The following is a 72089-nucleotide window of genomic DNA, read 5'->3' on the forward strand; positions in this document are numbered from 1 at the left end:
GAAGTACGAATAAAAGAGTGAATATTTATGTAACTCAGTTTTTGAAAGACTTTTATAATGAAACCTGGACACACACTGAATAGCTTTGGAAATGTTCCCGATGTTTCAGGTGTTGTGAGTTTTTCTGTTTTGGTTTATGTTTTGGTGGTTTTCTTTTCTTTTCTTTTCTTTTCTTTTCTTTTCTTTTCTTTTCTTTTCTTTTCTTTTCTTTTCTTTTCTTTTCTTTTCTTTTCTTTTCTTTTCTTTTCTTTTCTTTTCTTTTCTTTTCTTTTCTTTTCTTTTTTCTTTTCTTTTTTTTTTCTTTTCTTTTCCTTTCTTTTCCTTTCTTTTCTTTCCTTTCCTTTCCTTTCCTTTTCTTTTCTTTTTAATCACTTGATATTTCAGCGCAGAAAGAGTAAAATCTTATTGGAAGATATTTCATAAGCCACTGCAGTATTTCAAAGAATATAATTTCTAGCAAGGGCTTCACTGGAAAAGGTTATATGGCTAAATAACATACCAAACACCACATTCACTATAATGCCTGTCATGCATATTACATTTGATTATAATTATAATGGCACAGAAGGAACAGGTTATTTTTTCCTAGAGTGTTAACACCCTTGACTGAAATTATTAAAATAATGAATAAGACATTCATTTCAATAGTAGGCTAGAAATCTTAGTCATGGACCAATATCTCCCTGTGCTGCATAAGAGTACTTGACAGCAAAATGTGTTTATGATGCAACAGGTCTCTTTCTATTTACATTGACCTCATCTTTGTGACCTAAAAGTGGGATTGTTTTTTTTGTGAGAAGTCTTTACTGTAATTCAGCAAAAGAGTGAAACAGATGGGAGGAAAAAGCACAGAAAGACATCAATCTAGCTGACAGGAAGAATCCATGGCACATCAACATTTTTAGCAGAATATAAATGTGGGGTTTTTTAAGTATTTTTTAAAAGCTTTATCAAAGAGAGGAGGCACACAGGCAACCATCTGAAAAAATCATTCTTTTTCCCACTTAATTGGTAGTTTAATAGACATAAACATGACAAGCACTGACGAGGACTTGCCTCCCGCAGCATTTTTACAGAAGGTGATTGTTCTTCTGGTGCTGTTCACATGCAAAACCCAGACAAACAGTGGCTTAAAGTAAATCAGGGGGTTATGTTGTCATATATATTAAGGAGGAAAACATCTCTGGTTCTTTGAAGTATGTCTTTTTATTCTGATTTCACTATAAAGAAGACTGAGGTTTTTAAGAATGACAAAATAACCTCTTTTTGGAGGGACCTACTCCTTATGACGGAAATAAGATCTGAAGATCCAGTCAACCCAACAAACACAATTACATTGGACACCCATTTTACCCTGGTAACTAACAGGCTAAAAGGAATATGCTCAACTGCTTTGGATTCTCCTGCTGTCTTCTGCTTACACTGAAGCTTTTTAGGTTGTTATATTGAAGGTCTTCAATCTGTTTATGGAAGTGTTTTGTGCAGTTATTCCTGAGCATCCTTCTACACTTATATAACATTACTGCCTATGGGGATAAGATTCAAAGAATGAAGCGGTTTCTTCCAGGCTTGTGTAAGCCATTACCAGCTGGGAGATGTTTTCAGTGGCATGGAAACATCATTCTAAAATAAAGAATTATTTCTAAATTCCCATCAGGCTACCTAACCCACATCTCTTGCTGCACACTGCACTACTTCGAGAACTCAAAGCTACAAGTGTGCACGGAAATCTCCTTTTGTGTTTCTCAAACATCTATTCCATAGTCAACCTATGAACTGAAAGTCTTTAGGATTTTCAGCCTTTGGAAAAATAACCATTTAAGGTTGGTAGGAGCTGTTGCACTCAAAATCTTGCAGTGAGCAAACTGGAATACACCATACAGATGGAGCCAAAAAAATCTTATTCCAGTTAGTTTCTTGGCAGTATAACAGTCTAAATAATTTAAGTAAGATCCAGAAGCCTCATTAATAAAATAGTTTAAATTGTTACACAAAGACCTCTGAGTTTCTGTGCTTTGGGTACACTTTTCTAGAGTCTTATGGCTAGTAGTTTCAATCTTTCTTCAGCAGAATGGGAGGGAGGGGGCCAGTTCCCAGGTGTCACCAGCACAAAGAGGCCTTCACTGGAAGAAGATCATGTTTCTGGTAGGGATTTCTCCTTCCTCATTCTTCAGGTCGGGTTGGGGCTACTTTTATGCATTCTTCTAGCACAGTCTGCATCCTTCTCACTGACTCCCAGCCAAAGTTTGGAAGCTGCACAGCAGCCTTCCTCAGCCTCAGTTGTCCTGAAGGTCTCATTGTTACGTATTGGGTTTGCATGGCAATGGCAAAATTTTGGAAGACAGGGGATGGGGGGGGAAGGCACTACAGGGGTGGCTTCTGTGAGAAACTTCTACCCAGTGTCCGATAGAGCCAATGCCAGCCAGCCCCAAGACAGACCCACCGCCAGCCAAGGCCAAGCTAATCAGCAATAGTGGTAGCGGCTGTATGATAATATATTTAAGAAGGGGAAAAAGATCCTGCACAATGGCACCAGTATCCAGAGAGAAAAGTAAGAATATGTGAGAGCCACAGCCCTGCAGACACCCAGGTCAGTGCAGAAGGGGCAGGGGGTGCTCCAGGCACTGAGCAGAGGTTCCCCTGCAGCCCGTGATGAAGCCCACGGTGAGGCAGGCTGTGACCCTGCAGCCTGTGGAGGACTGCAGTGGAGCCGATACCCACCTGCAGCCCATGGGAGGACCCCGCACCAGAGCAGGTGGATGCCCAAACAGTCCTGTGGGAAGCCTGTGCTAGAGCAAGTTTGCTGGCAGGACTTGTGACCCCGTGGGAGACCCACGCTGGAGCCGGCTGTGCCTGAAAGACGGCACCTGGTGTGGGGGACCCACGCTGGGGCAACTTGTGAAGAACTGCAGCCCGTGGGAAGGACTGACATTGGAGAAGTTCATGGAGGACTGTCTCCCATGGGAGAGACCCCAGGCTGGAGCAGGGCAGTGTGAGGAGCCTCCCCCTGAGGGGGCAGGAGCAGCAGGGACAGCATGTGAGGGACTGACCCCAGCCCCGTTCCCTGTCCCCTGTGCCACTCAGGGCAACAAGGTAGATAAAACAGGGAGTGGAGTTGATCATGGGAAGAAGGGAGGAGTGTGGGGAAGGCATTTTAAGATTTGGCTTTATTTTCTCATTACCCTACTCTGGTTTGATTGGCAACAGATTAAGCTAATTTGCCCAAGCTGAGTCTGTTTTACCTGTGACGGTAACTGGTAAATGATCCTATCCTTGTCTTGACTCACGAGTCTTTCATTATATTTCCTCTCCCCTGATCACCTGAGGAGTGCCTTTGGTGAGCACCTGGTGTCCAGCCAGGGTCAACTCACACCATGAAAAGGATGCACAGACTTTAAGCTAATGCAGGTTAGGTAATAGTCATTTGACTAATAGACAACTTTTAAACAAAAAAAAACCAGCTTGGACCCAGGCAATCCTAGGCAGGACCCTGCAAGGTCAGATCAGTACAAAGCCTATGGCTTTTTACTAGAAATGTCAGAAGTAATATTTACTTGTGTAAAAAGCCAGTCAGTGCTGTTTACCATTAAGAGTTATTCCTGATTTCCTTAAATTCTAAATCTTAATTTTATCAAATAGGTTGAAGTAAGACCGCAGAGAAATCTAAATAGATTCAAATAGTATTACAGGCCAATCTTGAGGCTGGTTCTTATGCAATTACCCACAAAACTATCGTAAGAGTGATGCAACATTTGGTCCTTATAAATTAATCATTCTTGATAATACTTACAGGCTTGATCATTTTATTCATCTGTTAACAGAGGATGAAGTGGCACCTTTACTACACTCAGTGAATCCTCTATATTTCAGGGTGATGGGTGTAAATCAGGGAAGGATCTGAACATGATTGATGTAAGGTTTCCCGCCAAACTGTTCCTAATTCTTAATGTGCCTAAATGTATGTAAATACATTCACATCAGCACACTGCTAACTGGGGACAAGATCTTTGTGTCTAAAAATCTTCATCAAAGGGTGTGAGGATATGCCAGCATCCATCAGCGGCAATTTTTCAAACTATAATTACTGCATGTCTATTATGCATCAAAAGACAAGTAGTTTTGTTGGGGCGGTCTATTGAAATATCCCTCCAAATACTAAATTATTTCAAGGCTTTCATTCTCAGTATTGAATTATCACTACCTTTGTCCTGGTGCAAGATAAATGAGAAAAATCTTGAGCAAATCTCTGATTAGAGGAAGATAAAATTAACAGTTCAACCTATTATAGCCACAATTAGTAATATGGCAGTAGATCTCTTCTCTTTGTAGCTTCATTGCCTTTTAAATTAATAAAATGAAATAAAATCTGCACTTTTTATCTGTCATTGGGGCTTTTCAGTTACAGTATTCCATGAATAAAGCACTAACGTGCTGTCTAGGTGAAATGGCTACCTTTTCAAACAGTAATTGATAATAATATAACATCATAACATATTGTTAAAGCTAATTATTTCAGCCAAGTTCCAATAGGAAAGAGCTACAAATGTATGTGAATAGATATGAAGTTAATTTTAGGTAAGTGGTATGAGTATTTCAATTGTTAAGACCGCAATATATAGAAAAACTAGAGAGGATAGGAATAAATGAGTCAACACATACTGAGTTACTGTGTAAAAACCAGCATCAAGAGGCTAATGTTCCAGATATAGTACACAGGTGATAGACTTAACATTATTGTGCCATACATCACTATGTGACCATGCTACATTCTGGCAGTATTTCCTGATTTTAATTTTTATATTTTGTATATATATATATATATAAGGATATTATATATCCTCATAGTTTATTCACTAAATTTGTGATAATTTATGACAGCAACAAGGAATGAATATATGTATTGTGTTATCCTCATTCTACAAAAGCAGTATGTCTCAAAATGCCACTGTCATTTTTTAATAATTCATTCTTTCCCCATATCTTCCCAAATTAGTTATGTTTAGTTGTTAACTTAGATGCATAGAAAGACAGCCAAGATGCAACAATCATGACCAGACTGAAGTAGATACAGTAGATACACTATCATCAATTTATCAGTAGAATTCACCTATAAACTTCCAATAATTATTCATGTTTTTTAAAAATTTCTACTTGGTGCATGCATCTGTCAACAGGATTGAATCTTCTTCTCGTAGGAGTTTTATGTGTATCTCTTCATATTTAGGACTGCAGAAGTATTATTGTCTTGCAGTAGTTTTGGGAAGACTAGCTTCCTCTGACACTAGTTTCAATTCCCAAACTTTCCTATGCCTTAAGACTGTTTAATTATGACCTAGGAAATCTCACTGTGGTACTTCTAAACCATACAAATATTCGCGTATATTAACTTCTCTTTTAAAAATAATGCCAAAACCAAAACCAGCAAAACCAAACAAAATGCAAAACCAAACCAAATAATTTCTAGAGTTTTTCCCTCTTTCATGCTCAACTGTGTCCTCAAATGTTCTCATGAGGTGGAAATTGGAAAATCTCAGTCAACTACTTATTTCATTGATAGGATTTGATGCAAGATTTAAAGTCCTAGATTTTATAAAAGTCTTCAGAGAATGGGCATTGGTTTCCAAAGAGATGGCCTTGAATTTGAAATGCAGTGCATCTCTGCTCTGGTATTTACGTAATAAACATCATGCTTTTATATTTTGTAAGAAGTGAACCTGTTGATGTAGCTATGCTCTTACTCAGATTTTAACATCAACGATGCTTACCTTGGTGCCCTAAGCAGTTGCTCTGTCAGCACCAGTTTTAATGTTAGGAAAGAGTGAGCCTTGCTGAGCTCAGCTTTTTTAGTGTGACACTGTTCACAGTATAGGGCATGAAGGCAGAGAAGTATATGTGAAACTTTCTGGCCTAAAAAGTGTGAGTGCTATGGATGGGTAAGGCAGGTTAAGACAATAACTGTCTGGGCCCATTCTGTTCATAAAAGAAGTGGAAGACATTCTCAGTCAGTCTGTCTCCTTAGCTCCCACACCTCCCCTAACCTAAAGTCAATTGGTTTTCATCAGAGTTGAACTAGACTGTGAATGTACATATTAACAGTGTGGATGATTATGCAGGGCTGGTATGAAACCCGAATATAATTCATTAAAACGATAATTACGTGTCTCCAACATTTCTAGTGGCACAAATTTCAGATGTGATTGTGCCAAGATATTTCTGCATTTTCCTTTCTAGTCTTGAGTTTGTGGGTGTTGCATTTTATTTTCTCTTCAACATTTAAATTTCGTGTTGTCCTTCTGAAAGATTTCAGGGATCTCTGAAAAGCATATACACATCTAATAAGCACAAGAGATCCACACTTATTTCATTAGGTCTTGCTTAAGCTGTCTAATGGTGAGGATCTGTGAGATTAAAAGAGCTGTTATATTTGCAATTGGTGCATTAATATAATGTTGCAAAAATCATCAGCTTCAACCCCGAGCAGCATTAAAACATGTTAGCAAAAGGCAAAAAAAAAAAACCCCAGCTGACCCATCTGTTTTTATGAAAATTATAAACAATTAGTCTGTGACATCCCCACACACCCAAAAGAAAAACCATTTAGAAAAAGCAGTTCTAAAGTCAAATCAGGTTTGGTAATATGTTGAGTACAACAGTTTACTGCCACTCCCTAAATTGTCAGAATGAAATACAGAACTAATGTAGGTTTGAACCATGCTGTAATACATCTTGCCCAGGCATATTACTCCCTAGAATTATCCTCAGGGTCTACCAAATTTCTTGTAATCATAAATAAACTATGTTTAAACCAATAGGTTCTAAAAACTTTTGTACACTTGAGACTTGTTTTCAATGTCAAATGAATTTAAGAAAGTATGTGAAAGCTATAATCACCTTACACTCTGAAAACTCAAACCCTGTGTTTGCTAGTCTGTAAAACTATCACAAGAACAGTTTCAGAGAACAGGTGCTACTCTCCCACTTCCTCAATTTGCTTCCCCATTTGGCCACGATATATTTACGTATGTTGAAAAGATGAGCCATCCAGTCGAGGTCTGAACCTGATAGCTATTACTTTATTTTTGACACTGTATGGCAGTTTTATGAAACAATTTCAAGGACTTTTTTTTTTTTTATACTGATGCCAGAACTCATTTAAAATAAATGTAAACAGGATTAATAATATTTTGTAGTATATGAATTAACATAGACAGACAATATTTATGTTCATTTGAGCAGAAACACAGATTGGAATTTGGATTTACACAGCACCTTTCATATTGAAGATATCTTTAAGCACTTTACACTCTAAGCTATACACTGGCAAGCACTGACTGTGAAAGTAAATATGTGTTCAGCAATAGCTCACATATATCTCTAGAGCTATTTTTATTGAGGAAAATATGTTGGACCTCTATTCATTTTCAAACGTGCTACAAACTGAACAACATAAATGAATCATAGAGATAAGAAAAGCTCAATAATTAAATTACCTGCAAACACGGATGTTGCCAGGTTTTAAACTTCCAGGCATTTCACAAACTAAGACCTTACAGAAATACTTGGTTCTTTGAGTAGCCACTGACCTGCATAGGCTTTGCTGGGCTAACATGGTCTTGTACAGACAGTCCTTTAGGGGCTGGCCTTTCTCCTAACAGTAGTCTTACTGAGTTCATGGAATGACCCATAGCCTAGTGAGACTTCTGTAAGGTTTGAAATCTCATCCTTTTCTTGGAATTCATACATCACATTTTCTAAGAAACAGCTGCTCCTTAGAAAAGAAGTAAATTTTGTCAAGTTTTGCACAACCCTATGTATTTTTATTCCTCCCTGTACTGTTTTTTTAACCACTATTTGTAAACTAATTTCTACTTCTTGCATGCATTCATGTTTTGCCTCAGTTTTCAGAGACTGCCCTTTTCTCTTTTGTACTTTCCCAGGAAGCAGTTAATAATATTGCTAAACTAGGTGTTAGAAATCTTAGAAGAATATTCATAAAAATTTCTGCCTATAGGTCAATACCAGCACGCTTCTGAGAACTGTTCAGAACTTCAAATATTCACAATCTGCTTTGAAGACATTATCTTTCTATGGCCCTTGCAAAGTTATAAAGTCTTAGAACAGCTGAAGATATGAACCAACAAAATTCAGTGTTCCTTGAGACCTGTCATGTAATGTCATCTTACTTTCTCCTAATACTTCAGCAGAAATTCAACCAGTGCTCTACCACATGCAGATCCAAGGATGGACTTCACAAAGACCAAACAGAAGCTGAGGTATTGGTCTCACCTTTCTTATAATTTTGCAGTTAGACCTCAGGACTGCCCATCTTTCTTGACAGCCCTCTCTTTTACTGTCTATATGCCATGTTTTGATTTCATGCATGCCTTCAACTCAGTATTCAACAAAGAGTAGAACAAAGTGGACTTTTCTTTCCTTTTCATTTATCTCTGTTGCCTCCTGACAAGATGTTCTTTGTGAAAAATCTCCCAGGTGTCCAATGGCACCAGTTCTCACTACACCTATGCCTCACCAGATGTGTCCTTGATGTTGAACTGGCAATTTTTTCTTGACAGTGAACATTTTCAAGACAGCAAGAGTAAATATACAGTCTTAGCTCCATATGGCTTTTGCATACTTCATAATTCCAAATCCATAAGGCTCAAATTGTAATTATACATTTCACATTCATTCTTGCTTCTCTCTAGTTATAGTGTGTACAGGATTCTGATACAACAATACATATATGAGGTACGGTAAAGCCTTCTGCATAACATATTCCCATTTTCTGGTCCAGAAATAATAATGTCAGCACCATGAAGTATTTTAGTACATTGCTCTCAAATTTTGGCTGGTAAAGTGGTTTAGGGACTTTGGTATGCAATTAAATTCCGTATTAGTAATATTTATGTGATGTACTTCACCAAAATTCTCCTAGAAATTTTGAAAAATATTACTGAGACAGATTTGGGCAATAGAGAGCATCATTTTCTCAGAAAACTTTTCTTGAAAACTCACTATAGCATGTACCCACTTATTTAAAAAATAAAAAATTAATAACTGGGATTTACTATTCACAACATAGTATAATTTCTTTCAAACTAGCATGATATCAGATTGCACTTTCACCTGTGTATTTGACACGTACTTATTTTGGTCACAAGAAACGTGGACAATTCAGTGACAAAGACAGGTTATTGTAAATGCACATTCATGACTGTCTTCTTTGGAATGTGTTCAGAATTTGCAGCTAGATCCCATCTCAGATTATGCAATTGACTATTCCCCTTGTATTAAATTTAACTCAGCTGACAGGAAATATCCTGTTGCATATACTGAATTGTGATTTTAATTAACTGTGAAAGAATGATAAATTAAATATATCTCTATGCCAAATATCTGGTAAGTACATAGCACAGATATTAATTAAAGATTTAATATGTTGGTTAAGACTATTTTGGTTCTGCTGATCAGGCAGATCTGGCAAAAGGCGGATTAGAGATAACAGTAGCCAGCTCACCTCACCAGCATGTACATAAAATTCACAATTTATTTACAAATATAGTTAGATTAGTTGCAGGACATTTTATAGGAAAATATTTATTATTTGTTCTATCTGGAAGTTAAAGGAATGTTATTGTCCATAACAGCAATGTAATACCAGTAATGCAAAGCTCATGTTTAAATATGTTTATAAATGACAATAAAAGCATACTATTTTTTTATTGATATTGCACTTCACAATAAAAGAGAACCAGCACCAATCCACTGCTGTGGATACTTATCATATTCATTGAAAATAACTGTGTGAAGAAAATTTTATAACACATCTGTTTCTAAACACACCCTCCTGAAAAACCTTAGAAGATTATCAATGAAAATATTTTCTGCAACATGCCATGTTGGAGAACAACGATTCAAAACAAAAGTTAAAAGTGCTTCCACAAAATTCTCTTCATAGCATTTCTGCAGCTGAGAACTCCACTCAAATATGCCAGCCATTTCAGCTCTTGTGTAACTGGAAACAAAAATCCTCTCATTCAAGCAGGTATTAGATTACTTCCAAATGTATATATTAAAACAAATACATTCAAGCCCAATGTGGCAGAATTAGCAAGCTATTAAAACATGCTTTTAATTTAATGTTCATGTCTATTTTCAATTCATATTTATACACTTTTACAACATATTTATACAGGTACATTCTGGCTTTTTTATATGCTTATAGCTATAGAGGAAAAACACTAAATATCTGAGAAAAAACTTAAAATAAGAAATTCACCATCTTCAAAATAATAACTCTGCATTGAAGGAGAAAATGCAGATTAAGTGAATTCTGAATTGCTGTGGACTGAAATACCAGACTGAAATAATTCAATATTTCTTGGAAGGAGAGCTGCATTATGAAAAAAAAATGTTTCTCTCCGAATTCCGTGTAATATATAAGGAAAACTGCTAATGACTGAATAGTAAATTCAATTTGCCTAAAAGTCTTTGCTGACATGTTTAGTCTTTTGTGGCACTGAACAATTGCCATGGAAACTTGGGATTTCTTTTCAGTATTTAGTAGTATTCACACAAATACCATAGCATGTTTTCAGCAATTAAGAGATTGGAACAAATAATTTCCAAATATAAGACTAATTAATTTAAAGAAAAAATGTGTTACTGTATTAATGATGCTCTAGTGATCTTAAGTGTCTTGTATCAAGAATGTGAAATCTTTACTGTATTTACCCTGGCTGAATGTTGAAGACTGTAAGTGCAACTATACACATATATTTCCTTTTACCTAAGAAAACAAACTCTGGAATGAAGAGTGAATATTTTAAATGTCTGTTCCTTGAAATCTGGTATTTCTTCTAAAAGCAAATAAATTTAATTAGTTATAAACTTGTTGTCAATCAAAAGTGAAGCATCAATGAATTGAGAACAAATTATTTCAACAAGGATTGCTTTGTTTCCAGCTTCAGCCAGAAAAGTCTCAAAATCTAGATTCCATATAGAAATGGCAACATGCCTAGTGTGATGGAAAGTAAATAGTTACATGTAGTGGGTGTGCATGTAAAGGTTTTGGTAGCAGAGAGGTCTACATAAGTGGCTTCTTTAGGAAGAAGCCAGAAGATTCCTGCATATCCAATAGAGCCAATGCCAGCTGGCTCCAAGAGAGACTCACTGCTGGCCAAGGCCAAGCCTGTCAACAATGGTGGTAGCACCTCTGTGATAGCATATTAAGTGGGGGGTGGGGGGGGTGAGGGGGAAGTAAAATCTGTGCCAGCAGAAGAGAGAAGTGAGACTATGTGAGAGCAACAGCTCTGGAGACATCCAGGTCAGTGCAGGAGGTGCTCCAGGGCTGGAGCAAAGGTTCCCCTGTAGCCCATGGTGAAGCCCATGGTGAGGTAGGCTGTGCCCCTGCAGCCCATGGAGGTCAACGGTGGAGCAGATATTCACCTGCAGCCCATGGAGGACCCCATGATGAAGCAGGTGGGTGCCTGAAAGAGGCTGTGACCCGTGGGAAGCCCATGCTGGAGCAAGGTCTTGAAAGGACCAGTGACCCTGTGGCAGACCTGCACTGGAGCAGTCATGAAGAATTGCAGCCTGTGGGAAGGACTCATGTTGGAGTTGTTCATGGAGAACTAGCTCCTGTGGGAGGGACCCCACACTGGAGCAGGGGAAGAGTGTGATGACAAAAAAATGGCAGAAGCATGTGATGAGCTGACTGCAACCCCCATTCCAAGTTACCTTGTGCCACTCTGGGGAAGGAGGTAGAGAAATTAGGAATTAAGTTAAGCCTGGAAAGAAGGGAGGGGTGGGGGGAAAGGTGTTTTTCTGATTTGAATGGTAATAAATTAAACTAAATTTTCCCCAAGTCAAGTCTGTTTTGCTTGTGACGGTAATTGGTGAGTGATCTCCCTGTCCTTACCTCAACCCATGAGCCTTTTATTACATTTTCTCTCCCCTGTCCAGGTGAGGAGGGGAGTGACAGAGCAGCTTTGGTGGGCACCTGGCACTCAGCCAGGGTCAAACCACCACAGACCTTTTTGGTGCCCAATGTGGGGCATGAGGAATTTGAGGTAAGGATAGTAACTGGGACAGGTAATGAGCAAAACATGGACTGAATACAGCTAGAGAGTGAAGAGCAAAATGATCGTGGGGAATTTCTGTTGTAACCCTGGGTTTTGCATACTTCACATTTATGTATGCATTACTGTTTTACCTGTGTTATAGATACTGAGACAATGAAAACCACTATTTTAAAAATCTAGGGGAAAAAAATTAAATAAGTTACCTTCTGTTTTCACTGTGGTTTGAAGTCTTGAATTTCAAAGTTATTCAGACATATAGTGAATAAATTTTTGAACTGAAAATGTTTTTGATTTGAGAGAGATTTTCCAATGATTCAGAGGATTAAATTATGTTCTTATTCTGACAATATTATGGGGAACCATCACTACTGACCAAAGTCAGGCACCTAAAATTAGGCCTTGTCTAAACCTGTCCTCTGAAGCCCTTTACGCACAGTCATTTAACTGGCAGTTAAATTCTTAAATGGCTTTTAAGATCTGGGGCAAAGTGCTCCAGGTTTTCAGATATTTTTAACCTGCTGCAATACAAACAAATCCAAATTAAGTTTGCAGTACTTTTATCTCCCTTAGCCCAGCATTGTCATTCACCTGATGCAATCTCAGTCTGGAGATTAAACAGACACACACTATCCTTTTTTGTTAGCTGAATTTTCTACTGGACTGACACCCTGCAGGGGCGAGTCTCACTGTGGCATCAGGGAGGAATCAGTATCACCACAAGTAAAAGGGCTGAGGACAAGTATAAGTGGGATGATGGCAACACTGACATAAATTGGCACAAACTAACACTGAACAGTACTAACAGAGCCCTAATTTCACAGCATATTTGTAAATTTGGCTATTTATACTATGGGTTTTGGCCTCTCTAAGTTTTTGCTGCATGTAAAATATGTATGTACAAGTTAAATCAGAAGTCAGGGGAGCTTGAGATACCAAAGGAAAGTTCATAGTGAAATACTTTGAAATCCACAGTTTCACTAGAACTGACTTTAGGCCAAATCCATTTTCTCTGACTGAGTAAAATGAAGAACAAAGAAACAATGCATTTTAAACTTCATATGTAGCAACTAAAATTGAACATAAATTTATTGAACATACTATTTGTGGTAGAAAACTTTTCTATTAATGGAGACTTAGTACCAATGTTGGAGGAAAATGCCAGATGAGTGCTACTGTAGGCTGTGTACCTCAGCTTTTGTCCCCTGTATAGCCCCAGACCAGGACTGCAAGTGCGGTCAGTAAATAGATGCTAGACAATGAAAGTTTAATATTAGTAAGACTGTACCTGACAGTTCAAAGAAGTTTCTAAGAACAGAAGACCCTAACCTCTAGGCGGCTGAGACGATGGAGATTGTCTATTGTGATTACTCAGAACTGAGACGTGCAGAACCTGAAGTGATCATCCTTGAAAGAAAAAGTAAAATGGCGAAGTGGTCAAGATATAGAACAACTTGTGAAACCGACTGTCAAGATAATGACTAATAAAAGACTTGTTTGAAACCAATAGATTAGGTAATGCTTTGTAAAGACTATAAATGTAGAGCTAAAAATCCTGTAACCTTGTCACTCTCTGCAGAGGTGACCCAATGCTGCTGGACCGATTAAAACTGCAAACCTAGAGTAACCCATAAGAGTTCGAGTCTCTTCTTTTACAACCAATATTCTTTAATACATATAATATTATTTTTTCCCAATAAAATAACATTCAAGAAATTCCATCATGAAAAAAAATGTTAAAACTCATTCTTATTAGCTGTCAGATTTATTTATCTAAATGAAGTACAGAGGAAGGTGGTTGCCATAGCTACAGCAGAGCTCTGGAATAATTTCGCTTCTTCTTAATTGTTTCATATTTGTGTACACACAGCTTAAAAAAACTTACATTTTTAGTCTGAGACATTTAAGCCACAAGAAAAAGTTTAATTTGAATCTCCTGCTGACAGAAGGGTAGTTTATAAAAAGAAACAGAATGAATGAAAACTTGCCATTATATAAAGTTGTCTATAGTTATCTGTATAAAATCAATATTTTTTTCTTTGAAATACGCTGCATAAGAATCTTGCACTGTATTTACCTTTGCAATCTTTACTATCATATCAGACTTTTGAAAGCGGAATTACCTATCGGGTTTTTTTCCAGGAAAATCACATCAAATCTTACATTCTCAGAAGAATTTCAGTGGATCAGGTCGGTAGAAAGAGCAACACTTCTTCAAATCTTCCTCTGACATATGGCATCTGATTTTTGCCTAGTTAATGTTATCATTGTCTGATTCTTTAACAGAATAATGCTACTAGAAATGTACTTTCAACTTGTTCAGTGACATATTTATTCTTACAGTTGAATGCAGACATGAGAATAGGGTAATCATGGGAAGGGAGAAAGTACTGAATTTTAATAAATAACTTGATATTACATTTTGAATTAATATTATTCTTATACACATCAAGCAGCCAAGATCAGTACAGTTATGCTCATTCACAGAACAATGAACTCACATATTGGTGTTAAGGCCAGTATTCTCATATCTAAGGATCAGAATTTAATGACCTAACTTCATAACCAGACATTGCATTGAAACATTTTTCTGGGATTTTAGATTTTTCAAGTGGGTCTACAGTTTAAGGACTAGTCAGAGGTAAGCATAAGCAGAACACAAAAATACAATTCTTTTTTGTGATGCATTGTGGGTAAATATGTAATATAAATGTGCTGAGGCCTTCTATCCTTTCTTTACTCATTTTTAGCTGTCGTGGTTTAACCCCAGCCAGCAACCAAGCACGACACAGCCGCTTGCTCACTCTCTCTCACCCAGAGGGATGGGGAGGAGAATTGGAAAGTAAAACTCAAGGGTTGATATAAGAACAATTTAATAGATAAAGCAAAAGCTGTGCATGCAAACAAAGCAAACAAGGAATTCACTCACTGCTTCCCATGGGCAGGCAGGTGTTTGACCATCCCCAGGAAAGCCAGGCTCCAGCATGCGTAATGGTCACTTGGGAAGACAAACGCCATAATGCCAGATGTCCCCCCGCTCCTTCTTCTTCCCCCAGCTTATATACTCAGCATGAAATACCTCTTTGGCTAATTTGCGTCACCTGTCCTGGCTGTGTCCCCTCCCAATGTCCCATGCCCCTCCAGCCCTCTCGCTGGCAGGGCCCAAGAAACCAAAAAGTCCTTGACTGAATATAAACGTCACCCAGCAACAACCAAACCCATCCATGTGCTGTCAGCATTGTTCTCACACCAAATCCAAAACACAGCGCTGCACCAGCTACTAAAAATAAAACTAACTCTATCCCAGCTGAAACCAGGATATTAGTTAATAAGGGAACATAAGAACACATCAACTATTTCAGTTTAATGGAGGCTCATTAACCTTTTTTCCTTTTTATTTTTCCCGACCATCAACAGAAGACCACTTCTAATCTTGCAGGTTATATGACTGACTACAACAGAAGGCCTCTGTCATGGATCATCAGAAGATTCTGCTACTTCTCCCTGACCTATGTATAACATGTCTTTAGTTTGAATAATAAGCTGTCTTTACTTCTTCACGTTCTGAGCTGACTAAAGTCTAAGACTTCCTTTACATAGGAAAATCTACTCCTACCTCTCTCCTGTGTGTTCATTGCTCCCACTGCCTTCCAGTGCCTGCAATATCTTCTTCCCATGGATGCTGTTTCTACAACAAGCCACCACAGAATTCTCTTACTTCACAACTGTACTGAATACTTTTCCAGAGTAACAATGTCAGGATTTGATCCATATTGATCTATGTGAACCCCAAAACTGCTGGTGATACACAATCACATTTCAATATTTATTTTTCCTAAGTAACCTGGCAAAACTGAAATCTGGCTCTGACTTCATGCAGTCACACAAACATAAGCTTAAATGAGACCCTGCTTTCTAGAGTTTAAAATAGCCAATTATAGCAATTATAATCAATTTGGAAATTGGCAGACTTCCAAAAGTTGTTTGCTGTTATATCAAACAGAACAAAACTTTTCCTTCTTTGTATTCAGGAAGTGACTCTACTTATTAGTGACAGCAAACTACTGATTCTCTCCTCTTTCTGGCTCACAGAACATCTGAACTCTACCAAAAATAACATATGACTTTCAAGAATTTTATGATCTAATTTTGACAGATTTTTGACATCTACTACACTACATTAAAATATAGGTTTCATTGTAATTGGAATTTTATACATACATACTATCAGGGTATAAAATTTGTATTAAAAGGAGTAATAGTCTTCATTTCATACCTACTGGTTTTGATCTTACTGAGAAAAAATCACTCATTATTTTATTTGCTCATGGATTTAATCATTCATTTACTGGCAGTGCAGTTTAAACAAATTGAAATGAGATATTCAAACACATCTGTCTCAGATGATAATTTATAGTATTTCAGAATCTGGGTGATTTGCTCTTTAATAGTTCTTTTCTCTTCATGAATTCTACATTTATGACACAAAAGCTGATTTCATAACACTCAAGAATAATGAGGTTAGGAAGAAATAATTTTTAAAGGTAGATGACTTCTTACCTTTTAACAATGTTTTTGAGTTAATCTTATGGGTTTCATATGGTTATGAATGTAAGCTAAAAAAATATGTCAAAGAACACAAAAATGACCACATAAACTCAGAGCTGCACTAACAGACCTATGTAGACCTGTTTTGGGATACACATCACTCTTGTAATAGATGGAGTTGATTGTTCAGCACCTTACAAAACTAAATTTACAGCAAATGAGATTTTCCATCTTCCTAGGATGTGTAGTCAAATTTATGAGTACTGTGTTCTTGTATTCCAAGTCAAGACATTTCTATGTTATATATTTTGTACTACCTCTCTAGACTTATTTTGTGACTTTGATTAAGTCCTTTTCTGACTTGCATTACAGCAATGACAGAAGTTTCAGACAAGAGAAAACTTTCATTATTCTGGCTTCTGTAGAAACAGAAGCAAAACATCTCCCTTCCAAAGCAACATGTTTCACCATTTCTACTTGCAATTATTTGTCTCTTGCACTCTGTGGTTGTATTTTCCTCATTCATGACTGTACCTCTTTTGTGATTCATTATATTTTTCATTGTATTTCATTAATTCATTGTATTTCTCCCCTTCTCTTGCTTATAAAGGATTAGATCACAGCTCCATTCTCAATTCTTATTATTTACCTCAAATACATGGCCTTGAATTTTACACCCTTACAATCCACCTCATCCCTATTATTCCACTTTCCAAGGTATCTTTTCTCATCTTGCTATGTATAGATGATTCAGATTTGTGTCATCAATACCCTTCACTGTACTTTCATATTTTGATCATCATTGAAAATATTTTTCAAAACATTTCCAGAACTGATTCTTCAGGACACCACTTGTAAACATCCTGTAAGTTATCCTTTTCAGGATCAGCAATGACTTCCAATGTGCAGTAGGTATTTTAATTATCCTACAGTTCTTGTATTAGATTACATTTTCAATACCTTTGCACATACACACAAAAGTCATGTGACATAATTATTTTATTAACATTCTGACAGATGCTGTCTGAGACATTTCTTGTCAAGGAATATATTTTAGAAAAATAACATAATAGTGTGGTCTGACATGCAAGCCCTGAATAAGACCAGGTTGCATATTTTAGTGTCTTTTATATATATAAATATATTTATATTTATAAATATATGTAATTTCTTAGTGTCAGTAATATGTGTTGCTTGTTGGCTGTCTTTTGCCTAAAATCATTGTGCTTTATTTTTTCCACCTATTTTTCCTCTTAAGGCTCAGATTCCATGTTGAATGTCATGAGCTTATTAACATCTTACCATGAATCAGCTTAGCTATAAAACTGGATACATGCATACTAGGTAACTTTAGCTTTTGTTAAGAAACTGTAGTTAAACAGTGTCAGTTGTATTTGAATTTTCCATGGTGTTAGGGACATTTAATCAGATGCAACTGGTAAAATCCACTAGATTTTTTTAAATAAGGCCTTCGTACAGCCTGTATGGATTAAGTGTTTAGAAACCATTCTTGGGGTATTTTAGCAGCACTTTTCCATGCACCATAATGTATGAATTCTGAACAAACAGGTTTTATGTCATTTCTTGAAGCTTTACACACTCGGCAACAATAATTCTGGTGATGACATACTAGTAATGTAATGAAACTTTGATCATTTAGGCCTTTCTGATAGTCTCTCTTTACAGACCAAGTACTAACATAGAAATATTATGAGTCATTAGTGTCTCATTGATTGCTTATAGCCTACTCATTGGGGACCATATAAGGGGTTGTATCACACCATATGTTTGAAAACAACTTCTCAAGGCATTTTACGTTTCTAATTGAAAGCACTGCTTAACATGTTTCATTATTGTTTACTGCTTCTCTTTCAGAGAAGGACTACTATAATGATTTTTTGGAAGAATTAAACACCTTAATTTAGGTAATGTTTCAGGAAAGCATACATTCAGTGACCAAGTAAAGCAACATAATTCAGAATTAGATGGATGGTTAATAAACCATTCAATTTAACTCTCAACAACTTTAATTTTATTTCCAAGTTAACCTTCATAAAAGTTGTCACAGGCTTGCACATTAAAAACATTTTAATATGAAACAGTATAGTCACAAAAGATTATGTAAAATGTTATTAATTGAACTGTTAAATTGATTCACAGTATGTTAGGAAAAAAGAAAATATGAACTATTAAGCTTCATAAAGCTTATTATTAGTTCTAATTTTAATAAATTATACTAAGGCCATTAACAAATACAAGCACATTAGACGATACATAAATACATACATGCAGAGAAAAAGACATCTTACTTGATTACTTGGTATCAAAAAGAACACAGAGAAAAACAAGGAAGCCATAGTCCATTCAAGATCAAAATAAAAAAATTCTGGACAGAGGTATGCTGGACATCATCTACATTAAGCAACTTGGCTGAGAAAGACACATAAATTTTAAAATGTGGAAAAAAGTATGACTCTGTCCCCACCAAAATCAGTGCAGACCCCTATTGGCTTCAGTGGGATGAGAAGAAAGCAATGATTTTTATCAGCTTTATTAGAGTTTTGTCAGAAATCACTTGGACAAAAGGCAAATAGTGTTTAGTAATGAATACTAAAAATAATTACACGCATTCAACAAAAACTTTAAAGTTAAGTTTTCAAATTAAAAAATGGACTGGGAATAGCTAATAGTAAATAGTCAAAGCACTTGTTTTATTGTGGTTTTATTTCCCTCCTCACCTTTGGTGGCTTTGCTAATGCAAAGACTTCCATTTTAAAAGAGAAGGAAGAATTGGTAGAAAAGGTCTACTTAGACCGAATGAAGTCTGAAGACTGAATGAACACCTCAGAAAAAGCAAAAGGCTTTATTAGAGTGGGGAAAAATAAAAATAAGTTGGAATTTCCCTTATTTTCATTTTCAGAGTTTGCTGTGCTTTGGTGTGAAGTGGTAGAGAAAAAAGGAACAAAAGAAAGGAAAAACAAGTAGAGTGCCCTCCATACACAAACACCTACTTTTCCTTCCAACAAGAATAACACAAAAATTCCTAACTATTCCATGCATAATAGTATAACAACCTTTTATAGTAGTAGTAGAAATATTTTTCACCCTTTGGACCATCTCATAACTGGATTCTTAAAGAGGTCTTCAGAATGTTTATATACACTTGAATATATTGTGAAATCATTTACATCTATGTTATCCAAGAATCAGTCTGTGACAGTCCCAAGAAGTCATGAATAATAATGCTATGCAAACAATACTGGAAATGAAGGACACTAATGTACTCAAAATCCTCTATGTATTTAGAATATTAAACAAGTATGAAATATACAGTACATAGGAAAAGAGTATGTTCTGTAATGAAGTCTTGGACTGTGCTGAATGACTGCTTGAAGAACAAACTTTAAAAATTTGCCTCTCTGCCTCTTTGAGGACCAGCAGCTAAGCATCACAATTCTCCCCTCACCACTGATACTATAATAAGTCTTTGAATATCAAATACATTTCTAAGCATCTATATCTTTCATCAAGCACACAAGTTTTTGTCAAATTAGTATGTAATCTGTGTATTGACTTGGAGTCAAAACAGTTCAATTTTTCTTAAGTAAAAAACAGAAGAAGGAAGGAGAATTAGCAGCATTTTTATAAAATAATCTGGAATTAATATAATGAGATTTATAAAATAAACATTCAAGATAAACCATCAATCACAAAATAAAATTACAGCATATAGCTGTAAAGTGTGTCATGGAATAAAAATTAATCAGAAATCTGACTTTAAAATAAATCCACAAAGGAAACCCAAACAAAAACGAAACTATACTTTCTTTTTCCAGAAAAAATATCCATGGATATACTCTCACCAAAGAGTAGTTTGCAAATCAGCTCTGTCTCCATTTCACTCTTCTGTAAAAGATTGCCTTCGTTAATGGAGAGATGGGTTATGTTAGTCTCATTGACACCTTAGGCAATATCAGTAGAACTGTATTCTCCAGGAAATTATTCCTTTTTTCTAATTGACCTCACTATTGCAGCTTCTTATATTAATATGTAAATTAATATTTCCTGTTTGAGTTTCAGGTTATTGCTTTTGCTTTTATCACATTTAATTATTTAAATAATTCCTCCCCATCGCCTTTGTTCCTACCTATTCAATTTTTATAGGCATTTATAACCTACTAACTAATCTATCCCTCCTCTTCATCTTTTTTCTCACAGCCCTCTTTCCTAACACCTCTCTGTAATTCGTACTAATGTTTATTTTCATATTAATATCTTAATGCGTTAATACCAAATTTGCTACTTTTTAAAAAGGAAATGCAAGAACAAGGAACAACACTTCAAAGACATTACAATAGCACTGCACAGAGTAGCCATAAATAAGAATTATTACTTCAGACCAATAACTTTTTAAGGAACATTAATAATGGTTGAAACCAAAGCTCACTAACTCTTGCACCTTCCCGGGATGGATGCAGCAGTTTACTGTCGAGGAGCAGCATCTTCCTTGCTCCAGTAAGGAGCTGAGTCAGGAACGGGCAGCGTCCCCTCCTGCAAGGTACAGTGGGCCTGAGCAAGGTGAGCAGGGTAGAGCTGGGGATAGGGACAAGTCCTGTCAACAACCCCATGATTATCATACAAAAGTAAGGTGACAAAAAAGACCTGAGGTCAACCTAGGAAGTCCAGTCAACAAGGCAGGAATGCCAGTGGACGAGCTAGGCAGCATGGCTCACGAGAACCCCAGGGGAAGGAGACTGAACTGAAATGAAGCCCACAGACCTGTGGGCAGGGATGTGGGTGCAGGTCCACATGAGGCTGTTCAAGGGCCATTATGGTCTGCTACTGCACTCAGGGACATGACATTCTTCGTACTTGATAATATCTGGTAGGTTAAAAAAACCCTTTTTCTCACCTAACATGCATTTTCCCCATTTTTTTTTCTTGTGCTTATGCTTTTGTGTTTTATTTTAATATGATTTCTTATTTAGTCTTTAAACATAAACATCCAAGTTTTTCCTGTTAAAGCAAAATCCTTTATATATTGGAATATGTTGTTTAATGCCTCATAAACAGTCAGACAGAAAAAAATGCTACTACAACTTCAAACTTGAATGTATGACCTTAGATCTAAATCCAGTAAATTCACTGATCTAAGATCAGTAAATTACGTGTTTCTTCATATTAAAGGACTAAAATGGAAATTAATTCAATTAGATCTAATTTTTGTATTAGCTAACATTTTCACATAGATCGATAAATGTTGTCCTTGTTGCCAAGGCACGTGGCCATACTGACAGATAGGTAGCTAAGCCATGGATCAGCTGACAGGTGCTGGTCCTGTACCCGCTGTGCCCCGGTACCTGTCTGAAGGGCTGTAAACACTGGGTCGCCAGAGGGAATGCCAGTGGCATGGTGATCTGCTGGGGAAGAAAGGAGCACACTGGCTCTGAAATTCTTTTCAAGGTACAGCTCAGGAATGAGAAGGGTTTGTTAGTATTTGAATATGTAGCTAACCTTATCAATCTTTGGCTTTGAAATATAGGTTTATTAAAATAACATACTTCTATTAAAGCACAGTTTACAGCCTTGCTAGACACTGGGGTAAGTGGTCCTTCTTCTGTGTGCTTCTATATTTAATACCTGTTTTCTACTCTCGTAAACTCACTGCTTGAATATTGGTGGACTTTTTAAAGTCCAAATTTTCTTCATAAACCTTTGCCAAGCAAGTTCTTTTAAGAAGAAAAAGCTTTAACTGTGATCTGTCTCCAATGTTTTAAAGGATAGTTACAAGTATTCTTGGTTTTGCAATTTTGTATCATATGTAAGACCACTTTTCTAACATTGTTCATTGACCTTTAATCTAAAGCTGAAGCTTCTTCTTATTAACTTCACTTACATAATGATAGAGAATAGGCACTGTAGATGACATTCCATTAAGATTAATGGATGCAATTCACATCGCTACTACTCTTGCTTCATTTTTTATAGAAACTCAAAATATATAGGATTTTTGAATTTTCATTCTGAGTTTAGAACTTAACTGTTCAGAGAAAAATAATATGCATGGAATAACCAGAATTGGGATAATTATTCAAGTAGTGGTTTGGGCTGGGACGACTGTTGAGGTGGTTTCAGCAGTTCTTACCTTCTGCTTTGGATAACAGAATGCTTCTAGGTCAGCTCCTTTTTTCTAACCTTCACCAGTGCCACAGCCCTTCTGATTGAAAATGTTTTATTCTACAGCTCCTGCTATGAAATGTGCTCATGTCTTCTCTCCCACACAAAATTTTGTGAACTGGTCAAGCAAAACAAAAATGGTATTTGGAGATGTCCATGCTTGATATTCTTGCACAGCAGTTTGAAGTATCAGGTGAATAATATTTGATCAGAGCATCTGATTAAAAACTGCCTCCTGTTCCTGCTTATAACACATGCTATAATGTCCATTCACGAAGACTAGATTTTCTATTCACAACTACAGGTATTCCACTAGGCAATTTTTACATGCTTTGACAGAAATAGAATTCATAGGTTGTATTTGGGTGAGTATTCCAAATTATCACTGCTAATCTGAACATTTTTGAGCTGGAAAGGAGGTACTACATGAATATAAACTTTTTCCCCACCTCTATTGGAAATCCCAATTATGAAAACTCTAATTAAAAGAAAATATTTACAAAGATAAATGTCAGAAGAATTTACATTTATTGAATGTACACAGTCATAAGTTTCTCATCAATTTTTCATAAGTTTGATTATTCTCACGAAAGATGATGATGTGAATTTGATAGACTGCTTATACAGTAATAATTTATCCTTATTGTTTTCTAAGAGTGCATAACCTTTTTGATAGTATCACATAATATCTTGACCACAATAATTTAACATTTAATCATAGTTTAACTGGGCTTTTTGATTTTCTATTACATGTATTTATTTAAAGAATAAAATAATCCTCACTGGCATGCACTAATTTGCTATTGGCTAGCTATTGGATTAGATAACTGGTCACTCCTGAAGACCAGCAAGGCTGAGACTGCAAGTATAAAGTTTCCCTCCATAAAATTTTTCCATTTCGTATCACTCTGGTAGCCACTGTCATCCTGTTCAGCATTCATAATGTGAGTATGTGTTTGACCCCATGTATTGGGTATGCATGGCAAGGTTTTTGTAGCAGGGGGGCTACAGGGGTGTCTTCTGTGAGAAGATACTAGAAGCTTCACTTATGTCCAATAAAGCCAATGCCAGCTAGTTCCAAGATGGACCTGCGTCTCGCCAAGCCCATCAGTGACGGTGGTAGTGCCATCAGGGTGGCAGGCTGTCCACCTGCAGCCTGTGGAGGTTCACGGTGGAGCAGATATCTACCTGCAACTCATAGAGGACCCCATGCCAAAGCAGGTGGATACCCAAAGGAGGTTGTGACCCCGTGGGAAGCCCATGATGGAGCAGGCTCCTGGCAGGACCTCTGAACCCATGGAGAAAGAAGCCCAGGATGGAGCAGGTTTGCTGGCAGGGTTTGTGACACCATGGGGGGACCCATGCCAGTGCAGTCTGTGCCTGAAGGACTGCACCCCATGGGCTGATTCATGCTGGAGCAGCTCATGAAGAGCTGCAGCATGTGGAATGGACCCACACTGGAAAAGTTTGTGTCGGACTGTATCCCATGGGTGGGACCCCATGGGGAAGACAGTGAGGAGGAAGGAGTAGCAGAAGCAACGTGTGATGAACTGACTGCAACCCCCATCCCCCATATATTGCTCGTGGGGAAGAGGTAGAGATATTGGGAGTAAAGTTAAGCCTGGTAAAAAGAGGGGTGGGTGGAAGGTGTTTTTAAGATTTGTTTACATTCTCATTACCCTGCTCTGACTTTTGATTGGCAATAAATTAAATTCCCTGAGTCAAGTCTCTTTTGCCTGTGACAGTAATTGCTGAGGGATCTCCCCATTCTTATCTCAGCACATGAGCCTTTTGTTGTGTTTTTTTTCTTTTCCCTCTCCAGCTGAGGAGGGGAGTGATAGAGCAGCTTTGGTGGGCATCTGGTGTCCAGCCAAGGTCAACACAGCACACACCATTCCCTCTGTAGACCTACAAGTTTGAGATACATATCCACCTTTCTTCCGCCCCACTCAAGGCAGGGTTTGATCAGCCTGTGAACAGGTTTAGCAAGAGACAATTAGTAGTTAAATCTTTTCTGCACAGAGTAGCCAAAGCTCCCCTAGCCAGCACTGACTCATACCCAGAGAAGCTCATAGTTCAGCACCCTGCTGTCAACACCTACCAGTCTGCTCCTGAAAGTGACTGGGCACAGCTGCTCCTGTATGGCTGTCTGCAGGGTTAGCGCAGCCTGGGGTAGCTTTGGTTTGACTGTACGTTGATAAAGAAATGCCACTTTTTCCACTAAGCCTTTTCAAGTCATGCAGGCATGAACTTTGCTGATTCTTCAAGGTCTGAATCTTTCTCCATTCATAATGTTGAAATCCTCCTTAGCTCATGCAATTCAATCCACTCCCTTCTGACTTCTCTCATCATGTGTTGCTAGACAAATTCAAAAGGTTTTTGAGGTTACCAGAAAGAGGTGACATAATGGACTTATTAGTAAGAGCAAAGTTTTTCAAAATATGAATTTTCAATTCAGTTATACCTGTTAGCAACTCCATTGAAATCCCATTAATCTCTTTCAATACCTTCAGGCATTGTATGAATAAGAGCTTACTCTGTGATTTCACAGAAGATAAAGGTGCAGCTTCTGCTGAGTACATGTCTGTGCATTAGGAAAAGGAGAGAGAAAAGATGAACAGGAGGAGAGGGTGGGATCAAAGGAGATCCCTGCTTCCTCACCGGTGCCAGCAGTGGGCTCTTTAGCCATCCTGCTCCTCCAGCCTTGCTCTTGTGTTTGGGACTGAGGCTGGTAAATCAGTGATCTCACACTGCACAACACGTTCTATGGCATATCTCAACTCTAGTGTTTGCTAAGGTTACCAGACAGATTGCCTTTCCTCAGGAAGACAAGCTGTTATCAGGTACCTTATTTATCATTTTCGTAATTGATAAATAGTTTTTTGCATCCCTGCTTCCTGCCTGCCTTCCATACACACATTGTGCCATCTAAATTCACTGCCTGTGTCATGTCTTCATCTGTGGTTTCAAATTGATATTAGGAACACCTGCCTAAATACATAATACTATTCTCTATTTTCCAGTCCAAAATTTCTTGAAGGTAATTTCTTTTTATTCCATGTACTTCACTGGGTGCTGGATAGGTTACATATTTCCAAGATTCATCTAGCTATGATAAACAAGGTATGTGAGATGTAATTAAAAAAGTGAATAAAAATTAACCACAAACACCCACAGCTGTAGTCTAATATAGCAGTCAGTATCTTTCTTTCTCATCCTACAGTAAGCATTGCACCACATTAAGCAAGGGCTCTAGTATGCCTGACAAAGCCAGGCATTTCACAAGAGGTGCTGAGTACCTCTGATGTAATCCCTCATCCAGGGAAGAACTGGGATGGGAACAAGAGAGAAAGATTGATCTCAGTGGCAATTATAAAAATATTTCAGGGAATGTGCAAAAACTTGGGTGGCAGCATTTGGAAGAGTTTCTTTCAATGTGCAACGATATTTTGATAATTTATGATAAGACATGGCAATATATAATCTAAGGGAGTTTATTACTTGTGCATTTTTTTCTGAGGATATTTTAATGTCTTTTTGGTACAAGGTTTTTCTATCTGGAATTTAAATAAACCAATCCTCTGCAATGTCAGAATGCAAATCTCATTTGTAAGAAGGTTGCAAGAATTCCTCCTGTGAGAAATGTACTTCCTGATTTTGTGTTAATTACTTGTACAAGGACAAAAGAAACAGATGTTTATTTGTGTTTGTGCCATGAAATAATAATTCCTTGATTCCAATAGAGACCAAAGTCTGATGTAAAAAAAGATTTTTCATTTGCTTAGTGAGCAGATCTATGCTGGAAAACTAATACATTAAAAGCTAAAAGCCCAGTATTGAAAGCAATGAATATGTAATTTGGGATGTTGTAATCTTTAAACATTATAGATTAGTCTGTCCTAGTACACATGGAATGATTAAATTTTGGAACTCAGAAGTTTTTGTTAAAATATATTCATTAAAGGCCTTATATCTTTCTTGATTGTTCAGTGCCTGTAAGTTTAGAAGTAATGAATCCCTTCTTGACCTATAAGTACAATAATAAATAACAGAGCTGGTGAATGAACTGATCATGCACGAGTTATGAGGGTAATAAGAGGCTAATCTCCCTTCTTGACTACAAAAATAATAGATTCAAGGACATAAAAAAGATGCTGTTTATAAATAAAATGTAATTTAAACAGTTTAATATATTTCTTCTTTAAATATCTTTTAAAAATCAATTGGTATTTGAACTTTGATATGATAGAAACATTCCTTGATTGTGAATTTTAGTGTTTTTAAATGAAATTACTAAACAAATTCTATTTAGACTGAAAAAAGTACAGACAAGTTTTAGATTAAAATGACTGTGACTAAGCCATTGCTGTTTTTACTTCATTAGTGTCACTAATATATTATTTCTATAGCCTTTACAGCATCACTATGTCCTCTGTGTTGTTTTTGCCTAAAGCAGAAGGGTTTCCTGCTTATTTGAGCTGACAGTATGATTTTCTGTATTTTCTGAATATTCAGCATCATCAGAATTGTACTTTTTTTCTCCATGCATAGTGTGTGATACAAAATGTTAGTCAAGAAATTTGGCTTTCACAATCATTATATAATCAGATTAAGGATACAGACTTTTATGTAAATGAATTAGCAATTGAAATATGAATCATAAAATATATCATGAGAACCTAATTTTTGCTTGATTGCCTCTCCTATTAGAAAATCTTTCTTACAAATCTACAGTCCCCAGCTCTCTTCAGTTGTTTTCTCCTTTGCAATGAGGAGAGTGATGACAATCCAAAAGTTATGTTGAAAGCCATGGGCCTGGATGTGATGTCCCTATGGTCTCTCTAAAAGGAAAGCCTCATGGTACAGAGACAGCCTTCATGGAAGTGTGAGAAGAAAAGTTGGTTTATTTATCTCCTAACTTGCCTTTTCCCTCCTTCCTGTGCACTAAGGAAAAGTACAAAGAATGAAGCTGCTGTGATCACACACTGATAGAGTTCACAGTCCTGAGGGATAATGGGCCAGGCAAAGAGTAAACTCAGCACCCTGAATTTGAGGAAAGCAAACTTAAAGCTGTTCAAGGAGTTAGCCAATAGGACCCCCTGGGAAACTCTCCTCAGGGACAAAGGAGCAGAACAGGGCTGGCAGATCTTTATAGATGTTTTCCATAAAGTACAAAAACTCTAGTTCCCCAGGTGTAAGAAATCAGGAGAGGATGGCAAGAGACTGGCAAAGATAAGTCAAGAATTTCTGGTCAGGCTAAGGCAAGAAGGAAATGCACAGGCCGTGGAAGCAGGGACAGGTATCCTGGGAAGAGTATAGGGACACTGCCCACTTTTGTAGGTACAGGAAGGCCCATTTGCAGCTGGAGCTGAACTTGTCAAGGGTCACAAAGAATGATAAGAAGGGTTTTATAGGTATGTCGGCCAGAAGAGGAAAGTGTACTCAGCTGATGAACACCACTGGCAAACTGGTAACAACAGATAAGGAGAAGGCTAAGAAAACAACTTTTTGCTTCATTCTTCACTGGCAATCTCACTTCGTGCACCTCTCAAGTGGATGGACCTCCCACTGTAAGAGATTAGGTTTGTGAACAGCTGAGGCACCTGGCTCAAGGCAACCCCTGGTATCAATACAGACTGGGGGGTGAAGGGGTTGAGAGCGACCCTGCAGAGAAAGACCTGGAGGTATTGGTGGGTGAAAAGCTGGATACGAGCTAACTGTGCTCTGGGCTGCATCAAAAGAAGCATGGCCAGTAAGTCGAGGGAAGTGAATCTGTCCATCCACTCTGCTGACACCCCACCTGGAGGGCTGCATCCGGCTCTGGAGTCCTCAGGACAGGAAAGACCAGGGCCTGGTGGAGTGAGTCCAGAGGAACACCACAAAAATGATCAGAGGGCTGGAGCACCTCTCTTATGAGGAAAGGTTGAGAGAGCTGGGGTTGTTCAGCATGGAGAAGAGAAGGCTCTGGAAAGACCTTTATTGTGGCCTTTCGATAATTAAATGGGTCTTATAAGAAAGATGGGGACAGACATTTTAGTAGTACCTGTTGCAATAAGACAAAGGGTAATCTGTTTAAACTAGAGGAGATTGTGACTAGATATAAGGAAGACATATTTTAAGATGAGGATGGTGAAACACTGGAACAGGTTTCCCAAGGAGGTGGTAGATGCCCCATCCCTGGAAACATTCAAGACCAGGTTGGACGTGGCTCTGAGTAACTTTATCTACTTGAAGATGTCCCTGCTCTTTGAAAGGGGGGGTTGGACTAGAAGCCGGGCTTTTTCTACAGAAATCCCTGGGATGTGAAGGCAAGAATAAATCTTTTTGTTTGTTTTCCCTCTCTTCCACGTGCAAGCTTTGCTTTTTCTTTATTTAACTGCCTTTATCTTGACTCACCAGTTTGTCTTCATCTTTGCTTCCCCCCTGTCCTGCTGAGGAGGGGAGTTGTTGTGTGGCTGAGTGGGCAGCTGGCATCTTTGCCCCTTTTCTTCAAAGGTCCATCATCCTCACTGAAGTATTTCTCACTGAACACTGGGGTTTTTTGGCTCCCTACAACCCTACGTTTCTATTTCTGTAGGCCCTAGCTATCAGATAGTTTTGTCTGGATTTGTGGTTGTACATCAAGTTTCTTAAGACGGAAGGGACATCAGAAGACAACCTACACAATCACTAGTGAAGAACAATGATACCCACCACTTTTCTGACAGACTTGTTCCTTAGTCTGACTCAGTCTACCTATATTAATTCTAGCTTAGTGCAAATTAGCCATGCACCATTTCCATCTGCAAGGGAAGGAGATAATTCTAGGTTTATACGTCTTAGCAAGACCTACAAATATATGTGTCCACAGAATTCATTTGCAAATGGCTTATCACTAATACAATCTTCCTGAATTTCCATAAATTTAACTCCATGGAATTATGCACAAGAATAATGTGTACTCATGTACTCATTTATTCATGATTTTTTTTTGGAGAACTGAAGCTATACTGGAGTAATATACTGGAGAACTGGGGAAAATAGCCCTAGCTATCAGGTATCTGAGCAACCTGGTCTAGTTGAATACGTCTCTGCTCGTTGTGGGGGAGTTTGGACGGGATGACCTGTAAAGGTGCCTTCAAGCCCATACCATTCGATGATTCTAAGCACCATTCCTGGGAGCTGATGGTTGAGTTTCTACATTCACTGTCTTTCACTACAAAAAGGAGAAATATGTTTTGTATATGAAGAACTAGATCATCTGTGTTTAAAAAGATAGTATTTAAAAAAAAATGCCTTGTACTCAAATTTCAGTGGCTAACACATGCCATGTAATTACTGAATTACTTAAAATTTCCCTATTATATTATCCTGACGTGTATTGAAAACCTAACCATTAAGGTCATTGTTAATTACCCGTATGCTAGAAGTTGCAAATTATCTTTTTGATCTGTCAGTCGGACATTTATTTTTAAAGAAATAAGTTATAGAAAAATACTTTTTCACCAAACGTTCTGATAAGATGGGAGAAGTCAAGAAAAATATATGTCAAGCTAAATATATGCTGAAAATCACTAGGTGATGTTGCTTCTAGTCATTTATATCGAAAGCTTTGTTCAAGTTGAGTACTAGAATTCTCTGGGAAGGTGTTTCAACTCAGGCTAGTAGACAAAGAAAATTAATCTTTTGTGACAGTTTGTTTGCTAACAATTAATACTTTTTTTTTGTACTATCTTCAGCATCTTCTTTCCTGTATAAACCCTAAATATATTTCACAAAGAATAGAAGTCATTAAGTAAAAAGCTGTATGCAAAACTTGAGGTCAGAGAAAATGCCTCCTGCCTTGAAGGAAAAAAGAATTTTACATATGCAATGATTCAATGATTTAAAAAACTGCGTTCTGAATGAAGCTTTTGAGAAAATGCTTTTTAATATATTATAAAACTAAGACTCTTTTTGAAAGAGGTCAAATTTCTGTTAGCCAAAAACGTCAATTTCTTTGAACATCTCTTCCTGTTGTGCATACTCTACTGTTTTCTTCTCTCCTCTATGTAAACATACACAAATAATGAAATAACAACCAAATCAGTGTACAGGCTTTTTTTTCTTCATTAACAGAGCTATATTCAAGTTTGTCTAATTTCTAAAAGCATTCTATGAATTAACTATTTAAGGTATTAAATTCTGTTTATATTAATAAGTATATTCTGTTATAACATAAATTAACTTAAAGAGGTGTTTTCAGCTCTTGATGTGAGACAGCTAATTCCCAGTATCTGTATACTTTACCACAGAGCAAAAGAAAGCCTACTCAGTTGATTTGTTTTGTTTATTTAATGCTCACACACTTACTAAACAGAACGTCCAAGAAAAAAAATGAAAACTACTTCTTTAAAGTACTCAACTGTACTTACTGAAAGACTGGTACTTGCTTTTGGCAATAGTATTTATTTGGCCATACAAGACTAAGCAAATAAGAACACTTCTAAGACACTTCCCCAGAGACACTATTCTTACATTCAGTATTTAAGCAGATCCTGCAATAGCAGTAGGTAATAGTTACTCCTATCACACAGCTGAAAAAAATAAAGTCCCAGGCAGGCAGGCATGTCTTGTCTTTCCAAAGTGAAAATTGTGGCTGGCAAATTGCTTCTACTGCCTTTCAGTCTGTAGTGTTATGACATACAGTGAATGAAATAGTTGTAGAAGAAATATTACCAAATAATTCCAGATTTATAGTGGGACAAACTGAATGATGAGCCTAGAAAGTTCTTTTTTGGATCTTATTTTTTATATTTCTTTTATGAATAAAGACTAAGATTCTCAAAGGAATTAATAATCGCTCCAGGCTTTGCTTTTCAAAAAGTATCTTGAGAATCTGAAAGAGGCCAGTTATTGAAATTAATTCTGTTTTGATCCACCTCATGATGTGTGCCACTAGTCACTGCTGACAGGCTGGGTGTTGGTGCGGGGCTTAGCATTTTAGAAAATAGGACAGTGTTCAGATTAAGGTCTCAATGTGACAGATATCAAACGTTCTTGAAAATTTAAGTGCTCTGCAACAATATTAATTACTAAGGTAGAATGACCATTTCTACTGGAATGAGAAATGTTTCCTCGATGTAATTACATTGTCCTGCACACTAAAACCATTTTTTAAATGTTGTGAATTGGAGTAGTAAAAAATAAAACCATCCTGTGGATCACGCAGAATTAAGACTTTGACTCTGAAATAAGGCACTGTTCTTAGAAACCCAAGTGTATCCCCCCCCAGAAGTACTGAGCCTCCTTAAGTCAGGCTCATTTCCATAGAAGTTGTTAGTTTCTTGTGAGGTGCTCAGGACCTTGAAGGATTGGGCTTTTGAGAGATGCTTTAGAGGTAAATTATGCTCTTTAACCTTTATTTTCTCAGCCCACACTTGTTTACACCTCATCGCTAAGTGACCTTACATGGTAATGACTGCTGAATGGAGTAGACATCTGCAATTTTAGAAAGTAATCACAGCTTCTGCTTTAGTGCCTCCCTGCTGCTTTCAACAATTTATGAACAATAGCTGATGATGAATAAATAATTAATTCAGCTGAAAGAAAAAGAAATCCCTAAATAGATTTCATACGGTTAGAAAAAGAAAAATGTTACAAGAAGTACAGAAGGAAGGGAAGTCTTCCTACCCTATTTAAATACTATAGTTTCCCACTTCTGTGTGAAAGATGACAAGAAAGCCATTGGAAAATCATGTCATCCTAACTTCTTTCAACAGATATAGTAAGCTTTTCTGCTGCTTGGTCCCTTCTCCCTCAGTCAAAATTACATCTATCCCTATCTTGGGCTAACTATTAGTCTGAATTAACTTCTGTTAGTTCTCGGTTTTTACCTTAATGTTTTATTGTGAATTCTTTTTCTTGATGTTTCTTGGGGACAACACAACAGTGTTTAAGGAAAGAGTTTATCTGTGACTGTTTATCTGCTATAAACCATCTAAATGACCTTCAGTTTTAAAAAAGATCCTGCATAGATGTGACCTTATTTCAATTTAAAGTACTTGCAAAATTCCTGTTTATTTAAATTAAAAACATTTTAAATGACCCACTGAAAGAAACACAGAGTAATTTGTCTCCTTTCAGTCATATAGTAGCTGAAGAGCAAATTTTATTCTTTGGATAGCTGTGATGAGAATGACCAAAAAAAAAAAAAAACCACAGTAGGCCTAATTCAGCAGAGCTGATAACAGCTGCTACATGCAAGAGACTTGGGCCAGAAGTCACTTCAAAGAAATGAGAAATTATATTTACGGCACTGGGCAGTACATCCTGATTTTCATTAACACTAGGACCATTTCATGACATGTATACAATATATAAGAAAGCGCAAGTGAAAATTGTTCCCATTTAAAAGGCTTTTTTTCTGCAAAAAAGCAGACATATAATAACATCTCTTTTCCTACCCTAAATATAATTTTATTTGTTAGTCTGAGAGAGACGATATTTGGCTAGGCGGGCAAGCAGTCTGACTTAGAAGGACATTTCTTATGGATTACAAAGGAGTAAAATCCATACTCTTCAACATATTGCCCAAAGGATGTTATGAGCAGACATATATTTGCTGGATGAGAGATGATAAATAAAACAGCAGAAAAATGCAGTGTTTTAATTCATACTGTTAGCAAAATATTAGAATGAAATCAATGTTAAAAGTGAGAATAATTAAATATAAATTGTTTATGAATTGTGAAAGAGACCACATCATATAAGTGAGATTTTGTCATTGTTGGTTCATCTAGTATAATGTAAAAACTCAGATATGTTGAATTAAAATAAGATAGAAACGAGCAACATGTAGATAGATTTTTTTTTTACAATTATCACACATCTGAAGAAAAAAAAGCTGATGAGCAAGTTATTCATCCATATTTTGGATGTAATTATAGTTATTTATTAAATGTTTTTAAAAATATGAATGAGAATAAATGGCCTGAAAAATGCTTCTAGTTAAATTAGTCTCAAAGCTTTCCTGAAAATACTGTTGACCTTTTCTCTCAGCAGGTTTGTTGCCATGAAAATGGTATCATTTCTAGAGCAAAAATTAAGAAACATTTTGTACTGCTCTTCAGTGCCTCCAGTGTTTCTACTTTTTCTCTCACTATAAAACGCTTACTCACTTCTTCCTACTCTTCAATATCTAATCTTTCTTTCAAGTAATAACCACTACCATGCTACTTGCTACACCCCCTTGCCCCAAGAGCCTTTTCTTGGTTCTCCAAGCTGGCACAACTTTGTCTATCACATTAAAAGGCATAGGTGACATAGTAAGAGCACAAGGACAGAAACATAATTTCCTAGAATTAGGAGTTTAAAATTTGTGCCATCCTCCACTGGTGAAAATAAAGCAGTTACCTTCCAAATTAAGTCCTTTTAGTAGACTTAGAACAGATTCTGTAGGTTTCAAAGTGATTCTCTTTCTCTTAGTAACCGTTACTTTTCAGACTGGTGAACAGGCTTGCAATTTCTTTTCATCTAGTTTAGTGATAGCAACAAAACCTACTTTGTTATACAGAAAACTGTCTGAAAAAGGATGCTGTGCCTCCAACACATTCACCAGAGAAAAAAAATTGCCAACCTACTTTGTTGGAGAAACATAACAACGCATCCATAATTCCCTTTTTTTTAAGCTTACACTAAGTACTAACTTTTCTCTGACATCTGGAACTAGTGCTCAGATCTCCCAGAATTCAAATCCTTCATAGTTACAGAAGGTGCCAATATCCATAATGAAGACACCTACTTAATATCTAATCAGCTTGAAGAGTAACAGTAAAACTATGTTTTTCATCAATGTTCCTAACTGGTTCTTCTAGTTATACATTTAAACATCCACTCACTACTAAAATAGCTATTTGAGGTGCATGTTTGCAGTGACACTCTGCCCAGAGGCTTACTTATTAAGAGAAAATCCTAAATTTTTTTCCACTGAAAATAGGAATAGATACCCTCTGAAATATCTGAATTCAAAAAAAGTTATTTTAAAAGCTAAATTAGCCCCCAAACCTGTCTTTGCCCTCTAAACCTCAGGTCACCAGAGATACTCTAGTGACACTATGCCTACTCTGTTTTGAGAAATAAATTCTCTTTCATCACTTCCCCCCAGCTATGCAGCAGGTTCAGCTCTTCTCTATTTATGCTTGCTTCCTTCATGGTTGTGTAGCATATTTGTTATCTTTTTCAATATATTTGTTATCAGTGGTAGTTGCCTTCAGATACATAATATTCTTTTCACCTGTGTAAATTCAATGTCATCTTGAGGTCAAGTTGACACATACACAAATATATGTGTCAGAAGTGTAACTGAACTCTGAATCTACATTTAAAATTTCTCCAGAGTTCTGGGACAGACCCTGACAAATCATATTCAAAAGAAGATAGCTCCAAGCTCAGCAGTTTGTGCGTCAATTTAGATTCAGTTTTTGAGGTAGATGGGACACTATTCTTGAAATACCTATGAGGAAACTAGACCTGGATAGCTATTTTGAGTTAATGTGAATCAATGACTGCCTCTTCAAAATGTCACTTAAAGTATCTGCCCATTCATCTGAAGTCTGTTTAATGGAGAAAAAATAAAAAAGGACTTAGACAAATATTTTGAAATTCAGCCCAAAGTCAGGCCTATATTTAGATTCTTAGCCATGTGGGACAAAATTTAAAAAAAAACAATCATTGAGTTTCTCAAGGAAATCAGTGTGACTTGCAGATAATCAGCAGCCTAAAATAGTTAAACCAGTTTTTAAGTGTCTTCAGTACCTCACCTTTATCAGTTTTGTATATTGCATTGCTGGTGAAGAGAAGATTTTATTAAAGACATGAGAATTCTGATTTATTTAACTTTTTATTTCATATTAACTCTTTGAAAAATAGTACTCTTTTTGTTGTTGTTAATTTGGGAATTTCTTTTGTATTTTTATGTTTCTCTTTTTATTGTCCATGAATATGTATTACAAGATTAAAGAAAATGAGTAAAATATTATCTCGTACTCTGTCGCTTCGCAAAGAGCCAGGGTTCCATCATGGAAGCCCAGCAATTTAGTTGGAAAATACAACCTGCTGGCAACTGCAGTTTCATCTGGGAGTAAAGCATCTCATTTCCCTTGGCAGTGGTCTGAGAAAATATTTCAAAAGAGTATTTGCTGACCTTGCAGGATAACTACTTTACTTTCTTTATATTTAAGGCTCTTAACAGAGCTCAAACTCTTTTCTCTCACCAGCTGGTTCTTATCTCTGTTTGCTCTAACATGCCTTTATCTATTTGGGGTTTTTATTTTTAAGGTGCCTATTTTTTTACCCAGAATGCTTCTTCCATTCTGAGGAATTAATTCACTGTTCTTTTGCAGGTTGCTCTTAAAACAGTTTATTTATATTGTTCTACTGCTTAATGGGTTATGTAATTATAGGAATGTTAATGCTATATCTGCATCATATTATTGTCTTATTGTTTCTTTGTACTGCCCCACCAGTCCATCTAGACTGATCTTTTACTTCTCTTGCAAGTTTAAGGGAGATATTTTTAGCTAATGGTAGTTCACATAGAAACGGAGTTCTAAGATACATTAATTGTTCTAAATGTTATAATTATCCAAAAAAATAAATATTACTGAAAGCAGTAAAGGAGACTCACTTTCATTGTGTCAAAAAACATTTGGTGTTTGGGGTTTTTTTGTTTGTTTCTTACTCAAGTTCACTAACTTACAGTAAATTCCTACTGATATATATAAAAAAACCAAACTGATAGTTTTCATATCAGTTCACAGACTGAGGTAAGTGCTAAACTGAAGACTCACTTTTAATCTGTCTTGTTATACAGCAGATAATCTAAAAATTGCCTTTTTTTTGTTTGGTTACTTTGTTTTTCTTAGGGAGGACATGACCAATAGCTTCTATGATCTGATGGAACATACTCAGTTTTTCTGGCCTTTTAACACAAGCTACAGAAAGATTCAATGACATCTCATTCACATAAGAAAAGACTGAAATAAGTACTCATACTGTGTAGTGTATAGTGTATGAAAATTTCCATTCCTTGTGATTTTAACTTTCTGATGATTAACACAGGACACCCTCTTTTTTCTTTTAAAAGAAAATCAGCACATTTTTTTGATTTGATAATGCACAGAACTTGCTTTTTAACATTTCTTCAAATCCAAGATTAGTATTAGGCTCAACAGATAAATGAGGATTGACTCAGGCTTTACATTTTGGACATTAAAGTTGAAATAATCCCTCTAAAGAATCCGATTTTCATGTTCATGACTATAAACACTACTGCAGGGGATTGGTAAACAATACCAGCCTCTACGCTTTTATTGTCTTCATGTTTCCTGCAGTAAAGCTTCATACTAACACTTTCAAGAAAGTTAAAAAGTACTTTAAACAAATTTCTCTGTTAGTGAGAAAGTACATGAGTAAGTAGCATTCGGGTTTTTACTCAGTGGACTGGTGGCATTACTTATAAGTGAAATACAGGTATTGTCTAATTGCTTCCAAAAAAGTATTCACATATCTAGAAGTAAGCCACACCATTATGTGTACTAGTTGTATGGACACCAACATGTGGAAAAAAAAAAGTTGTTTTAACAAACTGGAAATATTTTTCAGAATTGTTTCAGTATCTAAGAAACAGGACTCCCCAGTCAATGAATTAGTAAACAGTCCTCAGAAATCTGGATTGAAAATCCCACAAACCACAAGTCATGCTAACACGTAATCTTTAAAAGTTAGTAAGTGTAAACACATGGAACTCCAAGAATGTGAAGAAATGCATTGTGGCTCCTCTTAGACTTTTCAGCAACAACTGTTCCCAGTCATAAGCAGAGTATTAGGTATACAGGCAGACAAATGATGACATCAAAATTGGTTCTTTCTATATTAAAAACTAAAATACTGTGCCAGTCAGAGATTTCTCTTCTGAGTATAACATCTTACCAGCTCTGACTTACACATTTTGGAATATATACAGGAAGATCTCAGGTTCAGAAAAACTTAGACTTACTATGTTTATCAGTTCTTGGAAATACATTAGGAAACATTAAATACAGTATCTTGTTTCTCACTTGCCTAGACTCTTGTGAATCAAGGGAAGTTTCTAATTATGTAATTAGGACTACACTAGCAAAAAAGGTGCTTAACAGGAACACATTTGGATAGTTTAGTATCATTTCTGATGGTTAAACATGTGACAGTGAATTACATTAAAGAACAAAATCTTCTGTGTTTTTATTTCATCACATCAATGTTCTGAACACGGAGCTTTAGGGATCATGACTTATTTTCGATATTCATCAAGAAGTAATGTTTTCATAACACCAAATTTTAATTTCAGACCTTAAACTTTCATTTTATAAAAATTTAAAATAAGGAGAAATCAATAGACTTCATTAAACTTCAGAAGTTGATAAATTTTAGTAAACCACAATCACAGGTTCACAATTTTGGTTTAAAAGATTTCATCTTCTAAAGTGCTAAAAGTATAACCAAATTAGAAGGTCACATCCGTTGAGATTAAAGATTTGTTAAAATGTTGTAGCATGAAGAAACTGAGGAACGACAGCTTTGTTCTTTCAATAAATGTTAATTTTAAGTGATAGAAACTTATTTTAGATTACTGCTTTCCTCCGTGAAATGTAATGTACCAGATTGCTGTACAAAAGCTTGGCTTTTTTTCTGCCAAGCTATACAATCAAAGAAGAGTAAATTTTTAAAAAATTATCTGCAAGATGCTTGCACATATTCCTTTTTTTATTGAATTTTAAAATATAGTCTAAGATGAAATAATGCAAGGACAAATTAATATGAAGACATGTTCTAGAAAATGCAAGGAATGTGGAGTACCCTACAAACTGTATTATAAATAAGGGAAGAAGCAAACAAAACACAGAGCATGGGAGCAGGTGGCCAGCATGAAATTCTGGCAAGGACTTTTTTTTTTTCCCCCCACAAACCAATCTGTCTCAGAACATGTCTAATCCACAGAATGCCAGAAAGTGAGAAGTCTACCCTGGCTGTAGAAGGAATAATTTTTCAAAAATGTTTGTTTTGTAACCTCTGCAATGGAAGGATCATCTGTGTGTGGTGATAGAAAAGATTGTTTTAAAACCATCATGTCATCAATCCATTTAAATTATATGATCCTTTCCTTATAATTAAGATTAGTTTGCAATTATATATCATAACAAATTAATAGAAATGAAAGTGCAAGCACCAAAAAGAGACCAAGACAAGTGGAACATATGCATCACCGAGCAAAAGAGAAAAATATTGACTAATATAGTCAATACCACATAAATGAACAAGTCCTTGCCACATTAATGTGACAAAATTAATCATTTATCACTATCTTCAGTACCTTTATTTGCATTTATAAATATAATCATATGTTTACATAAATAATAATATTATTATCTCAGTTCTGTGATGATATGTCACAAGCAACAGTATAGACAATGTATCTTGACAGCCCCTTTAGTTGTAGGAAATAGGGAAAAAACAACTATCACAGCACAAGCAAGCTATCAGGCTGCAATAAGGCTTTACCATCAGTCAGATTCTATTGTCCCTGGTGCTTCTCCTTCCTCCTAAGGCCAGACCACACTGCTCCTCCTCCATCCAGTCACTTCTCCCATCATCCTTAGGGCTATTTAACAACTTAGCAGAAACCAGCTACAGCTGCACATCATCCATGTCAATCAATCCACTGCCTTTGAGGCAAGGCCACAGCTGCATATTATCAATGCTAATAGACCACTGCCTTCATTCCTCTACAGACAACAACAAAGAAAAACATTTTTATCTGCTTCAGAAATTCTGACAGCTAAAACTACCAAGGGACCTTGGTACCCTGCTGCCCTGTGGAACTCCTCAGTTTAGACTTCTCATGCAACTCACAGGGAGTTAGCCTTCTAAGAACCCCACAGACAGAGAAAGCTGAATGACTCAGTTACATCTTAGAACTCTGAGCAAAAGCAAGTGTCAGTCACCTGGAAAAATTGCTTATGGCCAATGGTACAAATTACGGGTTAGGTGACAGTTGAGCAGTGTTTGGCAGAATTCTTCAATGCATAAATACCAGATGCAAACGTCTTAGTCACACTGGGAATATATGCTCATTAATTAACGAGGACTAGTATCATTAGAGTGAGAAATTTTAAGGTTTTTCAGAAGTGCCTACAGTCTTGGAGATACCTTCTTTGAAAAGAATGTGCTCTCAGCTGTTTTATTACCTTATTAAAGCATATTGCAAAGAGGGCTAAAATGACTAAAATGACAACATGATACAATATATAGTGATGCATTGAGCAGCATGTTGAAGTGGAAATTCCAAAATGCGTACCTGTTAGAGCAGTATGGCATCAAAAAAGAATGAGCTTTACATCTCCACAAAGCTGACTAGCTTAAGAAGAGAGCAAGCATGATATGGCCGTATTGCTCCACTCACAGAACTACACATATAATGATTAACTTTGTCTTTCTGTCCTCTTCTAAGTGCTTTAAAAATGCTCTTAAACAGCATTGAAAAATTCCACCTTACAATAAAGTTTTTTAAAAACAAAAAAAGAAAGATCTGAATATACCCATCCTTCTCCACCCCTTTAACCTGACAAACCTTCCCAGAAGTTTAGACAATATTTTACAATGTGTCATTATCTAGGCAACCATAAATCAGACAAAAAAACCTTAAGCTTAAATCCATATAATTAGCTATATAATTATTTCAAAAGCTTGGAAACTGAAACTTTAGTACAATTATTATAAGTACTAGCAATCATAATTACAATACAATTTGTCAAATCTTAAGTCTTTGTGTTGGGACTTAGAAAACTGAATGGATTTGTTTTCATCATATGGCTCTGCATAGATGGAAATGTGAGAAAAGAAAAACACAGTTCACAAGCAAATTTGTCAGAGAGGGTCCAAGAGATGGGGTAATGACTGTCATCTAGTACTGTATGTTATAAAATGTTCTCAGGCATTAGGAAGACAGACACAATGCACCATTCTTTCTTTCCTTAAAAGGTGATCTGAAATTGTAAATGCTTTTAACTTTCAACTGTTTGAAATTTAACATAATTGAGTGTTTAGAACTGAAAATCAAATCTTTTTTATACATAGGTCTAGGCAGCTTCTGACAGGTAAATTCTTAGACAGAAGTAGGAATTATTCCTAATAGATGCATCCTGAGATTCTGGGTGCACTCACAGACTAAAACACTGACCAAAGCCTTCTCTGGAAGAACAAAAAGTCTTTGGGAAGAGGAAAAAGGCTCAGGGAATTTGGGAAAGAAGAGAGAGAGAAAATGAGAGAGGGAGGTATCTTTCCGACAGTATTAGTAGCCATAGTCTGTGTAGTTTTGCTTTCACTTTATGTAATTTATAAACATCGATTACCTTTTTGAGAATTCTTATTGTCTTGAATTTCTATTTTACTTTAACCAGCTGTGAATTGTGTGGTTTTAATTAACACAATAACTAGGTCTTCCTTTGCCATGACTGTGGAGTATCAATAAATGAGGGCACTAAGAAAACTAACATGCATCTGATTGCTCCCTGATTCCTTTCAAGGTCATTGAAATGTAACTACACTACACCTTTGTTTCCACATCCCTGGGCCAGGTGTGACTGGCACCACAGGAATCAGGGTGGTGGCAGGGAAACACTGCCAGCCACTGAAGGGGATCTGACACGGGTGGGGGAACCAGGGAATGAATGAGGGCAGAACACTCAACTCTAACTCTGTCAAAGGACAGCCACTGCAATACTGTTACCCAAGGCCAGGCTGGGGTGCTCCCTGCCAATTTTCACAGGATTGGTGCTGGTGCAACTATATATAAAAAATTCGCTCATGACACATCTTTGCAGACTCTTCGTAGAGCCATTTGTGGTGGTAGGACTCTTTCCAATTTATTTATCAATTTATTTTTATATATATATATATATATTTAAGCACAAATGTGTGTTCAGTTCTCCTCAAAGGGTACGATAAACATTCCCCAGCAATACTCACATCAGCTACTTGCTTCTATAGATCCAATCCTATCACACTGCATCATTTGCAAATCTGAGTAGAAATAGATTTAGACCTTCAGGGGTTAAATATTTCACAACTAATTGGTCAGTTCTATCCAGTCAGCCATGAAAAGAACCAAAAAATCATATAATGGATGCAGTTTACAAAGGAAAGAATCAATTCACCATCAAGACTGAGGGATGTGGGTAAACGATAACAGTCTCATTCAGCAGCAGAAGCAAGCTCCAGTCCAGCTGGGGTCTTTGAATCAAACCAGGTAAAGCTTGAAATGAGGAGAGAAAAATAAAACAGAGGGGGGGAAAAATGGACACACACACCTACGGAAACTACAGATGAAAACTAGTCCCTTGAAAATCAGGGGACACAGCACAAAACTGAGAATAAAAGGCTGGATAAGCAACAGGAGGTAAACTAAGACCTGAATTGGAGCAGATACAGGTGAAGAACTAATCTCAAAGATGACTAGGATCCAGAATGCCAATTCTGTATGAAATAGGGAAGAAAAAACCCTGTAGTTACCTTTGGACCTGTTTTTTCATTTGTGATTGCAAGCACTGAACTGTGGAAAGGCTGTCAGGTGTGAAGAACCCTACAGTCAAACAGAAGGAATGAAGAACTCAAAGCAGAAAACAGCCAAAAGCCTCCCTCTTTAAATGTGAATTGACTTTTGGGGATTGTCACTGGGGACTGCCTCTCCAAAAATGGAGGCAGTCTTCAAAGCACAACAGTGTAAAGATAATGAATCAGACACAAGACTACTTTATACCAGAAAACTGAGCAAAGTGAGGGAGTTATATATGAATCACTCATGCAAAATTTGTCAATATCCAGGCTGATGGATTACCTCATATATGACAATCATGGGTTACTGTGGTAGTCATAGAATGGTTTGTGTTGGAAGGAACCTTAACAATCATCTAGTCCAACCATCTTGCAATGGGCAGGGACATCTTCCACTCTATCAGCTTTCCCAAAGCGCCATCCAACCTGTCCTTGAACACTGCCAGGGATGGGGCATCCACAGCTTCTCTGGGCAACCTGTTCCAGTGCCTCACCATTCTCATACTAAAGAATGTTTTCCTAATATCTAACATAAATCTGCCTTCTTACTGTTTAAAATAATTACTCCTCATCCTCTCACTATACACCCTGGTAAATAAAGAGTCCCTCCCCATCTTTCCTGTAGGCCCTGTTAAAGTTCTGGAAGGCTGCAATAAGGTCTCCCCAGAGCCTTCTCTTCTCCAGGCTGAACAACCCCGGTTCTTTCAGCCTGTCCTCATGGAGGAGGTACTCTAGTCCCTGATCATCCTTGTGGTCTCCTCTGAACCCACTCAAGCAGGTCCGTGTCTTTCTTATGCTGGGGGCCCTAGAGCTGAACATGGCACTCTAATACTGTATTGCATAAAAATTAGAGACCACCTTTATTATTCTAGGCACCTAAATGCACACAATTAGTGATCTGTTTATGAATCTGTATTAAATCCTTTTTAAAACACTTCTTTACAAAATACTTTTTCTCATGATTTAAGCATGGCTTCCATTTTCTCTTTGCAGCATTAGACTTAGCCATTTTAAAACAAGTTTGAATAAGCCTCACTTCCCAGGAGATGCAGGTCATATAACATGAAAAAATCCTGGCTTTATTTATTTCTTAAAAAAAACCCACAACATCTTACTAGTAATGACTTTCAGTTTGTATCCAATGGGGTTTGTATTGGGAAAGTCTATCACCTATGTGTGTAAGTGCACAGGCTAGAAATACACATATGTAAAATTAAGTTTAAAAACTCATATCCACTCAAGTGAAAACTAGAATATAAAACAAAACAGAACTGCCTTTGCTTTCCTGCCTTATAGAAAGAGGCCAGGTTTTTTTCAGTTTCTTTGTAAAGTCTTGGACTTGACAGGAAAGAAAAACTGAAATGCATGTTTTGGCTTTATTATCAGCTTGTATAAATGAGCACTATTATGTAAACTTTAATGGAGAGACTCTCACATGCCAATTGAAGATGTGTCCTGCTTATAGTAATTTCAAGCATTTGTCAGGCTGTCAAAACCAGAGGTGATTACAGCCCTGATGTCTTGTCTTCTTGTATCATGTCACTGAGAACTGCAGAAGGGAAAAGCATGTTACTCAGCTTGCTGCAGCATCACTGATTCTCTTTGGCTCCCTGCATCTGACCTCAGAGTTCAAAAGTCAGAAGAAAACCATGCTGCTGTGACAACTTTATGTTTAGAAACAGGAGTCAAAAAGTGCTCTCCTGTCTCATAAAGCCAGAGCTGATTATAACACCTGCAGCAGAAAACCAATGTAACCATGGTATTTAAGTGCCAAACTTACTGAAATGAGGAGCTGATGTTAGAAATTGAATAATGGGTTAATATTTTTAAAGGCCTGGATATGAAGTTACACACACAGACATCTCCCATGCATTTGTGAACATTGTTTTTCTCACTGCAGTACTCCACATCTGACAAGGAAAAAAAAAAAAAAAAGATAGAAATGGGGATAAGAATTGGGTCCAGAGGGTAAGAGTCCAGAGGATGATTCCCCAGAGGGATATCCAAAGCTCTGGGTTTGGTGTTGCAGTTCCCTCTGCCAAAGGGAGGGTAGACACTTGAGAAATTTAGAAATATATACATGAATGTGGCAGAGTCAGGAAGGATTGCAGTTCTGCTCCCTGAATCTTGTGTTCCCATTAAAGAAGCATTCTATTAAAAAGAAAAATAGTAGTAGCAATAATAATAACAACAATAATAATTGTATATAGATATGAACGTAGAAACTAAAATCTGCCTGCCTGTTAAGGTCTGAGTGTTCAAGTCAACAGTTTTCAAAGTCACCAAACTGTTTCTTGCTTTTTCTGTATTACAGCTTCATTACAATCACACACTTCTGAGGTACTATACTATTACTCAATTCAGCAGAAAGGTGCAACACCCCTTCTACCTCATAAAATCCATACTGAACTATTGAAGATATAGTCCTGGAAAATGAGAGATGAAACACTGCACTTGCAAGTTAAAAAGGAAATTAAGGACTAGCAATATTGAGGTATAATAATATTCCATGGCTCTTCCTTGAAAAGCTTTTTTTTTTCCCAGGCATGTTAATTTTATTTAACTGATCATGTATTTTATATTTAATAGTTTAATTGGAGGCCAGACAAGTACAGAGAGAACTTTCACCTCAAAAGCAAAAGTCAGTTTACTTGCCTAAGCGTCATACAACTGCTAGGAGTTTTATCAGCTTGAAATTTTGGACTGAAGCAGTCCAAAACCATGCTGCGAACACACACATATGTACTGAACGAATACATTACGTACAACTGCATTACCGAAGTGTTCAGTGCAACAAAGGAATGACTAAGACTTTATTTGCTGTAACCTTTGATGGGTTCAGAACAAGTCAACAAAGTCACTTTTCTGGGAAGAAAGTTCACACCAGTTGCTAGTCCTAGGTACTCACTGTGCATGCATGGGAAGATAAATCCTGGAGGACTTTGCAGGCACTCTGCATACAGATGTATATCCATACATTCAGGGAAGTATATTATTTTCCTTTTGCACCCTAAATATTGACTGAAAACAATGGAATTAGATGTAGAATGGGTAACTTGGCAGACGTAATGAGAACTGAACCTCCAAAATACATGAAAAAACAGCTATCACATTGCTGGTTTTATGGACTGTGAGGTTAATGGAAGCACAAAGCAGCACCTGTACAGAAGATGGAAGACATCAAAAGCCAAGAATATGACAATACCATCTTATTTTTCCTAATTACCCCTCACTTCATCATATCAACATCCAAGCTAAAGGGTGGAAGTACAAGAAATGTCTCTGCTGATTTTAACCACTATGGAATAGATCCCTTGAATTAATTTTAAAAGTCTTTGTTTAATTTAAAACTCTTTTACACTTACTTTTTGGGTATCTTCAGAATAAACATCGTCAATTTATGTATCAATACACAATATTATTATTGCTTTTTACAAGAGAGAACTGATTTGACACGGTTCTTTAGCTTTTGAGATTCTCTGTCTCCTTATCAAATCATACAACTTCTACTTTTGTAAATCATTTGAGTATCCAGGAAATCTGTGTTTGAACTATAACAACACAGGCAAACAACACAGTCTAAAATAGAAATATTGAAGTTAAAAGAAAGGCAAGAGAAATATTTGTAACTTAGGGAAAGACTGTTATAGCTTGAATGACCTCTTAGTAGATTTTGGTTTCTGTATTAAGCTTCAAAATATTGTGCTGCATAGTTTGATACCCTGAATTTCCTTCTTTTTCTTTTTTTGGAAACATCTAAGACATCAAAAGGGACCGTTGTGTTCAGTGATTGAGAGTATGGGGAGCACAAAAGCAGATTGCCAGAGAAATAGAAAAATAATCAGAAGTCCTTGCTCTTTAGAGACTAGGATTAAGGTTCAGCTACTCTAAGTGTGTACTGGATTTAGAAAACCTGGTAACTCTGTGGAAAAAAATAACCTGAGTCTGCATCATATTGGGAAAAATATTCAGAAAATCAAAACCTGTAATTGCTAAGTCTTTATTAAAAGTTACACTGGCATCTGCTTAACTCTTTCAAAAAAGACACACCTTTCAGAGACTGCTTTTCAGTTGTCCCCTAGGGAAGACTGTTTGCCCCATGGAGAGGTAAGTTCACTATAAAACTTTTATTTGTAGGGGCATTGTGAAGCAGAACCACAGACTGCATATCAGATGGTATTTAAAAGTTGTCATAAAATATGATTTTTTTTTAGTGTTATTTCTTTAGTCTTAAGAATTATTATACCCTAAGGTAACTTTCTTTGAGAGTAGCCTCCTCATATGAAATTTGTAACACATCAGATGAGGAATGTTAGAAACATCTAGACCTCTCATTCCAATTGAGAAACATACAGTCTGCTTCTAAAACGTACATGGAAGTGACTAGATGACCCACTTTGCAGGACAGTTCTATTACTTGTTAGCCTTTACAGAAAAGTTACAGCCTGAATAGCACATTCAGGTAGTAGAATTGTGCACTGCAGTTCCATTTCATTTCAAAATTCATCAATTATAAATAGTTGTTATGCCTAGCCCTAGTCCTTGAGGAAAGCATGGCAGCCAAACCTTGGCAGTGGTATTCATTAGTAATGACACCTCCTCAGGTCTGTTGGCAAGTGGCTAACATACAATTCAGTTATCCAACAATTCCATGGCATAACAAAAAAATCTCAAAATTTACATTGACATTTCCTAAGATGCCACAAATTCCTTGCAGTATTGCCACAACACTTGAAAAACCATGGAGGAGGAAACAAGTGGCAAGGCATTCCTACCAGAAAGGTGACTAGATCTTGAAAGAAGGATTTATTGCTGAGGACCAATCTGTTTGTATTAATTAGTCGCTTGCCCAAGGGAGATCAAGTCTTCATTTTCATGACTGTTGAGGTTTAACAAATGAAAAATGGAAAAAGAAATCATTAGTGCAAATCCCTAAAGTTTGTTATTATAAACAGAAAACATTATTTTCTGGAGTGGCTTACTTTGTAAGCCCCTGTTCTCTGACATTGCAAATAATTTATTTATTTATTACATGTAAATAGAAGAAGCATCATCAGTAATCATGATGCTTCTTTACTTGGGTTTATTTTGGCAAAATTCTTTTATAATGTATTAAAATGCCCTAGTTTATACTGCATTTACCCTAGGGGAATTGGGTGAATAATTGTGTTCACACACAGGTACAGAACTTCAAAGCCCTTATTAGACTAAAATGAAACATGGTGATTAACAATGTGAACTGCACTAGTTTTCAGTTTGTCTGCCCTTGGTAAGAGGATATTTATCTTGGGGCTAGTGCAGTGGATTGCCTGAATAGTGCCTCACTAAATCCAAACAGGGTTATCCCTTCCAACTGCTTGAACTGCAATGTGGTAAAACCAACCGTTCGGTATCACCAGGATTTGCAACATTTATTTGTGTTGCTCAGTGTGCTCAGATCCATTATCTAACATTTTTATGGTAGTCTGTGCCTTTAAATGGGTTTCACTGGAGAGTTCTCAATAAACATATAATTGACTTTTTGGATGTTGGCTTGATTTAGGAACAATAAAATTAATTCGTTTTGAGCAGCTGAGTGCAACTCAGTTTTGGGAAGAGAGAATCAGTTGTCTGTGTTGCTATTATCAGGATGAACACTTTGGCTACAGCATTCCTTACTAATTTAGGTTTTGGTTTCTTTTCCAGAGTGTAAGTAGTTCTTTGTCCTCCACATGCAACTTCAACAGACTATGAGCTGTGCTGTTCAGGCAACATTACATGTTGCCTTTAAATTATAACATCATGGGGCAATTAAAGAGAAAACAGTTTATATGCTGTAATATATTTCCCAATTTTTTTAGTTGTCTGAAAGTAGATTAGAAATGCATAGAAGGCAATAGCAATTAATACATTCAATAAACCTTCTGGACACTTCAGAAATTCTTGAATTTGTCATGATGTTAAATTTAATTATAAATATAATACAAAAGAACCAAGTATGAAATGTGAGAGTACTTTGACCTTTATGACCTTACAGTAGGGTTTGCTGTTTGTGTTTGGGTTTTGAGCATTTCTTTGTATATAATGTTAATCGCCTAACAAATAATGCCAGGCAGAATTCATGCCTTATACACAGTGGAAGAAGCAAAGAAAGAGAAGCTGTTAGGAAATTTAGGGTATGAGGAAATGTCCTATTCCTCTTTGAAAGGTTTCCAGGTATGTAGGATCATCTCAGATTTCTAGTCTGAATCTCTTTGGCTCTAACTGTCTTTGTTCTTTTTGCATCCAGACTACATCTTGATTTGCCTAAATTCTCATCATTTCTTGCTCTTAAACTTGGGCAGTTTATGTAGGCTAAAGGAACACACCTTATATAGAAATACAAGAATGTATTGCTAGTCTAACTGGGAGAGTCTAATCAAAGAATTCTTTTCAGGCCAGATTTAATTATTACATAAAAAGGAAGAAAATATTACTACTAAATAAAAATTCCCAATAATATCACAGTTAAAATTATTATACCTGGTTCCTGGGCCTTTCCACTGTTCTACTGTGTCCCAGGATTGATGGCCTCAGTCTGGGGGAAGGCTGTATTGAGTCATGATCATCCTAAGTCCTTTCTGGAAGGAGTATGGTATTGATGGTGAAGATTTCTTCTTTTTCACTCTGAGATGTACTTGGGAGTATTTTCCTACGTTTTTCTACCATACCCTACACTTTACTTTCTTCATTGCTCTCTAAGTCTATGAGCCAAATCCACATTTGGTATGTATGATATTTTGCATACAATAGCTACCTGTTTGTTGTTACTTCTCGAATTGTTTTATGTAACTCCTATAGATGTATTTATTTAATAATGGATATTTAACCACTGGTAAATTGTTTATAGCTTTAAGGAGTCTAGTAACATTTTGTGCCCATGCTTTCAAGGCCTTTGCTACAATCCCCTGTACTCCTCTACACTGCATTTTTATTCTAGGTTCATAAATAGTGTGTTCTAGACAGCATAGCTGCCTGTTATTGCTTGTTATTTACAAAAAGTACATATAACAATAAATGTTACACCACACAATTGAACAAAGCTAAGAAAAAGCTAAAGCGAATGAGAGAACAGTCACCCTGTTAGACAGCTGTTACAGCTAAACAAGCTTAAAGAAAATTCCATGTAGTCCAAGTCTAGGTAAAGCCTGACAAGCCCCAAGGTCTATGTTGTTAGCTTAGCACAAAGCCTGCAAGCTGTTGCTGTAAAGGTTAGACCATACTCACTGAGCTACAGGTCTGCAGTCTTTTTTTTCTCTTAGATGTTAGTGTTCATCACAGATATGATACCAGAAGATGTCTGTACTCTAGGCAGCACTTAGGCCCTTGTCTAAATCTCACATTAAGATTTCAAATATGACATAAGAATTGAGCATCATAAAGAATGCAGAGAGATTCAAGGCTGAAATAACCAAATGATGTAGTTTAGCTTTATATACAACTTGATCGTTCTGAATTATTTTCATACTGGTTTGAGTTTGTGCCATAAACCAAACATAGGTAAACTGCATGGAATTTCTGCAAACTTCCCTGCATCACTCTGGGGCCTGCTATGGAAATTATTGCGTTAGTGCTATCGTCATGTGAGATTACCATTTTCATGTTCAAATCAATGAATAACAAAAACATTGATATCAGAATATTTTCACCTTACTACTTAGTCATCAGCCAAACGTAAGTATATGTGCCAAACCAGAAGCTTGTGCTCACAGGTTTCAAACACAAAGTGCAAGTGTTTCACTACACAACCCAACAAGCAGAAATTCCCCACAGAGAACTCCACTATGCTTTGTAAATCTTTATGTGTTTACAAGCACTGGGAACATGGCGTACAGGTGGCAAAGATCAGAAATTTAGCAATAAAATACCATTTCATCACTTGTATTTTTTAATCCAAAATGAAATCCTCTCTTTTATGACAGAAATTCATCAGTAACGTGCCACATTCAGTCTAATCCACATTGAACCCCACATGGACAATTATTTTCACTGTTTTCATCCATATTGTTAGAACAAGAATTTAAGGGGAATGGTTTAAAAACCAAAACAAACTAACCTTATCTGTTAACAGGCATTTCCTCTGAAAGGTGGTGGAGTAACAAACAAGGTCTCACAATCACTAATCATGAATTACTAGTTCTTCTGTGAAAAGAGAAGGATTTGCTCCAGGGAGATCAACCAAGTTCTTTCCCTAAGCACTGGTATTTAAGTATTTTTTTTTCTCTCTTTTTTTCAGACATTTAGTATATGATATCCACCAACAGTATGTTTTCTAAAAAGAATGTGATAGTTGGATGCTGTATATATATTGACATTCAATAAATGTATACCCTAGTTCCAAAGTCTTTAGTGTCATAAGGAACTGATGGCTTCATAGGCATTCATAATTCTATGAAGTATTTCCTGTCTGTATTTTCATTTCTTTATTTTATTTGAGCAAGTAACATTTTCTAACAAATATGAGTCCTTTTACTGTGTGGAATGTCATACTCTGCACAAGTTCCTGGGCAAGAGTGTTTCACCTCTGTAATGAGTGCATACAACAGGTGCACCAGTGACTCCTGTAAGGCAAAAGACAAAAGACATGCTAAAATTCGATTCTCAGTAAAGGATTTTAACTAAAACTTCAGCTATTGAGGTCCTGCAAATGAAAATTGTGAAAAAGGACAACATGTAAACCTCTCTTACTAATTAGATTTCATTCACAGACAGCATTTAGTAAATCTGCAATTATTGCTTCTGCCATACAATAAATATGAAAATTAACACTGTCATTTGTATCAACATATTATCAATGGATAATCTTCAGGCATTCCAGTTTGAGGTACCCGTTGAAAAGCTGTGAACATCCACCTTAATGTGAAGCTTTCCACAGTGTCTGCAGGGTATATCTATGAATCATTGTCTCAGCAAGAATTGCACTCTGCAAAATTAAATGTAAAGCTATATGGGTCTTTTCCTGATGTAGTATCAATCCATGTACACAATGCAAAGGCAGGAAAAGTGGTGAAAATGCATGATTTATCCTTGGTAAATTTGATTTCTATAAGGTGCTGAAATGATATATGGTATCAATGCACTGATAAATAAAACTTTGCAAACAAAATAAGAAATTTAATATGTATTTTTTGTTACACTTTATTACTAAATTACTTCAAGGGAAAAAAAGTGAGAAAAAAGGAGTTTGGTTTGGGTTTCTTTCTTTTTTGTGATACCTGTTTTCACTTATATTTTCAATTAACTTAAACTTTTTGAAGAACTTTCAAGAGTAAAAGTCGTCTCTGGAGTATGTACTTTCCAAGTGTCCAGTTTTGATACCCATTTCTCTGCAGTTATGCTCTTAGTCTGTGGCATGTGGCAAGAACACATGCATTAATCTACTGATCATCAGATATAGAGTAAAATGTGTCTCCCAGGATTGCTGGACTGGTTCTGCATGTCTACAGCAACTGTCATATACTCCTATTAATTCCAGCACCCAGATCGGTCTGAAAATTTGCTGTGGACATGCCTAGGGCTTCAGCAGATTAGGTGGGCTAACAGGTAGCCTTAGAAAATTCTAAACAAATCTGAGTATTTTTCACAAAGGTATGGACAAATTTTCCAGAGAAAAAAACAAAATGTGCAGTAGTCGCTATTACCTCAAAAATTTTATTTTTTTGACCTGCACAAATGTAAATCAGAAGTGTAACTTTGTTACTGAAAATATAGAAGCAAAAGAGGTAGTCATTGATAATGCTAGCAGTGCAAAAACCTGTTTTGAAGTCAACAATATATGTTCATAAAGATATTCATTAACCTCCTCTGATCTTACAATGAGTTGCAGATTCTTGTCAGCATTGTGAAAAGAGTTTCTTTCACCACTTTGGATTTCTTAAAGGACTTGTCATAACTGAGTCTGCTGCCCTGATTAGACCATAATCAATCTTAATCAGTATTTTGTCTGCTGCCATTAAAAGTTTCGGAGGCAGATGCAAGATCAGAGCACTGGGGAAAACATAAGAAAATAATCTATTCATAGGTTTTACCCTAATGTTCATCAGCTAACAAAAATTTTTAAAGCTTCAGTGATAATGTTTACAGTTCTTTACGAACTCATTACAATAATTGATAACTAGATTTTCTTGCAATTTACTCTAGATTTTCTTGAAATCCAGATGTATCAATCCAGTATACTGTTGATTCTGAAGGATTGTTTACTAGATTCAGAGCAATGATTCTTGCTTTAATAATTCCCTGGAATCAGAACAGGCTTTTCTCAGGGTCTCAATGTATGAACCCTTTAAACATTTATAGACTGTAATCCAGATCTTTTCCATCCTTGAAAAAGAGTAAGCATATTCAGCACTTAAAGCCTTTTCTAATAGGACTCCTAATCCCCAGCTAAGCTTTGTAGCACACCCACCCCTGCCAACAGTTTCTGCCCAAGGTTGTAAACTACGTGCCAGACCTGGGCTTCTGATAAATTGTGTAATTGAGCCATTACACATCCTAAGACATAACTAGCCCTTCTGCTTACGCACCTTAAGCCCTTGCTAGACTGAACAATCTTTATGTATGCACTTTCTACCATCAGAAAGCTATGTCATTATTTTGTTACCACAGTTACCTATTTCATTACAGTACTACTTTTTTCATGTTTATTAACCTCAAAAGAGGATAATAGACTAACATTAAATTTTCTTCCCCTCTCTGGTGGGCTAGTTGTAGCTAACATCCAAAATCCCACCAGACTGCTTGCTTACTTTCCCCCTTAGCAGGACAGGAAAGAAAACAAGAACAAGAGCAAGAAAGCTCATGGGCTGACAGGAAGACAGGCAGATCCCTTACCAGTTACAGCACTGCCATAAGCAAACCAGACCTGACCTGGAGAAAATGTACTTAATTTCTTGCCAATTAAAATAAAACAAAAAAAGACTAATTTAGGTAGTGGGAAACAAAAAGACAATAAAACAGTGTCTTTCCTTTGCCTTTTCCCAGTCTTAGCTCCACTCCCTAACCCCTCTGTTAGTGCAGGGGGGATAGAGGGTGGAAGATATGTGTCAGTATGTGGCGGTTTCTCTGCTGCCCCTTCCTCCTCACATTTTTTCCTTTGCTCTGGTGTGGGCTCTCCATAGGCAGAAGTTCCTTCAGGAATATCATCTGCTCCCATGTCATCCTCCACGAGCTACAGGGAAATCTCTGCTCCAGTACCTGGAGCAGCTCTTTCCCCTCCTCCTTCTCTCACCTTGGTGTCTGTAGGGCTGTTTCTTGCATTTCTTTTTTCTCACTTCACTCTGCCTGCCCAGTGTTTTAGCTTTTCTAAATCACATTATCACAGATGCACCACCCGCTGGGCTGAGGGGCTGGGCTGTGCCCTGCGGGACCCCGCTGGCGCTGGCTGGAGCCAGCTGGAACCGGCCGTGCCTGGCATGGGGCAGCCCCAGACTCTCCTCACAGTGGCCGCCATGCAGGCCCCTGCCAGTGCCACGGGGTTGCAGCCCATGCAACCTCAATACCTGCAATCCCAGTGCACATTTTTTAGGTACAATCATGCCAGACTAACCTGATCACATTCTATAAAAAAATAACATCTTCTGCCAACATGGGGAGAGCAGTGGATGATGTTTATCCAGACCAGCAAAGCATTCAACACTGTCTCTGATAGCCTTCTCCTGGTCAAACTGACAAGGTGCAGATCGCATGGGCATCTGTGAGATGGGTAGGGAACTGGCTAATGGCACATGCAAAGCGCTGAGGTCAAGGGTTCTTACTCAGGCTGGCAGCCCATCAAAACTTGAGTCCCCCAGGGAATGATACTGGGTCCCACATTGTTCAAGATCTTCATAAATGACCTGGATAATGGGATTGAAAGCACCCTCAACAAGTTTTTTAATGACACCAAACTCACCACCCGGTGACGTGAACATGTCAGAAGAGAAAGCCATCTTAGAGAGACACCTAGACTGGTGGAAGAGTGAGCAAGCAAGAACAGTATGTATGAAGTTTAACAAAGACAAGTGTTAAGTCTGACTGCTGCTGACCGATACTGCACCTGGGACAGAATAACCAAAGAGTCCAGCACAGCTAGGATCTGTGTGGCTGCGGAGCAGCCTTTCTGAAAGGGACCTGGGGGCCTGGTGAACAACAAGCTGAACATGAGTCAGCAGTGCGCTGCTGCAGCAACAAAGGCAAGTCACATCCCAAGTGGCATCTGCAGGGGGATTACTAGCAGAGAGAGATGTGAACATCCCATTCTGATGAACACTGGTCAGGCAGCACCTGGATACTGTGTCCAGTTCTGGTTTCCACAACTGAAGAAAGATGTGGACAGACTGAACAGAGTCCAAAGAAGGACCATGAAGATGACCAAAGGGCTGGAGAACCTGCCCTATGAGGAAAGGTTCACAGTTTTCCAGTACTTAAAGGGCAGCCGCAAAGAGGATGGAGGCTGTCTCTTCACAAGGAGTTATATGGAGAACACAAGGAGCAACACGTACAAGTTGTATTTGGAGAGGTTTCATATTGACATAAGAAATAATTTTTTTTACAGCAAAAACAATCATTCACTGGATCAGTCTCCCCAGGGATGTGGTAGAGTCCCTGTCACTGAGGGTTTTCAATACATGACTGGACAGGTTGCTAGATAATCTCACCTAGGCTCCCTTTCTCCACAAAATTTGGACCAGATCTTTTGAGGTCTTTTCCAGCGTGGGCAATTCTATGCTTCTATGATAATTTTAGGTAATTTTTAGCTAATGTTACCTAGGTTTTGCAGTGTTCTAGAACACATGCATGTGCATGAATGATGCATAGGTCTTTATTGGATGTTATAAAAGTACAACCAAAATAACCCTTAGACTCTTATTATTCATTCAAGTAGGTATGTTTAGTTGAATATTGTTTATATTCTGTGAGGTTAGACTTCTATATGCAGTTCAGTAAGGGCAGTGTTTCCTGTCCACTCTAACCCTATTACTGAAATAATTTAAGGGTAGGTTTTTGACTTATTATTTTAACATAAATACCTTTGAGGTGGCACAACAGACTTACGTCAGGGTTACAAATAAAAACAGTAATTACAAAATTAATTTAGTTTAAGATACTAGATTTTGGACTGAATGGAAAAATGTGTACTAAAAAAATGCTAGGAGTATAGTTGTCAAGAGTTAACTTACACTGTGTTCTTAAATATGATCCATAATATTTTACTTTTACATTCATTGTGACATACATAATGATAACATACACATCACCAAAAAACTGCAGCATCTTCCTTTCATGTTCTGAATGTTTCTTACAATTACAAAAATTGTTTTCAGGATGACTTTAATATTCACATTGGAATGGAGCATCTGCCATAGCAGATGGAGAATATGACATCAAGTTCAGCTGGTATAATAACCCTTTAGAATCCTTGTAGTTAACAGAAATAATGTGTAATTCCTTTCGGCTGTACTAAAATTGAAACTGTCCTATACATTCAAGACAGGATATTACTGATCACAGATATTTACTGGGAATAAAAAAATTGTCATACCACTTAATAATTATTCTTGTACAGAGGATAGAAATATATATTCTGAATACTCCATTTGGGATAGAAATGACAGCAAATAATTACTTTCTTTGTAAAGATTGTTGGGATTGACCCAAACCATGATTTTTAAAAATATTGAAATGTCCAGAAAAAAGGATTAATCAATATTACAAATATGAAAGGAATTTTTTAGACTATACTTTATATAACATTCTTAAGTTATGTTACTTCTGCAAAACCATTTTAACTTGTCCAACACATATTTATAACTGTATAAAAATAAATATTTTTTAATGTATTGCAATATATTAATTTAAGTTCAAATTAGATATTTTGTTTGGTACAAAGTTATCAACTTTTACATTTTCAATTTTCCCAATGAAAAATCTGTTATTCAGTCATCTTTGTTTACAAGACAGGAAATCAACAGATAACTGAAGAATGTTTGATGATTTTAAGATTGCATTTTTTATTAAGGTCTCTTGAATATTTGTTAACAAAAAAAGATTAAATTTCTTTGTAAAAGTATTTTGTGCTGATGGGCTTATGTAGAGATCTACTATTTTCAGCCAGGAAACATTTCAGTTCAATTAAAAGACTTAGCCCATTTTGAATCAGGGAGGGATTATTTTTCAAATAACTCTCCTATTGGTTTTGCAAGTGATGCATTTTTCATTGAAAACTTCAAATAGGGAATTTTCAACCCAGGAAAATTTTAACTTTGTTAGGGTTGTCCCGTCCCCCCGTCCCCCCCCGCCCCCCCCCCGTAATTTCACAACGGGGAAAAATAAATAAAACACAAATTCTTATAATTTTCTGTAGTAAGATAGATGGGTTTTACAAAAGGCGCACCCCACTCTAACTATTACATCCTTATTTCTGTGATTATTCTATTGATCCCATGCATCTCCCTGAGGTTCATATTCTGCCCACCTCACATTGCTGAATGCATTTGATCACAAGAAAAAAAACACGGTATAGCATAGCCTTTTGGTATTCAGCTTTAGCATGTATTAGAGCATGTAGAATTCTTTTATGACTGCCTGGGAGCTAGTGTTTCTCTGTTTATTAGAAAGATCAAGGCCTCTCAGAGCTGTTTCTTTTCTGATTGCTGCTGACCTATACTGCAGGTTTGCTTTTCAATCTTTCAGTTATGAGTCTGTAGCAATCCAGCTGCCTGTCAGGGACCTTTTTTCCAAAATCTTTAAAGAGGATCAGGCAAGGTGAGGAGTAGTTACAGATAACAACATTATAGAAATGTAATATATAGGTATGTAAATATATATGCAGAAATGAATGTACAGATATACACATTCACATTTATATGCATGCATATATATGTGTGTATATATATATATATATATATATATATATATATGCATGCATACACACACACACACAGAAAGGCTATTTGACATAATGGTTTTACTTGCACTGTACCAAAAAGATCACAGGCATGTGGAAAATGGTTTCCCTCACTGAAAGTAATTTTGAAAGTAATCATCCTAGTTTACTTTTGTCCATGGTACTTCCAAGTAAGTTCATTAACAATTGCGAAGTATTGGCTCAGCCCAGCCAGCAAGTGTCCAAGAATAGGGTATCTGCAATTTTCCTCAGGCATAGAGAGTGTAATATTCATTACTTTCTCTTGTGAAATCTTTGATTAGAATCACAGATGCTCTGGTGATGATACAGTATTTTTGTTGAGAGCACTGAAGGAGCCAGGAGGACTGTCTATCATTGCCACCATTTTTAGATTTAACTGATGGCACAGGTTTCATGTGAACCTACTGAGACTGAAAATGTACTTAAATAGCCTGGTTAATATAATGTAATTTTTTAAACAGAAAAACAAAACTAATGCTGCTACACCTTCATTCTTTTGGCTTTAAAGTACCACTGGATAGTCTGTACCCTCTTAAGGTTTCTTTCTAGTAAAATGCTGCCTATAGAGTCCCAAACTGCAGCAGCTGCTTATAGTGCAAGGTCCAGAGCTTCAGACTTTCCTTCACAAAGAATTTACATGTTTCTGTTCTGTATGTGAGCTCAAAACAATTCCAGATTTCAATCATAAATAACCTTTTTACATGCAGACAAGGGAAACTAGCAAGAAATTTTGGGGGTTTTCCTGTTTTGAGATTATTTTATTTACTGTCAGTATAGTGCAGCTCCAGTAATATAGTAATGAACTGTCTTTGCATTTCTCTAAATTAAGAAGGTCTCAGACAGTGTTGTAACATTTCCCCGTTCCATTTCCAATGTGATGAAATTTCAGAGACGTTAAATGTGAATGGTCCACTGCTCTTGGTACGGATGCTTTACATTCCACAAACTAAACACATTATAATTTAAACTCAATAAGGTTTCCCTATGGGAATGTTACTCTTTCTTGTAAAAATCTTAAATTTATTATACTTAATTAATTTTAGGAATTATTTAGTGCACAGACTTTTGGAATATGCAAATAATCATATTTAATGTTATTTCTAAAGTAACTTAAAGATGTATTTTGTAAGCACACATAACAAAGCTCTCACTGACATATGGAAAAATCAGTGTAATAAATATGGTAACAATGTAGAGGCATGTAATGTATAAAGGTTTAATTTAATTATAAATCCTTTAACTCATTAGTTAGCATGCTGTGGGAATGCATTTTGCATGTTCAGCAAATAGGGAAGATAAACAATTCCCTATGATTTAAGTTCTGCAATTCAGTTCTCTAGAAGACAACCAAAGAAAATGGCAAAACCACTGAATAAGTACATCTATGATGAATCTGTCACATTTGATGTACAAGTTACTACCATGGGTTCATTTCTTGTCTCAAACTCAAAATTTAAGAGCAGATCCGTCTTTAGAAATATTCACAAAGCAAACAAGCATTGGCCCTTGATAAAATCCAAATTTCTATAACAATTAAGGAATCTTTGGTGGCCCCATAGGGTTTTTTCTTGCAGGTGGGAACACAAGTAGCAAAGTACAACAATGTGACACCATCATTTGGAATCTTCCCGTTTTACATGGCCTCCAACTGAAATGAAGAAAACACAACTACTTAGTGACCTGCCTGTTTCAGTTTCATATTGCTGGTTTTAAACAAAGCATGAGTGTTGACATCTTCAAAAGCCCTTACCATCTTCAAGGACAAATTTAATCCTAGACTCCTGAAATGCAGAGCAATATTGTGTAATTGTTCTGAACTGATTCTGTGGGGTTTTTTTGCATAAATTTTATGCTGCAGCACTGCAACTGGTATTTACCTATCTTCACTAATAAGCATTTTCATTGTGTTAGAAAAATGGCAAGGTTTTCCCTACTGTTGTATGCAAGCATGTTCTACATCAGCTTCAGCCCAGTATTCTTCACACTATTTAAGCTTAGTCTTTGTCATTCATTACAATTTAGAGGAATTTTTCAAAGCCTTCTGCTTTTAGAGCAGTCCTACTCAATTCCTACTTATTATATTCTTGAAATTGTATGTGTGATACCTTAAATTCTTCAATATTAATTTCATTTACCATGTGTGAAGCCAATTTTGCAGTAAAGTCTTATCTACCTGAACTCCTTTTGATGCATATAGTCTTCATTAACTACTTGTTGAAAGTTCTGAATCATGAGAAAATTCAACAAGTTTTTAACTGCCTGTTCTGCTAAGAAATTTATAAACAACTAGAGGGTTTGAACAGTGACTTTCTATCATGTATTTGGTATATTCTTTCCATCTTTGTACCACTCCCTGCTTTGATTGTAGGTTGTGAGCAGTGCAACTTCCCATTGATACCAAAAATTTCTTTATATGATATTTTTTAAATCCATTTTTTATCTCCCGACCTCTTTTACTCTGACTGCCAAAGTAAAACAAAGCATGTTCCTATAATGTGCCAAAGGATTATGAAAATCCCAGTAAATGTTCTCATCTCAGCTGCCATTGTCATCCTTTCTTATCTCTTTCAAAAAGGTAAAGAGGTTAGTTAGGCAATATGTTCCTTTTCTATATTCATTTGGGAAATCTTCTGTTATCTCATTACTGCACAGGTGTTCTTGTATGCTATTGCTCAATATACTTTATTAGTTTGCTTGCTCTAGAGAAAAAATGCCCTAGTTTAAAAAACTGGAGGTTAACATGTTTGAAAAATGAAATTAAATGTGTAAGATCTAGTAAAGAAATTAGTTCCTGTAAAACCTTCAGTTTGTCTCTGGCTTGCAATGATTTTATTTTTTTTTTTTTTTTTTTTTTTTGTCCCCTCTAAGAAGCTAGCAGGAGGTGACTAATTAAATGGTGAGTAAGAGAAAGTTAAAGCCACTGAAGTTAAATGACCCTCACTGGTCAAAAAGCTACTTTTAGACACTGATATTTCATTTCCAAACTATGACTGGTACTCCTTAGTGTATAAAATAAAGAGGATAATCTGTGGATCAAATTCTGTATCTGTTTCCACTCTTTTAAAGTCTGTGTGATTCTACTATCTAAACCTACAGACTTAAGCTTCAGTTTACAGTTATTGAGAACTGAAATATGAAGGACACAGAATCTGCACTGTGAAAATTGTCCACAACTTCCACTGTAAAGGCTCGCTCTTAATACAGGTTTTTATGCCAAGGAGTTTGACTATACAGTTCAGAGGTTTTCTTAAATGGAGGCCACTTGAGCAAGGACCATATGAAGAATTTAAAGGTAAAGCAGTAACTACAATACATGTAATTTTGATTACAGGAATATCATGTGAAGAGAGACAAAATTAAAAAAAAAATAGAGAAAAAAACTTTAATACACTACAGAGTGAGTTGAACCTGTGATTACCTTCCCATATTGGTGAACAAATACATATTAAACCACTACTGTCATAGGCATTGAATAATCCCCAAGAAGCTGGTTCAGCCATCCCTAAATCTCTCTTGAGCTTGGTGTGTCCCTCTTTCACTCTTCTTTGATCTGTTTACTGTCTTATTACATGCAATACATCTGATGATTACATTTGTATAAACATAGAATCTTGGTTTGAAAGGTCTTTGGATATTGCATAATATATCATAAAGATCATCACACTATGGTTGTACCAGAACTAGCATTCTGTCATTTTCTGATGTGTATGTTTCCGGTCATATAAATGCAGAGATCACTTCTAATACATACTGTATGCTACTAACCATAAAGAGAGTAGTCAAAGTTGGCTACGGCTATTACATTATACAAACTAAGGAGTAAGTAGGAAGCCAATAATAAATCAACATCTTGCTGAATTGTTGCTTTGCAAAATAAATGTTTGCACCTCTGAAACATGAAAAGATGAAGGTCACTGAGAGAGGAGGTTCCCAGTAAACAAGATTCAGGGCTTTTCTGTGAGAAAAGAGTAGCGCAAAAGGTATCAATATGATTTCAAGAAGGGCAGAGAGAAAAATGTGTAAGTCAGTAAGAGACTACTGTCTTTTCTCATTTTCAAGGAAAGTGGAAAGAGAACTTTGTTTAGTCATGAAAAGGACCCTGACAAGTTCTTATACAGGAAATTAGAGTAAATTTAGGGGAAAACTGTGTTTAGAAACCCAACAGATGGTGAGGATATGTCTGTTGATCTCTCCTGCTTGGATTTGTAAAATAGGTTTTGAAAATGAGATTTCGATTGAGGGGACTGAGTACTTTCAGTAGTGTACTGGTGACACTAGCTATGTATGCTAGAGAAGACACTAAAAGCAGAAGCAAGTAATAACTTTAGAAGTAGAAATCACATATATATGTGGTGTATAAATCAAAATATAAATAAATATATTTAAAAAATCAATGCCTGGAAAGTTTATCATATGACTTTTCTAATGTTTTTATATGTTTGAGCCCTTTCATACACCTCTTTTCGTAATGGCACAATCTAATATTACTATTAATTCTTAATATGAATTCCATACTTTTAGTCATTTATTCTAAAGCCTTATAAGGCTTTTGTATTTCCTTTATAATTGCCTGAGATAGAGGAGCCAATGTCAGACAAAATTTCAGAAAACAGCAAAAGGTTTAATCAGAGCTTATTATACGAAACATCAATCATCACTTAGACCAATGGATAAACAGTAAAGAGAGATATGAATCATTAGTATCTCATCCTAAGGGACTAATGAGTAAAAGAACATATGTAAAAATTGTTCTTCGAGGAAAGAAAACAGCAAAGGCTGGAAAAAGGAAACAGTTACAGTATGACAAACTATTGAGTCATGTTTAATAAATAAGTTTGCCTCCCAAAGAATGTTAGAAAATGTGCAAAATTGTAAGAAATGTTTTCAAAATACATGCTTTTTATAAGACTAGAAAAGACCTCCTGCCAGCCAAGAACACCTATAGAAGTCACTTCTCTCCATACTGAAGCACATTTTCATTCACAGATGAACAAGGGAACTACTTTAATTTTTGTACGTAAAAACTTCACAGAACCCAAAGGCAAAATATTCTCTTTTGGCATACCAGGATTCAACTTCAATAATCTCTCAAAAGCTGATTTCATAGTTACAGTCCAAGCAACCTGTTTATTACTCCTTCACAAATGTATTAATAAATACTTAGAAAATGAGTTACCTCATCTATCAGTATATCAAAATACATTCTGATGTATTAAACACCTCATATTCCTGTAGCAAAATCACACACAGACAAATGAAATGCATTTATTTTGACTGTGTTTAAAATATCAGGAATATAGCAGTCTGGTACAATAATATAAAATGAACAAAGAAGTCTGTTCTAACTTCAGCTTCCTGACTTTTGACTTCATTGAACCTCATTTCCAACCTTTACAGGTTGCTGTAGCAACCTGTAACAGCCAGCTACAGTTTGAGTCTCGCCATCCATGCTAGATTTCACATTTGCAGTAATGGTACCATAAGTGAATTCCTGACCTTTATCTCAAGCAAAATAGGTTCTGTTAAATATTAATACTTGTAGTACTTTGAGATATCCTTGATTCTTTTCACTTGGTTACGGGGTTGACTGTGGGTTCTAGTAGGATGTATTTTTTTCAGTATGAGTACATTCTCAGGTTGGCTAAAATACAGTGGTTTGTGGCTTTGTTTGCTTCATTTTGTTTGTGGTGAGATTTTTAATAATCATTCTGTATCACTGTAAAGATTCAAGCAGTAGACCCAAACAGGCTTGCTGTTACCACTCTTCACATATCTTTGGAGAAATACTATGCTTGCTGTGCTTTCTTCTGTTTGTATCATTCTGAGCTCTGCCACGTGTTCATAAAGCACCTTTATGTAAGAGCATTCTGCTTTACAAACTATAGTTCTCATATAGCCAAAGAGGAGAGTGAGACACAGAACACTGAAGATCAGTTACTCAGGATGGGCTTTGATGGAAAGACTCCAATACCGTCTAAAGGAAAGGGAATTACTTCTGTGAGTAGTTCTGCCTTTTCGAGATTGGTCACGGGCTAAATTGCTCAGCAATAAGGGAAGCCTACGTCTGATTGAAAAGACAAACAACTAAACTGAGCTCTGCTGCTGCTCTCCAAAGAGCACCCTGCCCTCATCTGATCCTGAAACATCGCTGAGTTCTCAGTGACGAGGTGCCTCTGCACAGAAAACACATGTTTTTAAAGCCTGAAATGAAAGTTACATTTAGGAAGTATTTGCTTTAGATCAGATCAGACTTCAGGCTGCATCTTCTACTCCCTATGACTTACTTCTGAGATAACTCATTTTCCTTTGTAGTTTCCAGTAGTTTTGTTGTCTTTCAGCTAGACATCTCATACTCCCAGAGCCCTCACTGAGGCACAGATGTGTATTTCTTACAGTGCCACTGCTGCCAGCATGAAGAAAAGCAGGATTGTGGGTAATAAGGATCTATCTTTAGGAAGGAAAAATACTTGTTTCTCAAATAAATTTTGAATTTGTAGCTATAGCTATTCAAACTCCTCCCTCTTGTGGATTGTTGATGTGTGGTGACAATTCTTACTGTTAAGTTTAGCAAGGCAAATATACCTCAGATCCAGGTAGCTTATTTTTTATTGACTAGAGAAACTAGATGGGTACTATTATTTTCCAGCTGTACCTTCTAAATCGATGTCATAGATGTCAATTCATTCTCACTTTCTTGAACTGCCTCTGCATGCTAACAGGGCAGAATCATATTTATTTCACACATTACGTAGTAGCATCTCATTTTGAAAATGAATGTTCAGTTTCTCTCTGAAACAGTACTATATTTCAATTTATCTAGTTATTAGTGTGTCCTTTTAATATGCTTAATTGTATAGCATACGTATGTAATACACACAGCCTTTAAATCAGGTTTGTGTCATAACTATGGAATAGTATGCACCTCTAACATTTAGTATATACAGTTATTTATAGACATGCTTCTCTGACATTGCCAAGAAATTAAATTTCTACCCACTACCTTAGTGCAAGAGGGGAGAATGCAGGAGGTAATCAATTTTCAGAACAGAGTGCAACATACTGTGGTATTTTTTGAAGTTTTCTACTAAGAATGAGAAAACCACCAGTTTATTAGTATTAAAATAATAATAATCTTTAAAATAAAGCAAAATTTAGTATTAAATACTTCTAGTTTTATTTGTAAAATAGATGTGCATACCAAGTATGCTTCATTTTAATTTGCGGTGACTGAATATTTTATTTCTTAGTAACATATTTCCTTTTTTTGCATCAGGACAGTCTTTCATCCTTAAACCTAAAGAGTAGGAAAAGCTGATTTTCTTGTCCACTAGTAAAACCAAGTATAATACCTCCTTTAGAAAAGGGTGGTTTTCAGCTTTCAATACTTTTAACAATGATTTCCAAGGGAAAATTAAGGGAAAGTTAAGTTGAAAGTCTTAAGATTATGGCACTCTGAGTCTGGTAAAGGTGAGATGCAGGCAAGTGTTAATAGAGAGTAAATGAGGGAAAGAAAGCAATTTTACTGTTTAGTCCAAGTCACATGAGTTAGATAAGCTATACAAGAGTTATTGCTCTTTGAAAGATAAGAATGAATATGCCCTTACTTTGATGCCAGCTCTTTCATGGGAGATTTTCTAAATGATATGTCAAAATAAAAATGGTTGGTTGGTTGGTTGGTTCGTTGATTGATTAGGGTTTTTTAATTATTAGTACAACATCAGCAAAGTTTAAGAAAGCAAACAGAATTTCAGATTTCTGGAGCTAAAAATTGGCTATGAGGCAATACCTGTAGACTATACGGAGAGGTGAATATTTCTTTTTAAATGCTTATTTTTCCAGCAAAAAAAATTTGCTATTCTCTTTGGCAAAACTTTCCAATTTCTATCTTTTTTCAAATGTGTTTTATTATACAGATTTAAATTAAATACAGTGAGAACAGTAGATTTTATATAAACTATAAACTCAATATAAAAGCTGAAAAAAAGAGAAAATATTCCTAAATAGAAAGCAGTGCATTTTGTTATGAGCAGATTTAAATGTACATAAATGTCATTTTTTGTTAATATGTATTTCATTGACTGATTGATGCTGGAAATAAATGTGATATTTTCAGTGCTACATCTGAGTGCTCTAATCTCCACTAAATCATTTTCCCCAGGTATCACCTCCAAGACAATGATTAATGACATACTAATAAAGTTCACTTTGGCAGTCTAAAACTAAAATGTCATTTCTATTGGGTATGAATAATTTTCAGTTAAATAGAGCCTTGAATCAGCACCATGATGTTCTTTGTTCAAGGACTTTATTTTTAAAATATTTTAATGTAGCTGAAAGTGAAAAAAAAAAAGTGGATGTGAGCTATCTACATGATGAAGTGATGTTTTTGTTGGCTGATTCTTCTTTTAGTCTTGGCACTGCGGTCTTTTAAATAAATTAACCATTATCAATCACTAGGTATAATCAGGTTTACAAATCACTCTACAGTGCCATTACCCAATCACAGATGAGAACACTAATTCCTGTCCTCATACTAATACATATATTCTCTTGTCTAGATGGCGTGTCTTGCATGAAAATGGAAACCAGACCTCAGAATCTGAAATTACTCCTTAATTGTAAAGCATTACCAACTGCACAGAATGAGCAATGGCAATCTTTATCCAAAACAACCTAAAATCTTAGAGACAAACAAGGATGTCAGGAGGACACACTGAGAAATGCAGGGAAGAAATGCAGTGGACAGTTTTAAATCTAATATTAGTATTCTTCTGTATATTGCAACCAAAGTGATTTTTCAGAAACAACTGAACAGTGAAAGTGTTGCCTGACAAATACTGTGCTTAGGCACAAAAAGCAAAGAAAAAAGTGGAAAAGGGAAAGGAGGGCCACCTGTACTGAGAACATGTGAAAGAAATGAAGGCAAAAGGATATGAGAGGAAAAAATATGTTACAACATGCAAGTTCTTGTGAAGTTGTACAGAATGCTAAAGGTGAAAACAAATCACAGATAGAGGAAAGGAGAGTCAGAGGAATTTAAGGAAGGCTTGAATTGATCATCTCTACAGGCACTGTGATCATATAGGAAAAATGTGTGACTCTCAAAATCATCCATATATAACTTGAAATACAAATCACATTGGTATTTGTTCAGATTCAAGTTTTAAAATTTGGCATTTTCAAACTGTGGTATATAACATGCCAGTGAACCTACATCAGAGTACTATTGAAACATATATGTTGGGCGTGCTGGCACAGAGGCAGAACTAAATCTGTAACCACTGCTGTCACTTTGTCCTCAGACTTTACATCATTACTTCTGCATTGTTATATTAATGAGCTTTCTGGGTTTTGCTGTTCCTTTTCTTTACTTACATTTTCATGTACTTAGTGATTTTTCACAGAAACACAGTCACAGAATCACAAAATGGTTGAGATTCAAAGGGACTTCTGCAGGTCAACTTGTCCAACTCCCCTACTCAAACAGGGACACCTAGAGCCGGTTGCCTAGGACCATGTCCAGACAGGTCCTAAATATCTCCAGGGATGGAGACTCTACAGCCACCCTGGGAAACCTGTGCCAGTGCTTGATCACCCTCACAGTGAAAAAGTGTTTCCTAATGTTCAGAAGGAACCTCCCAAATTTCAGTTTGTGCCCACTTCTTGTCCTGTCACTGGGCACCACTGAAAACAGCCTTGCTCAGTCCTCTTTGCACCCTCCTTTGGGTGTTTATAAACACTAAAAAGGTCCCCTCTGAGCCACTTATCCAGGATAAACAGTCCCAGCTCTCTCAGTCTTTCCTTATAGGAGAGTTGCTCCAGTCCCTTCATCATCCTTGTGGCTCTTTGCCAGACTCTCTCCAGTATGTCCATGTCTCTCTTGTATTGAGGAGCCCAGAACTGGACCTAGCATTCCACGTGCAGCCTCATCAGTGCTGAGTGAAGGGGAAGTATCACCACCCTCAACCTGCTAGCAATGCAAAAGAAGTCGCTTGCCTTCTTTGCTGCAGGGGCTCATTGCTGATTCATGTCCAACTTGGTGTCCGTCAAGATCCCCAGGTCCTTTTCTGCAAAACTGGTTTCCAACCATGCATTGGTGCATGAGGTTGTTCCTCTCCAAGTGCAGGATTTTGCACTTCTTGCTGAACCTCATGAGGTTCCTGTTGGCTCATATCTCCAGACTGTCGACTTCCCTGTGGATGGCAGTACAACCCTCTGGTGTATGAAACACAGCTCCTTTTTCATCCTTGTCGTTCAGTCACTCTTTTCATTTTTCTACACATTTAATACTTACTAGTTACTTTACTTTTTAAAACCTGCCTTCTTTCCTTTTTTTCTCCTTTCCCTGTCCCCTTGCCACACGTACTGTTTGTATATTTTCACGGGTGATTTCTCATGTCAGCAAGGTAACATGCTGCAAATTACCTATGTTTCAGGAACTTGCAACAGTAACAAATTCTTTTAAATAGAGTTGGATGAGAAGATCTGGACCTAAAGACATCAAAATGAATAGTATGCCTGCCATTGTACAGCATATACTTTAATTTCTGTATGTTCCTGTTATTGCTATTGCTTCAAGACTATGCTTTATTCCCTGTAAGATTTTCATGCTTTCTTCCTCAATCATAGTCACTTGTGGATATAACTTTACTACATTTTGCAAAGGGAACATAATAAAACAACCCATTGTCAGCATCATAAATATGGCAGAAGCTGGTGAATAACTTACATGTGGAATATTATGTATAAAGATATTTATTTTTTCTAGTAAAGGCTCATAATTTAAATAATATATTAAGGCAGCACAGGAGATATTTATTATTGACACAAAACAGGTCATTTTCTCTAGATATTTTCACAATATAATAAAGGATCTACTTTTTTTTCCAAGATCACTGTGAATGTCTAAAAATGTTGCTTATCTGATGCCAAACTTTCTTTCCTACAAAAAGGCTGCATTTTGCTTCCTGGAGCCAACACTGTTTAACATTCCAGTTTGGAGTGGAGTATTAGGATTTTACCTCTCACTCCTAGACTATTACTGGAAAGGCCATAGTAGTTCATACACAATTTGAAGTGCCCTTCAAAGAATGGTCTTTAAATGACCTTCAAAAATATGTTAAGAACTTTTAATTTTTAACTTGTCTTCAATAAATAATAAAAGAGCAAAACAATATAGTCTCTGTTTAGTTTCTCCATCCTTCTATATAATTCCAGAAAATAACTCAAATAAGGAGAAAAGGAATCAAACAATTCAAAGTCTTCCCATATCAGATTCTAATGAAGTTCTATGAATCTCTCCAGAAAGCTTCCTGATATTGTTGCTGATCTACTCTTTTGAACCAATTGCCTTTCCATCCATCCTGTTATTTATTTTCCTCTTCCCATTGGTATTACCCACTCAGTGATACATAAAGTACATCTTCATTATCTTAATATAAGAGTTTGGTTAAGCTAGTCAAAAAAATCTAAAAGATTGTATATTATAGTAACTTATTCAATGTATGGAGACTTTTCATTTTCTCTGGAGAGGTGAGGAGAGTTTTTAGTATAAATATGTTTTATTGCTGTGCTACAAATACTAATATTGCAGTCTTATAAACTGCTCAGACCTCCAAGCGTAGATTGTAAAAAGCTACCATGGTGAGCTGGCCCTGGTCATAACCTAAGTCCCTGCCCAGCAGGATGGGAAAGAGGATTGAAACAGTAAAAGTGACAAAACTCATGAGTCAAAATAAAGACAGTTTAACAGGTGAAACACATCTGTGCACATGAGCAAAGGAAAAAAATGAATTTATTCACTATTTTCTATCAGCTGGGAGAGGTCATAACAGAAGACCATCAGCACATGTAACAGTTACTGGGAAAGACAGATGTCATGTCCCCAAACATCTCCTCTTCCTCCCCCTTTCCCTAAGCTTTTATTACTGAGCATAATGTCATATGGTATGGAATATTCCTTTGGTCAGTTAATACCAGCTGCTTCTGTCCTCTCCCAAATTCTTGCACACTCCTTGCCTACCTACAGGAAAGTGCAGAGTTGGAAAAAGCTTATAAAAGAAAAAAAAAAAAAAAAGAAAAAAAAGAGAAAGAAGAAAAATCTCAATGATGTGCAAGCACTGCTTAGCAATAGCCAAAACACTCGTGTGTTTTGAATGCTGTTTTAGTCACAAATCCACAACACCATGTGAGTAGCCCCAAAGAATATAAATTCCATCTCAGCCAGAGCCTGTACATACATCGAGACCTCTTAAGACCAAAATAGACCAGTGACAGCCTCATTTCACCTACTCAAAGAAGCCAAATATTTTCCCTACAACAGCTTCTAAGTGTATCTTTTTGGAAGAAATTTTATTCTGCCAAAGACCAGTATCCACCACCTCTTTTAATGAGTGGTTTTGAAACTGAATCATCTCTGTAAGATACTGAATCTTATTTTGACAATAAATTTTTCAAACTTAAATTTCCAGCCATAGGTACTATAAAGCTGCCAAGACCAAAAAGCAAGCTATATCAAAAAACTTTTTTTGTGTAAGTGCATACTTGAGGGACCGAGATGACTCTTGAACCTAATGGTACAATTAGGGCAAGAAAAAACCTGGATTTAATCAGCCTAATGCACTTTGAAGATGGAAACCAGAAGAAGCTTTCTAGCCACTAGAAGACTTGTAAATTCCCAAAACAACCCTGTGAAGGAAGACTGAGACAAAACAAAACTGTTGTTAAAATGGGGTTGATCCATTTTTTAAATGGTTTATTTCTGTATTTTTTATTTCTTCTCTACAGCTTTGATTTTCTGTTAGAGGACTAAAAGTTCATGATCCAGAGTTCCCTCCCAGGACTCAGCCATGCAAGCCTCTGAAGACAAGGGTTATTTCCCAAACTTGGTTATTTATGTTGTCCTCCTTTGGGAACCCTTCTCTCTTTCCACATTCTTAGAATCAGGTCATAAGACATGTACACAATACTGTATTTGTACAATGCTCAATACTTAAACAAGATTACTCCTTAGACTACTTTCAGTAGTGATAATAAGTACACAAGTAGGTCATCTAGGATCAAGACCCAGATGCTGACAGCCAAAGGAGAAAATTTTTGAATGCTAAACATGTTCAAGAAAGTTATAAAGTAAAGGGATTCAAATCATCATCTAAATAATTCACAACTGTCTGATTCTATTAAAGCAAGACTTGTTTTGAAGGTAGAGGACATGACAAAATCTATGTTTTCAAGCAGTAGAAAGGTTCATATCCAAATTACAGAATCTCTGCAAAATAGCCCTTTCCACAATACTTTTTTTTTCAGCATACAGCAGCGATATTTGGTTTTCAAATGACTTCATGTGGCCTGATTGGCTTTAGCCAGCAGAACTTTCCATTTGCTGAGAGTGGAATAAACTATTCTACTCTTTCTTTTCAAATTTAATTGTATTATATTATTATAATCATAAAAAGTGGTGAGTTCACCCCAGCCAGCACCTAAGCCCCTACCCAGTCATTCACTCACACCCCCAGCAGTTGCCATCAACTTCTACTGTACACCTTGTCATTGTTTGAAAGAAGCCAAAATGCCATTTCAACTTTTAAGACAGTTGTACTGCATATCCGTTCTTCTTTCCTGCTTTCATTTTACGATTATTTCACACTGTGTGTATATACTAAACCTAAAGGACCTGGTAAAACATTGGAACAGTTGTCTGTGTCTGATGTGAAGTGTTTTGAGATCCCCTTTTATGACATCTACCTGTAAAAAAGTAATGTCTTATTGATTATTAGAAGGGAAGTTATGGACCAGGCTTGTAAATCAAGACCATTTGGAATTCAAATGATGCATGGTGACTCATTCTATATGGCTAATTACTTTTGTAACACCATAAGTAAGCATGATCTCTCATAAATAAAAATTCATAAAATATCAAGAAAGCAAACCATATTTGTTTAAAAACTACATGTAGTCTTAATCCTTACTTGAAACTGTGAGAGAAGCTCACAGAATTTGCAAGATAAGGTACTTTTCCTATATTTAACACATGCATTTTGGGGGGAAGAAAAAATACATACAGTTATGCATTAAAAACAAGGAAGCAAAAAGAGTGAACCAAAACCCTTCTGTACTGTAGTTAGATAACAACACAAGATAATCTATTCCAAAGTTTTCTATGGTACCCATTAATATATCTGTATTTCAATCATTTTATTTTGGCAGAGATAGAACGAAACATCAATGCACTTGACCAAAGTTTAAACAAATAAAAAGCCAGTATACAGATGTTGTCAGTGATGTACAGGGAGAAACAGAGAAAACCAAATTATTTCAAAACTATCAGGGTGTTCTGGTTAGTCAAAATCAAACTTTTTATGTAACTTTAATTTAGAAATTTCATGACTGTATATATATTTCTGCAAAATTAAAGACTGCATTTTTCTTTTCTATGAAAGTGTGATTTTTCCAATGGATTTTTGTCATATTTTTTCCCCTTCATTTTTCTTTCAAAGCAGGATTCTATGTATTATTTTGCAATGCTTTTCCGTTTATTTGAAACTATGTCAAGGAAAAAAGACTTTAGGGACATTTGCACAATCATCTCTAAAATATGAAGCTTGGTTTTGAAAAGCAGTAATCAGAACAGAGGAATAAGAATTGCTTTAAGAAAGATAAATTATTAATTATCTCGTCTGCCATGGAGGAAACTTCTAGTAATGATCCAGGATTTGTGTTGTTGAAATAACATAGTTTTTCACTGAATTATTAAA

This window comes from Falco biarmicus, chromosome 3 (genome assembly GCF_023638135.1).
Source record: "Falco biarmicus isolate bFalBia1 chromosome 3, bFalBia1.pri, whole genome shotgun sequence".
In the NCBI taxonomy this organism is placed as follows: domain Eukaryota; kingdom Metazoa; phylum Chordata; class Aves; order Falconiformes; family Falconidae; genus Falco; species Falco biarmicus.